General features: G+C 46.3%; 2 protein-coding genes across 2 annotated transcripts; one reads left to right on the top strand and one right to left on the bottom strand.

The window, feature by feature from the left end:
• Positions 1 to 25,603: 25,603 nt before the first annotated feature.
• Positions 25,604 to 39,498, bottom strand: LOC144160910 (uncharacterized). The gene is made up of 5 exons (XM_077692003.1): positions 38,095 to 39,498; positions 37,528 to 37,665; positions 34,425 to 34,544; positions 34,056 to 34,316; positions 25,604 to 26,400 (listed from the first exon to the last, which is right to left on the bottom strand). The coding sequence occupies exons 1-5, from the start codon at positions 39,359 to 39,361 to the stop codon at positions 25,604 to 25,606; spliced, it is 2,583 nt and encodes an 860-aa protein (XP_077548129.1). The 5' UTR covers positions 39,362 to 39,498.
• A 2,073-nt stretch (positions 39,499 to 41,571) lies between these two features.
• LOC144160797 (uncharacterized) lies at positions 41,572 to 66,461 on the top strand. Its single transcript, XM_077691956.1, has 16 exons — positions 41,572 to 41,752; positions 43,151 to 43,275; positions 43,997 to 44,098; positions 52,083 to 52,152; positions 52,242 to 52,301; positions 53,142 to 53,204; positions 53,280 to 53,345; positions 53,419 to 53,484; positions 53,563 to 53,628; positions 53,704 to 53,769; positions 53,845 to 53,910; positions 54,726 to 54,791; positions 56,544 to 56,650; positions 59,105 to 59,318; positions 61,935 to 62,051; positions 66,427 to 66,461. The coding sequence occupies exons 1-16, from the start codon at positions 41,572 to 41,574 to the stop codon at positions 66,459 to 66,461; spliced, it is 1,470 nt and encodes a 489-aa protein (XP_077548082.1).
• Positions 66,462 to 71,736: the final 5,275 nt, after the last annotated feature.

The raw sequence follows: 71,736 nt of genomic DNA, 5'->3' as shown, positions 1-71,736 counted from the left end.
CGTAATTACCGTCCAATTTCTATCACTAGCGTTTGCTGCAAGGTAACGGAACATGTTTTATACTCACACATCGCTACATTTCTAACATCTGTAGATTTCTTTCACGCAAACCAGCACGGCTTTCGTAAAGGTCATTCGTGTGATACGCAACTCACTCTTTTTCTGCACGATATCCACTCAAGTCTAGAGCGCAATATACCTACTGACGCAATTTTTATCGATTTTGAGAAAGCCTTTGATAAAGTTCCCCATGCTCGCCTGCTACTAAAATTGTCATCCCTAAACCTTCACCCGTGTGTTGTTAACTGGATCCACGGTTTTCTAACATGCCGACAGCAGTTCGTCTATGTTAATTATCTTTCATCATCATCAACACCAGTACTCTCAAGCGTACCACAAGGTACAGTCCTGGGACCTCTTCTGTTTTTAATATATATCAATGATTTGGCTTCTAATATTTCCTCTGGCATTCGTCTCTTCACAGGCGATTGTGTAATTTATCGTCCGATAACTAACAGCTCTGACAACTCTGCTCTTCAAGACGACCTTAATCGCATCCAAGATTGGTGTAGCACTTGGCTTATGTCTCTAAACGTCTCTAAAACGAAGCTAATATCCTTGCAGCGTCGCCGCAATCACGTCTTATCCAACTATACCCTTAACAATCAATGTATCCAAACTTCTGATTCGTTAAAATACCTTGGTGTGCATATTTCATCTGATTTAACTTGGTCCACTCACATCAACAGCGTTGCCAATTCTGCTAACCGGCTGCTTGGGTATCTTCGCCGTAATCTTGCCCTCACATCTCCTGCTGTTAAACTTCTTGCCTACAAAACTTTTGTCCGACCCAAGCTTGAATATGGTAATGCCATTTTCGACCCTTACCAAATTAACCTCATTAATGTTCTGGAATCCGTCCAAAATCGCGCAACAACCTTTATACTTTCCGAGTACTCCCGTGGTTCAAGTATCTCCGCCCTGAAATCCCAACTTAATCTTCCACACTTCTATCACGCCGCAAAATTGCACGACTTTGTCTTTATCACAAATTTTTCCATTCGGTGATCAGCGCACCAGAAGAGCGCACCGCATTTCACGCACCACCCATCCTAACGCAGTGTATCCCGAGTGTGCCCGCACCACTACTTTTCAGCAATCTTTTTTTCTGCGCACTGCGCGAGACTGGAATGACCTGCCTGCCGAAACCGCCCTTATCATCGATTCCCAGTGTTTTAGGCGAACCATTGATACACGCCCATGATGTTTTGCGATGTCACCCTATGCCGTGTGTACATGTAATGCCCCAAGCCGGGGCCCTTGAGGAACCAATAAATAAAAATAAAGAAAGCGAAAAGCGCCCGCGGGGACAAACAGCTTACCGTGCCCTAGTAGCGGTGGAGGCCCGTTTTCAAGACGGCATCGAAGGGGCCGCACGCAGGATGCGTTTTAAATGCATAGCATTTTAGTAACTCACAATGTCACGTGGCGTTGGCGTGCCTTGTCGTAGTCCGCATGCGCGCCTTGTCGTAGTCCGCATGCGCGTCTTGTCGTAGTCCGCAGGCGCGCCCTGTCGTAGTCCGCAGGCGCGCCTTGTCGTAGTCCGCAGCCAGGAAGAAATAACAGTTTCCGGCGCCCGGTTTCGCGCCCATGACGCCGCGGGCGGAACGCAAGGTGCCCGGCGCACTACCGACCGAGCCACGAAACCGACACAGATTTCGATGCACCGAAAGCGCCTTATATCCTTCACTCATTTCTCGTTTGTTTCGAAAGCGCCAGAAGTTGTCCCGCGCCTCCAAAAGATGGCGACACGGGTCCCGCGATCGAGAGATACGACTTGCCGGCGCACCCCCTCGGAAATGCTGTGCATTTGATCGTGCCCCTCGCGAGGGGGATGTCTTTTTTAAGTGGACACAGCTTTCGTCATCCCGAAAGGAGACATACGTTGTTGCTGCTTTGTTTGGCGTCCCCGCCTGAGCTCCTCACACCGCCTATGCCTGCTGATTCCTCAGCTCGAAGGGAGCCGCTAGGGTCGGGCTGGTCCGGCGGCGTCTGCGTCCACACGGAGTGGCGCCTAGAGACTTCGCGCGGACATTTAGCTTCCGCACGCTTGTTGCTCAGACAGCCTGCATAGGCAACAGCACAGAGGCGTGGGCTGAAGCCGAACGACCCCGCGAGTGGCTTACACAAACTTTGAACATTTAAATAACCATATATACACTCACCATTCAGCCAGAAATATCTAACCGATATCAATGACGCTTGTGCAATTCAACTCATTCACTAGCTTTATTGAACGGGTCGTCATCGCAATTAACTTCCTTGTCAAGCGCTATACATTGCAATTTCGGGCAGAAACTGTGTATGAGCCCGTAGGGCAGTGCTTAAGTTGTCAATAATTATATATAATGGTCTTCAGGCTTAAACAATTTACAATGTTCTTCGGACATTATTTCGTCATTGGCATGCCCGACCCTTTCTTATACCGAAACGTGCGCGCGCCGAAATGTCCACGTACTTAAATGTCCTTGTACCGAAAAGACTACCGAAACGACCTGTGCCGAGCTCGGGTCCTTTTTAAGTGGCTTCTTGGGCCCATCAAGCTGTGTACCCACGACTTTTGGTCCAAGACGTCTTCTCATAAACCTCGGGAAAACAAGGAAGAGGAGTAGGAATAACTAAATTAAATTGAAATGGACTCGAAGGTTGTCAACCATAACGTGAGGGGCCTCCCACTCCTCCCCACCTGTCACGACTTAGTGAGCTTCGGTGTGAAGGTGAGGTTAAAGCTCCTACCTTCAACTTTCAATGCAGGCAGCGAGCACACTCAAGATATATTTTTTTTCATAAGAGCGAGCGGAGCCCCTGACAGCTGGGGGCCCGGGGCTGCAGCCCCCGTAGCCCCCCCGACAATCCGGCCCTGCGAGCAGGAGCAAACTAGACACACAAGCCCCAGAAAATCCCAAAAGTGGGGGTGATAGGAAAGCAGCCATAGCCAATCTATTAGATACTGTACTGACTTTGGAAGTGTGACTACGAATAACTGGACTCCAAATTCATATACAAGTGATGAGGGACACATAATCTCGATGCTCAAATTACTTTCTGATCTTGAAAATGCATTAATGCTATTAAGTTCTCCAAAAAGCGCTTGCTAATCGCCGGTGTTTTAATTTGCCTAGCATTAATTGGTCAAAATTATCATCCCCCCCTCGTACTGATCATACTGTCTTTGAAATGATGCTAGCATGTAATCTCGCCCAAGCAGTCAATTCCCCTATCCGTGAAATTCGAAACACATCCTCCATTTTAGATCTAGTCTTTCATTCCAGATCCCTTAACGATGCATGCGCTACGGTCGAGGACGGTTTATCAGACCACAAACTTGTGCTTTTTACGTGTCATCTAAACAGTCAGTGCTCCCCGAATAAAGAAAAAGAAAAAATAGTCACAGACTTTTCGCGGGCAAACGACGAATCGGTACTCGATTACCTTGATCTGGCTTTTGATGGTTTTTGTGGAAAGGACGTCAATCATATGTGGGAGAATTTTAAGTCCAGTTGCCATTTCTGCCTTGAAAGGTTTGTTCCCAACAAAAAGAAAAAAGTTCAGAAGGCTAATCCTTGAATTAATCGTGATATTATTCGTCTGGTACGGAAAATTAAGCGAATAAAAAAACGGGAAACTAATGAAAACCTTCATAACCTAAAGCTCTTGCTATGTCAGAAAATTCGCGCAAGCAAAAAGTTTTACTTATCAAATACTTTTTCCCAGTTTTTAAAAACAAATCCATCTAAATTCTGGCGCCACCTCAGCTCTAAAAAACAAGAAACTGTTGACTGCATTAAAATAGGCGAAAGGGTCGTTCGCGACAATCTGGACATCGCGAATGAATTCAATGTATACTTCCATTCTGTTTTTTCAAGGTCCCCTCCTTATGACATACCCAGTTTTAACATGGAAGATATCAGCTCAGAATTTATAACATTTGAAGGTGTTTTTTCGATGCTCCTCAACTTAGATCCAAAATGCTCGTGCGGGCCAGATAACATACCCAATGCTTTTCTGTGCCGCTACGCCGAATCATTAGCTCGCTTTCTGGTTGCTATTTTTCGTTTATCTTTTTCAACTGGCACTGTCCCTTCAGACTGGCGTGTCGCGCGTGTTGTACCGGTGTTCAAAAAAGGGGATAACACATTGCTTCCAAATTACCGGCCCATATCCCTGATAAGCTCTGCTTGTAAGCTCATGGAGCACATAATTGTTAACTACATAGTTGATTTCCTAGATAAGAGCAACATCCTTTCCCCTTTCCAACACGGGTTCCGGAGGGGCTTGTCCTGCACCACTCAATTAATTTCCACTATTCATTCTTTCTCTTCTGTGATTGATGCATCGGGCCAAATTGACGTAATATTCCTTGACTTAAGTAAAGCTTTCGATAAAATCTCTCACTCTGGACTAATATTTAAACTAAACAAACTCGGTTTTCCTTGCTCGCTTGGGAAATGGATTATATCATTAACTTACTTATAAAACAGCGCTATAAACAGGACTACAGAAAGGGCACACGGACAGGGCGCTGTGCCCTTTCTGTAGTCCTGTTTATAGCGCTGTTTTATAAGTTAGTTATGTACCAACTGCCCCGCCTTCAATCTGTGTTGCAGATTATATCATACCTTGAACTTCGCGAACAATTTGTTGATTTAAATGGCTTTCACTCTGATACCCTCCCCGTTATTTCCGGCGTCCCCCAAGGCAGCGTGCTAGGGCCGCTGCTCTTTCTTATTTATATTAATGATATAACAACTTGTATAAAGCAGGATGGGAATATTCGTCTATTTGCAGATGACTGCTTGCTTTTCAAAAATATTAAAAATGTTAACGATCAGGTCTCACTAAACGAAAGTCTCGAAGGCGTGCTCACATGGTGCAACCTGTGGGGCATGGCACTAAACCCAGATAAAACAGTGTTCATGCGTATAACTAACAAAAAGAACCCTCTTGAATACCACTACACAATACACAACACCCCTGTGAGCTTAATAAATAGCTTTAAATACCTCGGTGTGACGATTACTGGAAACCTCTCCTGGTCGGCTCAAGTTGACAATATTTGCGCTTCGGCTAGAAGAAAACTGGGACTCTTAAAACATAAACTTAAACAATCCCCGCCCAACGTTAAATTGTTGGCCTATAATACGTTAATCCGATCGCGCCTCGAGTATGCTTCAGTGGTCTGGGACCCGCATACAAAAAAAGATATTGGCAAGCTGGAACAAATTCAACGGCAAGCTGTTCGATTTATTTATAGCCGCTATCAGAGACACGATTCCCCTACCACTCTAATGCATAACAACGGAATTCTAACGCTAGAATCCCGAAGAAGAATCAACCGATTAAAATTCCTTGCCCATCTTCGGAACCCCAAACTTCGCATTGACCCATCAATATATCTGACCTGTCTTTCTTCCCGGCCCACCAGGCAATACCACCCCTTTAAATTTACCCCATTGTTCGCCCGCACAAACACTCATAAATACTCATTTTTCCCGCGAACAATATCCGAATGGAACAGTCTTCCTGCCTCTGTGTTCACTTCGTCTAATCTGCATCCATCGATCAGCTTTTTCACATGTAGAAATTTTTTTGCCGTTTGCCATTTTTATTGGTAGAGATTGTATATTTACATTTTGCCTGATATGCTATGTTTTTATCTTTCCACTCCTGCTTGGGCCTAATTCTGGCCTGAAGTATTGTCTAAATAAATAAATAAATAAAAATACATACGTGATGAGACCTATATGCTTGAGGTTTTCGTCATGTTTGGCGCTCTCTAGTGGTGCCTCTACACACTAAACTTTTTAACACTCTTTAAGGTGCTAAAAGAGTGCACTCAACATTTTGCACCCTTTTTGCACCTTTTAGGGACCAAAACATTGCTCCGGCACCCAATCATGAGGGTGCCACAAATTAAGGGATGTAAATCTCAATATTTTTACACCCTTCGAGGTGCTAGAAGGGTGTACTGAACATTTTGCACCCTTTTTGCACCTTTCAAACGCCCAAATTTTCGCTCGGGCACCCTAACTCGAGGGTGCCAAAATTCAGGGGTGTAATCAACAGTTTCAAAGGGTGCTACGACCGTTAAAGGGGTGCTAAAAAGTATCTCTTCTCGATTGGGGTGTTACCACGGCACCCTATCGCTAGGGTGCCTAAAAGAACGGTGTGTGAATGCAAGCATGCAAAATTGCACAAAAATTGGGCCCATCTCCCCACGAGGGGGGACTCGAGTAAATGCGTCGCCTAGGGGGTGGGTGTATTGCGTTAACGTTAGTGTTTGGGGGGTGGCGGTGGGGTGGTAGTGCATGTGTTAACTGTTATTACTTATTACTTTTAATTATTAATATTTCTTTCATATACTAATTATTACTTTCGTGATTTTGGCATTCGAGTCCCCCCTCCTGGAGAGATGGGTTTTTCTTTTTTTTGTGACGCAAGAAGTGAAGGCAAGGTTGTTGTAAGTCGTTATTTATTTATTTGTTGCAGTTGTCGTTGTATTGGACGCTGAGAACGACGGCTTCGTGGTCGCTACAGTGTACTGTTAAGGGGTCTTTAAGCAGTGGTCGTGCGTTGCAGCAACTGGTGAAGACAAGATCGATGCAACTGCTGCCGTGTATCAGCGGCTTCTTGACGTAGTTTGAATGACCCAAGGATATAAGGCGCGTTCGTACCCTTTGATTCTGTGTTGCTTTTGTGGCGCAGTGGGAAGAGCACCATGTACCTCGCGTTCCGCACACAGGGTCGTGGGATCGAAACCAGGCGCCGATAACTATTATTTTTTTATATAGTGTAGGGGGAGGGGTGTGGACATGTTGTTGAGAGCGAGGAGGGTAGCGTGATGCGGGGGAGGAGGAGTGGGGGAGAGGGCGCACCTGCGCGCTGAGCTGTTGCGGACGGACCGCGGCCGCTACATCTGAGTTAAAGAAATGCTCTGCATTTAAAACAGGCTGAACGTTTAAACCGCACATTGCACTATTTCACCTCCCGTTGAGAGGTTTAAATATGAACTCTCCACATGGACCAGGGGAAATGGTCTAAAATTGCTGTTCGTAAATTGAACAAAACGTGCTGAATGTTTAAATTCCACTCTGCACTAATCAACTTCTTCGAGTGTATCACAAGGTTCGTTTCGATGTCTGGGTGCACGGGAAGGGAAGGCTACAAAACGCCTCTTGTAGTCCTATAAATAAATCTTTTACGCGAGGCTTCGGTGTCCTCAACGAAATCGAATTTACCTAAGAATTTGTTCCCGTATTATTATGCCCCGGGCAAAAAGTCCAACAAGACTTTCTTGTTGGGCTCACAGCACGCCTGTCGGGCCAATACGAAGTTCTGTCGGCGCTCTATCATTCCAATAGCCTAGTCTTCCAACAGGGAGTTTAACCTAATGGCGTTTGTCAGGCCAATAAAAAGCTCTGTCGGCACTCTATCGTCCCAACAGCGTTGTCTTCCAACAGGGACTTTAACCGTTGTAGCTTTTACCGGCTCGCCAACACGGTCAGTGAACGCCAACACACGCCTTGTTCGTAATCAGCGGCGCGAGCGTGCCATCAGACAGAACCGACAGACGCCCTGAAGGTGGTTTTTAGGACCTAAACAGCAGCGTCTATGTCTGGCATAGACGCTAGACGTCAACGTTTGTGTTCTGAATTTTCCCTTCAATAAGTAACATTCAGACGGACGATAACATAACGATGTGAAGATATGCTTTGGCTCATACCACGGCAAGCACAATCGTTTGTGGCTGCAGCCTCGGTTGCTCTTCGTCCACAACAAACTGAATCGGCTGTACAGCTTTCTTCGAGGGCGTGTATGCAGGGGTTCTATCTTCCTTTTTTGCGCAGGCCGACGGGGGCGGTCGTGTAAAATCATTTTCGCTCGTCGCTGCCGTTCTGCCTACCTGTTTGCTGTACCTATTACGTCGCCGCCACCGCATGCTTCAGTCGTTTTCTAATAATCCCCACTTGTTACAAACTCAGAGGTTTTCGCACTGTTAGCAGTCGTTTTACACGACGGGTTTGATGCGCCTGACATGCCAGGAATGACATCGCTTGTAGTATTAGCGGGACGTTGCTTGTCTGCAAGACCTTGCCGGACAAACAAGCGTTAACAACGCAATAATTCTAACGGCACATTCCATTTATTTCGTGGCTACCGTGGCTTGCGCTGAAAAGGTCAGGTTGACTGCGATAGCTTTTCTTGAGTCAAATAAGGGAGCTTTGGCTCAATCGCTTGCAGCGCTAGCAATGCGGCCTCGTCTGCAAGACCGGTGCGTTATAAACAAGCGTTAGGACAGCCAGAATTTCAAAAATGCAGCATAAACTAGACACAAGCGACAATATTCGTTGACAACTTACGTAAGTATAGAGTTCTTTTAGGCGTCACAAAGACCGCCCGCCGAGATAGCTGAGTGTTAACGCGTCCGTTTACTGTTTTGTAGGTCAATGGTTCGATTCCTCGTTGAACCTGTTTTTTTTAGGTGAGGGTTTCATTAGCTCTTTTTTGTTACGACAAGGGTAAGCGCCTGTTCCTTGCTTTCTATCACGCCGACATTTACCGCCCTCTTCCTAAACCCAAAGTAGCTCGTTTTCTCGCACGTTCTCTCTTGAGAAGCCCGCCGTGAAAACAAAACCAAAACAAACGTCAAAACCTCTTTACAATATCAGTATATATGTCAATTACTTTATGTGTATTCACTTTTTGTGCTTAAAAACCTTAAATTTAAGTTATAAACATATTTCAGACTTTGAAAGCAGAAAGATAATTACCAACATTACAGTACTAACACAATTTTCGTCAAAAATAGAGGTGCTGCATTTGAAGTCTGGCAACTATCTCTCACTTTTTGTGTGTTTTTTCATGGCGTTTTGTGCCGAGTGGTTGCTGGCGTGATTTGATTAGTTTTATCTATTTCAAGCTTAAATCATAGTTATAAAAGCTTTATGGGTGATGTCTACCCTTCCAACCTACGCGTGTGTTGAACATGGGGACCCCGGAAAAACGATCATCGCTGGATAAAATACTGCGCATCAAAAGTGCAGCATAAACTAGACACAAGCGACAATATTCGTTGACAACTTACGTAAGTATAGAGTTCTTTTAGGCGTCACAAAGACCACCCGCCGAGATAGCTGAGTGTTAACGCGTCCGTTTACTGTTTTGTAGGTCAATGGTTCGATTCCTTGCATCCTTGCGACATTTCATCAGAACACAGCGTGTTCGTGTTTCCCCGAGATGAAGACGACAGTGAAGGAGAATTGTACGTTGGAAACATCGTTTTTGCTCGGGTAAGTACGCATTTTTTATTATTCTGTATTTGGTTGGAACGAGTTCTGGTGTTTATCGGTCAGTAATACGCTAGACCCCCCCATCTCGTTTCAGAGCCTTCGTGAGTTAGTATACTTGTTTGGCGCCCAGTCCACCGTTTCCGCAGAAGTCAGCATCAATTTACGCTGAAGCTAGACCTTGGCTACGATGCTCGCGTTGTGGTACACGGCTGCTAATAATTTCACATCACGCTAGGCTCTTTAACACCGGGCCGTTTGTTTATATGTCTCTCAAAGAGTGCCTTTACGGTTGCAGATCGCAGTCGCAATTTCGCGTGAGTGGCACAACCCTGTGATTAGTCCTCCCTCGTGAATACCCACGGTATACCAAGAAATAACATGAACAGGAGGTTCCTTGGAAGTGCATGTGAAAATGCGTACACTTGATTCCTTGGCTGGCGTCTCGTAGGTGTTGAGAAATCTCCCCCCCCTACACGAATTCCGTGCAGCCAATTCGCAGCTATTGCGCTCGCGACACCGGCGACCGTACGCCTCGCGGTCTTCGGGCCGCGATATGCGTGCCGTTCTCGTGAAGCTCGGCAGCAGCGTTGCGAAATTCCCGTACTCGCTCGCCAACGCGCCCTGACAGCGTACGCGTCGACCGGGTGCTGACGGAGGTGTGCTGGAAGAAAAGCAGGCAAGAGATGAGGACGCAGGAGGTGTAGTTAAACAGATCAGAATTTACAAAGTGCAAGGTGGAGAAAATAGTATGCAAGGGCCGGAAACGGTGAGAGAGTTGGGGCGCGCGTTAAATAGATGAGAATTTACAAAGTGCAAGGGGGAGAAAATAGTATGCAAGGGCAGGAAACGGTGAGAGAGTTCGGGCCGCGCGCCAGCGAGCGAGTACGGTAATTTACGTTGGCCAGCTTCACGAGTCCGGCACGAATATGACGACGCCCGTCTGAGAGTTCATAGCGGTATAGAATTCACATACGTGCAAATTGAAGGTGAAATGCGCGCATGTGGCCTCGCAGGGAGTTAGCATAGTCTCGGGGTAGTGGGGGAGATTTCACAACGCCTACGAGGCGCCTGCCGATTCCGTCAGAGTAGCTCTTGGGAATTCTAGGGCTTGATATCAGAGGCATTGTATTGTTTAAATTAGTGCAGAAAATTGAGCCAATTCGCAAGTTCTTATTTTCGCAAAACCGCCGGCCATACAGAGACTAACAAGAAAACTGTATGCACTCACTCAACTCGATTTATATTGGAGAATTGAACGAGCAGATACAAGTAAGACATTGAAATGGAGGAGCCTCAACTATCACACACCAGTTCCGATTGAAAGCAAGGGATACAGATGAGCTGCTAGCATGCGTTCCATGCAAATTAGCTCAGCAGTGAGCTTTGCATATATCATGCATACTCCACTCACAGTACCTGCGGGTCTAATAAATACATTCTTACTGTGACCTAAATTTCACTTGTGGTGTTCCGGGAATGTTCTTATTAGTGCCTTGGAGGTTACTGTCTTTAAACGATTAAAAATCTACTTGATGTAAGCATTCGTGCTTTGTGTGTGCTCTTCTTGCATTTCAACAGGTGTCAGCACACTCACAGATTATGCACCTGCAGGTGCTGCTGCTGGCTGTCCTGGGTCAGCTGCCTTCCAGTCCAGTTTCAATGGCTTTGCCAGGGCCTCCCTTGGCCAACCGACACTGCACCTGCTGTACCCAAGTACTGACTGGCCTTTCGTTGGTGCTCCTTACGCTCTGCCGCCAGGAATGGTCATTCATCCATCATCTGGCCGCTTGGACCACCCGTTCAGAAGTCAGCGCATTTGCTCGACACATTGGTCCAGGCACTGCTGCCATATCGGTGCACCCACCGATTAGGTACTTTCAGGTTTGTTATTGCATATTGTGGAACCTGCCATGATGTATACCTGTTAGCAGTGCTGTGGCCTCTGATTATTTGAAACATTTTCATGAAGCAGTGCTGTGCGTTTGGAATGTGTCATTGCTTACCAGAGATATTCAAGAGAATCTGGGGCCGATGAATAAAGGGCAAGAAGAGAAATTGAACTGACTTTGAAGCAAGTATTCGTATGTAATCAAGCCAAGCAAACATTTAGGATCTTTCGATATGGTTTTGAACTTGCAATACAAACTGGTCTACTTCAGATCATACTGGTATTAATCATACTATACCGAAAAGTACATCCCGCAGTCTGTAGAATTCTGACAGCGCTTTTTTCGCAGTCGCTCATGACAGGCACTATTCTCAATGGTTGGACGATAGTCGAGGTAGCACCAATCTTTAAATCAGGAGACGGTACTTCACCATTATATTTCCCTAACAAGCACCGTATGCAAGGTCGGGAAACATTTCATCCACTCTCAGGTCGCTAATTATTTATAAAATACAATATCACATTCGAGTATCACCACGGTTTTCACAAGGGTTACTTGAGCAACACAACTTTCAGGGTTTGTTCACGATCTACATTGATCCAATGACGCAGGCTTACAAACTGCGGTAGTTTTTCTCGATTTTTCTAAAACATTCAATCGCATTGCACACCACAGACTACTTCTAAAACTTCACCCTAATGTCCTCACTAGAGCGAAAGATTTTCATTCTTCTCAAATGCAGTTTACTTCTAATAACTATATACTTCTTTTGCTCGTGCCACTTTGTTGGCCCCCCAGGCAGGTTGCTTGGTCCTGTCTATCATCCATGTTGCATATCCTCCCATGTAGGTCTATTTGCAGATGTTGTATATTATAACACAATTTCTTTCAACTACTACCGTCAATGCTTTCAATCTGATCTTAACACAATCAACTCCTGGTGCTGCAAATGGCTAATGTCGCTTATCTCTGAAACAAAGTGCATGACTTTAACGGTGGCAAGTCTCGAATTGTAAATACTCACTTCATTAACAACAGCCTGATTACCTCTTGAGACAAAGGTGTTTTGGTAGGCCGGTAGGGGAGGGGGGATTGCATGGTGGATTTCAAAAGGTAGATCGATTGGGAAAATAAGACGTGTGATTAATATTTTCATTTGCACTCCAAAACTGGCTTTATTTCATATGTTTAACCCACTGCAGTGGCTAGGGTGGTGTGCTGTGGAGGCGAATGTCGGTTAGATACCGCTTTGTGTGGCCGCTTTTCAGATGGAGGCAACACGTAAAGACGCCCGTGTTTTGAGATTTCGGTGCGCACAAAAATACCCAGTTGGTCAAAATTAATGCGAAGCCTTCCCCTACAGTGCTCCCCATATCCCAAGTGTAGCTTTGGCGTGTTAAACCATCGTTTTTTTTTCATGTTTTTGGTATATTACCAGCTGCTGTAGCAGGTGCAACATAAAGGTGAAATTATACATAATGTTTCCAAGAGCTAAATGTAAAGGCCATATTGAAGTGCGTTTATGGGTCTATCTCATAGCAGTAGTGAAAGGTTATATACTCTGGTGGAGGTTAAGAACGGCAATGGCTCATGTGGTGTAGTCCAGTGTTTGACGGAATGCCGTGTAGGCAGGTGAAAGCATTATTGCAGTGATGAAACGTAGGTCACTGACCAAGTCAAGAAAGCCATTTAACGGTTTGGTGATTGTTCACGGTGAGCATGTGTCGTGGAAAACGAAGCTATATATTGGGCATTACGCGGCGCAATGAGTTTGCATAGATATGGTGCAGATTGCCATCCATTATGTTGATAATGTTGGGCGTCGTCTGAACGATGAGGGACTCGGGCAGTAATCGAGAAGATAGATTGCACTCAGTTGTCAGTAATTTTGTCTTGTTCCAGTCGACCACGTGTCCCGTCCTCTCACGGTGCTCTGCCAGTGGACTTGTTTTTGCATGGCTCTTGTTCACTTCGTTCCAGTGCTGCGTTAATCTTCTGTGCAGATTGCCCATTTCGCCAATGTACACTGATTTGCATTCACCGCATGGAATCTAATAAACAATGCCCGGAAGCTTGGAGCGTGAGAGGGGGTCTTTCACGCTGACAATGTCAGAACATAGCTTGCTAGTGGGCACATGCACGATGTGCACAATGTGTTTCTTGAAAATGCGTGCAAAAGCTTTATTGATGAGTAGGACGTGGGTAATTGCTGCGCGTTTTGATGCAGTCCTTGTGGCTGCCTAAAGCATTATATTCAGAAAGAAGCGAAGAGGGCCACTAGCAGGAATCTGCATTGACATTAGCAGGCAGAAGCGTCCACAAGGCCTGTGTCAAAACGTGCTGCAATTCTCGTCCTACACATCAATCAAGCTTTTGCACGCATTTTCAAGAACCACATTGTGCACATCGTGCACGTGCCCACTAGCAAGCTATGTTCTGACATCAGCGTGAAAGACCCCCTCTCACGCTTCAAGCTTCCAGGTGTTGTTTATGTTTTGAACGAAAAAAGTGCCATTTACAGGAGACACCTCCTTCCTTGCCGATTTCCGATGCCTGATTGTTCAGTTTGTGGGGATAAGTTTAGCAGATTGCTCACATGTCTAACCTGTATTTGTGCTTGAGCAGTCAAACACTGATGTTAGCAGTGAAGTAGGTGAAAATTGTAGTTTGATTGTAGTTGTGTGCAGATTACCTACATTGTGTTAATTCGTAGAAAAGCAAAATTGAGGTAACCCTGCTAACTGTTCCACATTGCAGCATTTTATTATGCGAACGTTAAGAAGTTCAGCTGCTTGTTAAAGGTGAAATAAACAGTGGTACAAAAAGAACAGCATCTACTAAACAGAAATACCTTCACAATCGCAGGATGCCAACGGTCCGCCTACCAACTTGTGTCCTGCATCGTTTCTGCTGGCTGGAGCGGCTCATGGAGCATTGTCCAGCTTCGCAAAGTTTGTGGTCAAGCGCTCCTCGAAGTGAAAGATAACGCAGAGGGATCTTTTGTTTTAATGCCACAATTCAACGTGCTCAGCAGGAAATTTACTCGTAAGGTTTTTTAAATAATCATCACCCAAGAGGGCATGTTACCTACGTCTTCGGTGGAATGTGTTTGCACTCGGGTTATTTGTGACAGAAACAAGTGAACCGTGTCGTGAGAGTCATTGAGGCCTTGTTGATTGTGCATGCTTCTGAAATGACATTTTAATTCGGCTGAATACTTTTCATATATTACGATTTGTGAACAAATTATGGTAAAAGTCATGATTAGTTGTCCTACAGTGCAGGAAGGAAATGCCAACATACGTTTTAAGCACCTCTGATATTTCAGTTCGTTGGCTGGTGAGCAATAAAACAAAACTGAAAATGTTTTAAAGTAAAATCAAATATTCCTTGTCACCAGTGCATGACCATAGTAAAAGCTATCTAGTCACCAAATTTAGAATTAGACACGAAATGCCAAGAAAAATAGGGAAATAAACTAGACAGCTCGCTACAATAAACCAATTCGTAAAATTCCTCAATGTCTATAAAGTGATGATTCAGGCTGGTTAGATAAGATGTCAGTGGGTTTACACACCCAACTTGCAGGGAAGCACATGAGCTCTCAATATTATCATGTTTTTAGTGAAGACCATCTTCCATCATTAAGCTGCTTTGCACATTGATGCCAGTCTGATAAATGTAGTCCTGAATTTTTGTTATGATCAATATTTGTATGGGAACCATATATTTTTATATGATGTCGCTGTGTATTTCTGAAACTTCACCTAGTCACCAATTCCAATTTGTTGTGGTCAGGTTTTTTCAACTAATTCGTAGCTTTTTTAACAATTATGGTATATTTTGTGTGCCGAAAGGAATGCCTCATTGCATTTTTAGCCTATGTAGTGTTGAAAGCGGACATTTTGCTTCAAAGTGGAATGTTGGGCTAGCAACAAGGTACTTCGCGTGCTGCTCACTTTAATTCATGCCATTATTTTTAATATTATCATTTAAAATTAAAAGCCAACCAATTTGCTGTCGTTTTAATTTTGTCACCTACTTTATACTTTCTTTTTTTTTAACTTTCTGCAAGGATTGACTATCCATATTTTTATGATACCAAGACATTGGACTGGGCTAGCTGGTACATGTTTGAATGGATGAAAAACCCTAGGAAAACCCAGGACACAGAAGAGAACGACGGGACAAGCTTGTGCCGTCATTCTGTTTTAACTGTTTCCTGTGTTTACCACTGGTTTTTTTATGCATTCAAACATTTTTTATGAGTGTGTAGAACAGTGATTAGTTTAGGTGCTCAAACAATTTTTGGCTGCGAAGGCTCCCTGTAGCATTTATATAAGTGCTCTCTGCTCTTTTTTTGAGCCAATACCCCATCACCAGTCTTCATGAGGTGGTCTTTTGTAGAAATGAAGTTGAAATAAATATTTGTTTCCATTGCTTTGCATGTTTTGAAAGAATTTCTTGTTCATTCATGTTTCTTTCAACCCTGTTTCAGAATCCTGCATAAGGCATTTCCTCTTTTATTTTTTTTTCAGAACCAGGAAGGGTGCTCATCCTCGGTTCTTGCTGAAGCTGCAGTATCCATACTTTACACGTGAGCTCTGAACACACAGTAATTATGGTATGAAACATTCTACCAGTATAAGCTTGCTTTGTAGACGTCATTGTAGACGTGAAAGTTCTTTACAGTGTAATCCAATGTCTACAACTTGTAAAAATTAGTTTTGTGGCTAAAATGTTTGAGATTATTTTAAAATGGACGTCAACTACTATTTAGAATCGCTGTCTGAATTGGCAGCCATTTTCCTGGTGGATACAGAAAGTGAAAAAGCGCATGTGTAGAGATTTCAGTGCACCTTGAATGTCCCAAATTTACCAAAGCTAATCCAAAACCCTCGTTGTGGTGCACTTCATTTCCCATGTACAGTTTTGCGTAACAACAGCTAAAAATTTATGATTAATTTAAACTTATTTTAATGTTTTTAAATGCAAATATTCTCAGTTTAAGCTGCCATATTTAGAGTAAAATATTTTGTAACAATTATATAGCTATCAAAGGTTTACAGATAAGCTTTTTGCTTTTGGTTATGCACCTTCTTATCAAAAGTAAAATGTTGTTAAGAAAGGCAGAAGAAACCCAAATATAGAAATTAGCAAACCCTAAAGCTGCGGATAGACTGAATGTTTTGTAGAGAATCTTTTGCTGATTTCAGTTTTAGTCAACTCTAAAAAAGTCCATCGACGTAGAATGCTTGCCGTGAGGCACCTTGTAATACTAGCCAAAACTAATGGGCCCTGGCTGTTGGCTTTTCATTTGCAACAGTGACAAATGACCCCACATCCACCGGCAGGGACATAATGCAAGGCACCATGTACAAGCTAGCCTTATGATAAAATAATGTTTTATGAACAATGACATTACATTTCAACCATGGGCTTCACCAGGGAACTTCAATGCATTGTTCTGTGATGTTTGCAGTTTTTGTTATTGCTATGTGGGGTCATTTAGTCTAAATGTATGCTTATAAAACTCCATATACCACCAAACCTTGCAAGTGCTGTACCATTTGAATATTTTTTCGTAAAGCAAAAAGAATAATGCAAACGAAAGAAATGGCTGGGGTACCCAACTTTTATAAGTAGATTATGAGCCGCAGTACGGAGGGAACTATATTATGAGCCGCATTACAGAGGAAACTATACATTTTGCATTTGGTCTTCCTCAATATTGAACCTTCCCGCTCAGGTCAAGAATAAGGCACTAAACATTGCAGGTAGCTACCTCGATTGGAAGTTTGATGCAATACTGAGAAGCCAAGGGTTTTAAGGTTCAAGGAAGTTTTGTGTGGTTGAAGTGATGCACACCTAATTGCTTTCACTGCATAGCATGGTGAGGCTGTGCAGTGAAGCTCGAAGGATGTGTACTGCAGTTCGGCAAAGTGAACATATAATTGGTTTTTTTACGAAGTTTTGGATAATCAACTACCTCTAAAGATATAGCTCTGTACAGAGATGTGGCTCCTGACTCTTTAAATTGATGTTTTAACAATCGGTGACACAACTTCAAGGAAATTATCAGCTGACGTTGAGCTTCAATGGAATGTCTCACAGAACCGAGCTTGGAAAGCACGAATGTTTCATACCATAATCGTGTGTGATATTGTGCAATATGTGGTCTCACACCTGCTGCGCCATTTGTGAACGGAGGATGACGCACCCTTTTTGTACCCCTTTAGGTGCGTGCTTTTGCAGAAGATGCTCCTACAGATTGCGGGGCTAAGTAGCACCCTACGATACTTTTAGGCCAAAAAGGGTGTTATAAGGCACCTGTCTTCTGGGGTGCTTCACAAAGGGTGCTCCTGCGGCGACAGAATCCAAACACCCTAAAGGGTGTAAAATATTCAGCTTTTAGGGTGCTCCTGCGGCGACAAGCTGAAGCACCCTTTTGGGCGTAAAACTTTTTAGTGTGTACCCAACATACATGTACTCTAAACGTCATATCCTTTATGGCTGCATAAAAACACTTGTGACGTCTATATCACCGATTACAATCCAAATAAATAAACGTTGCGAACCATTTTACTTTCACTTTAACTTGACTTTTAACATCTTGTTGAATGTAGAATGATTGAATGTACTGTGTGGCGCTGTGGTTTAACCACTAGTTTGTCCCATCTAAACCATCTGATAACCGTGTTATTAAAGGGACTCAGCAGCACTTTCAATAAAAGCTTGTACTCTATTCTTCGCGTCTGGAAGCACTGCAAAAGTTACAGTTATCGCCAGAACGGAGCGGCACTGCGCAATTTGCTTGTCGCACCAGACACGCCTTCCGTTCCTGCTTCGTTTCTCTCGCTTTATTTTTAAAGTTGCTATAAAAAAAAGCGTTCACTGCTTCAACTGAAGGAAAACCGGCCAACAGCCGCCACATGGCCTCAGTGACGTAAGCCAGGCTGCGAAGAACGTCAAGACCGTGAAAGAGAGACAAATCTTTTGCGTGAGTTTTGAAGTTATCTGATGTACACTGAGCAGTAATTTTTGGCTGAGGTACTTTGCGACCTCCTAATCAAAGTACGGGGTGTGTTGGGCGACTACGTTCTTCAAGCATCTAAGATTTAAAAAAAAAGTTGAAAAAACTGTTTCAGAGTACGTGTTGCAAGCACGTGACCCCAGTATCGTCGGGAAGCCAGGTCAAAGCGCGTCCTGGGCTGTATAACGCTCGCCGCGCTCGAACATGTACTGTTTGCGCGAAGTCTCCTTCGTGCCCGGCTTGGCTACGCGCCGTGCTGGAGGTGTGAGATGGTAAGTATGACTGCACACACTCGCTAGATAGAACAATACAAGCCACTAGCAAAGTTGACAAACTGAAATTCTGGCTTAAGTGTGACGAAAGCGCAAACAACGACGGCAAAAGGCAGAGCGCTAAGCCTTTATTGACAACGCAATAAGTGAGCGGTCAACAAGCTCTCAGCAATTTGGACTGGCTCAAGTGTCACGGCTCAACATAGGAAAGAGAAGCTGCGAGTACATCCAAGACTTTCTATCGGACCGCAAGATCGTGTTTTACGCGGGGGAGTTCAACATTCTTGGGCAAAAAGGACTAAAATAAGGACTAAAATACAGCCGTTAGTCTTCGCGGGCGACCGTTCATCTTCAAGGGGAGTATCTGCAGCAGAGTACGGGCCGTGTGCATAAATGCGGAATAACTGTACGTCCCCGCCGATCTGTAAGGAGTAACAGGAAGACGAAACGCATGCAGTTAGTCTCTTTGCTGCGTCGTTAATCCCCTAATGGCGTCGTCGTTGCCCTTTTGCGCATATGTCTGCGAACAGTTTTACATTTCCAAAACACAAGCCATTGCAGTCAGTGGCTTCTTTAGATGGTGCCACGGGAGAAAATATTGATGTTAATTATAAGAAAATCGCCAAGGGTTAGTAGAGCGGCGCGTAATGGCACGGAGCGGCGAAGCGCGATTGCCAGACGCTTCTCGGTGAGGTTATGTTTATACGCTGTGTTTCATATAATTCATGCGAGGTAATAGCGTCCAATGAAAGATTTCAAGCGCGTCAAAAGTCATAAAAATTATTGACAATAGCAAACGTTGATTCCTAAGCGTAATGGATATGTATATGTTTAACAGAGGAGAAAAAACGCAGTAGCTGCTGATGACAACTGCAAAATAAAAATGCTGGCTACAAGTAAGCGTCTCGAAGTAATCTTTTGGACTCGGTACATAATTGCCTTGTGCACCAAAGCCATGATAATGCTGAAACTGCTGTAAAACCCGGTTGCATTTCCCAGTCGCAATCGTCTAGCGACGCGAACTTGAAGAAATCAGGCTAAGGAGCACCGAATTTGGTTTCGCCGATGCAGGAAAATATGGTCCGTTTCCCTATTCTGACAGTCACACAGGCGACCGCCTTCACACACGATACCTAGAGTACTTAACATATGTATCGAACACTAAGAAAACACTTTGCTTGCGCTAATTTATGCGGAAACACATGAGTTGTCCGATCGGCCAGCTACCTATGTCAACTAGGCGACGACGAGTTGATTGTTATTTACGAGAAAAAACTATGGTTGTGAGGCTCTACTTCCAATCGAACTGAGGAAGGGTCCCTAAACCTAGCAAAGCGCTAAGCGCAAGGCGCAAAACGCGGTCACGTTCGCTTGCTCGGATAGAAATTCGGGCACCAGTTGCAATGGATCTGTTGCGTTATGCACAGAACTACACGCTGTACACTTGAATATTGTCTACCGCAGCTACTACCTGACGGCGTGGAATTGGCGTATAATAGCCATATACGCACCAACGAGAGTCGAAGAGCAAAAAGTGTTTTTTCAGGAGGTTTGTACTTGGTTGCGAATTGAACGATTTATTGTTTTTCTGGGGGATTTTAACTGCGTGCTCTCCGCGCATGACAAATCCAGTAAAACGCCTTTCCGCGACGGCAGTACTTCTGTTGTCCAAGAGGCAATTGCAGAATCTTGTGTTGAGGATATCGGTGAAGTAAATTTGTGCGCACGACATGTGCAATTCACGCATTTTCAGGGAGAGAGCCACGCCCGCTTGAACCGCGTTTATGTCTCTGTTGATCTATTGCGTGAGTGTCATGATTACTGTGTCACACCAGTGTCATTTAGTGACCATTGTTTAGTATCTTTCTGTCTTGGTAGGAGGAAGCAAAATGTGAATTTTAATTGCAACCTCTGGAAAATGAACAATAAATTATTGCAAGACGAAGATTTTATGCTTGCTATGAGTAAAAAGATCAAGCAATTAGCAGGTATGACTAACTGCGCCCACAGTTGGGAACGTTTCAAGCAAGAAATAAAAATTACTGCATTAGAAAGGTCGAGTGCTATGAAGCACTCAGAACGTATGAAAGAGGAACGCCTCCGTAGTATACTTACATCGCTTATTAAAGAAGAATGCCAAACACCTGGGGTACACACAGAGGAGATTAGGAAGCTGAAAGCGCAGCTCGAGGTAATCGATCAGGATAAGTACCACGGCGCCCTAATAAGGGCGAGAGCAGAAAGACTGCTGATAGGTGAGGCACCTACCAAGATAGCCCTCGGCACTGAAAAGAGGTATGCCAATAGAAAAGAAATAACTGAAATCGAAAGTGACGGTGTGGTGTTAATCGATAGTGCTGAAATTGCACACGTGTTTTAAAAGCATTATGACACATTGTTTTCTTTTCATTCAAGCGATTTAGAAAATTTTAAACGCGAATTCATGGATTTGTTGCCTAGGCTAGATGATGAAATCAGGACTAATCTCGAAGCGCCTATTACCGTTGGTGACGTTAGTCAGGGAATTGAAGAGTTAAGCCCTGGAAAGACGTCAGGTCCAGGCGGCTTAGGAGCAGCCTTTTATAAAGCTTTCAAGTGTGAGCTGAGCCCAGTGTTGTGTCGCCTTTTCACTGAGGCGTACGAGAACGAAGTCGTTCCACCGTCCTTCACTCTCTCTCACACTGTACTCATTCCAAAAACTGATGATAGACTGAAACTCAGGAATGTCCCGGCGTATCGCCCCTATTGAAAATTCCTTCAACCAACCATCAAGATTCATTGCTGGAAAGGTTGATTGCGTTTGATGGTCACCTCGGAAAGCTTGATGTACGTAAGAAACTGTAATGGAAGCTGCTGGAAGGGGACGCTGGAAGGTGCTGGCAGGCATGGTGGCATGCCTTCCATCGTCTTCCACCACCTTCCTCCATGCTGGCAGGCTTGCGGCGCAATGGCGGCAGATTTTGGCGTGATGGCAAGCTTGACTGCTGAATTGATGATGGAAAGGCATTTTCCGAATGAATTACGGCAGCGTGCAAGCCAACATTCATTCGAGAGCAAAGCGGTTGTAATAACAGAAACATAGCGGTGGCACCGAACGTTTCGAGAAAATTACAAAAACTACCTTTTTGATGTTTGATGCACGAATGAACTTTGATTGCGTGTGATGGAAGAGACACAGGCAAGTGATGGTAGGCGCGCTGTGTCCGCATCGGAAGATGCTTGCGCGATGGTAAATCTCGCTTGCTGGAAGGATAACATATCGGCATGGTGATGGCAGATGGAAGTGACGGAAAGCTCGACGGTGATGGTAAAGTGTGATGAAGGGCAGGAAGGCAGACTTTATTATGTGTAGGACGAACTTCACCTATACATTCTGCTTCGATTAGCGTTTCTGATTCTCGAGCTGAACATCAGAAGGGTGACTCGATCTGTCAAATTTTTTCTCTGTTTTCTTTATCCAGAAGAGCTAGCTAATAGAGAGCTCGGTTTAGCATATCGTTACCGTGTTTCGTTACTGTTTACCGTGTTTACGGGAGTCGACTGCGCAGCGCGAGACTTACCGCGAACGGTAACTTACTGGCACAGGCTCCACCGTCGCCAGCGGCTTCCGGTAACGCGGTAACACGGTAAACGGTAGCGCAAACACGGTAACGATATGCTAATTATCGCAAGCCCTCAAAACACGACCTCAAAACAATCATTCTTTCCGCTCTGCTTTTATTTGTTTCGTTGCGGATGGGGCGCTGTGCGCGCGGTACTTACGCGTCAAGCGCCTCGCCTATCCAGCCGATTGGTATGCCCCGAAGACAAATTCAACCAAGCGATCGATTGTTATCCGAAAGCTGTTTCACTGCGATGGCTCATGCGATGGCTCTTTCATCAGTTAAGTAAAGGCGACCCGGTAGTATTAGGCAGACGGAACCCACCTGTAAGTCCGATGCGATAGAAATTCGCTGGTCGCGCATCGCGCTAGAATATCTCAAAAACGACAGAAAGTAGATCGATTATCTGACAATGCAATGTTGACGAGTACTGTGCTTTGTATGCTGCATGTTCTACTATCAACTCCGCCGCTGAGTTAGCGCAGTGGTTATAAGCGCGTTTTTGGTGCAGTAGTCCATGGTTCGAGCCTCCACTAAGCTATCCCCCACCACACACTTTTTGTTTTTGCTTCTGCGAACATTTTTTACAAGGTAATTTGCCTGTTGACCTTGATTTCACTCCTCAGGCGATGTTCCTAAAGGACAAAATGTACGGGTACTTCTTGTAGTGTGTTCGGTGAGAGTACTGCGTGCTAAAAACACGAAGCTTTTTTTTTCACCATGGTGTCTTTATTTTGAGCAAATTACATATGGTTTATTTCCTTAGTAGAAAAGCAGTTGCCGAAGCCTTGGCATACTCTGTACAAGCACCTTCTTCGAGGAACATGTTTCTAATCTGAATATATTGGAAGGTTTCACGTGCCCTCATCTCTTCTTTTCTGGAGAGCAAACTGCATAGCCTGCCTTAAAGCATTTTTTTTTTCAAGCAAATTTGAGCAAAGACATTAAGCAAAAAAATTTTCAGCGCTTCAGCACTGAAATTTTTTTTCTACTGTGCTTATGTTTGATTCGGGCTTTTAAGGGGCCCGCTGCCAGGATCTTTCGTATGCAGCAAAGCTTTACGAATCCACCACTCCGCCAATATCGTTATATATAAGTCCACGCTTGTATGAAGCTGCAGGAAACGATCCCCACTCTTTAAAGCACATTTATTAACCCAGTATTGTTGGATGAGTGAAGTGCACATAGCCCAGAACGTCACTCATGCAGTAGCCTTAATTCCACTTCAACCAAAGTACTGCCACATACTTTAAATCAATTCAGGTCAGAGTATATTTGCAAAAAAAAACACTAGTTATAATGGACCCATTAATCTACATTGATATCCACCCTTATTTTATTCTCTGCATCCCGTAGCTGCGGCATATATTTCTATGGCAATTCCAGCTTTCAGTAATCTACAATGCATATAGTTAAAAATAGTAATTGCAACTTAAGTAAGCATGAGCCAGGAAAATGCATTAAAAATACATTTATTGAGTGGAGTTCCACACAGGGGCAAAAAAAAAAGTTTAATGATGCTTTCTTGAAAAACTGATTGCCAACATTTGATTCCTTGAAAAGCATGGAACAAAAAGCATGGTTCTTTAAAAAATGTATCATGCAAGCATCAAAGCCTGTGCTTAGACATGACTAACATTGACAAAAATGAATCTGTACATTGGGACAGTTCGCAAGATTTTGTTACGTGTTTTCATTCAGAACACTTCACCAAGGATAAGGTTAAAGCAACTGTCATATCTTAAGACATTTCAGGATGAATCATACTGACAAAGCTACATGAGCTGAGCAACAAATCAATAGCACGAAAACCACACGTGGTAGAAAATTTAAGTACGAAAAAGGCCGCAAAAAATGCACTGTGAAACATAAGCAGCGGAGTAACGACTGGAAGAGAGGAAAAAGATGAGCTCTGTGGGGCCACTGCCTTTAGTCCAGTCCTTACTGCCCTGTTAATTATGTTGTACAGTTCATGCAACCAACAAGCCCAGATTTAATGCACTGGCTACAACAGTGAACCGCTTGGCAAGCAAAAATATAGTGGCAAAAGGGCCATAGGTACATCGTAGAGGCAGTAACATGGAAGTTAAAATAAGCATGATTTCTTCTGTGTTTATCCTTGAACTAAGAATAATGACAGAAAAACAAACTGCACAATACATGAAAACAGGAAGGGACAGGTTAGTTCCAAATACAAGTGTAGCATTGAAGTTACTTCTCAGCAACTTATCAGATGTGCTCAACATACAAGCCAGATTAACACAGGGGGCTTCTTCCTTCTTCATGGGCCCACCCAAAGACCATAAAGTATGACTGTTTAGTGCTCTCGTGAGGAAAATGCTGAGTAGGTTTTGTGTTTATGAGACTGGAGCAGGCTTTTAGCAGCAACTTGCCTGCTTCACGTGATGGGCATCACGAAACCTTTGGTCTGCTTGGTGCGTGGGAAAGTTTACGGCGGCACGTTCGAGCGCCATGTTCGTGCCATGGGGCAATACAACATTGCAGGTGAGATTCAGTTTGCAGCCATCAGGAATGGTTGCTGTTGCGCATGAGATCTAGCTCTCGCCTCGCTTCGGGCGGCAGCGGCAGTATTTCAAGAATCCGAGGCTGGAAACTTGACGTCTTGCTTTTACACGCGGTGAGTGCAACATTGGTGACCCAGGTGTTCATTGACAGACAGCAGAGTAGTCTCGTATGGCACCTTCGGCTGGCTCAGGTGGCTGTAGAGAACACGTATACAATGAATGCAGTGCCGCCTACCCGTGCGAGGTGCTCTTCCGAGCTGGCATGTTCTGCAAATGCGGATGGCGCATCCACCTCTGCCCCTGCTCAGCTTTCGCATTCCCCTCTTAATGGCGAAGCTCAAGCGGCCTCACAGTTTTTGTGTTCATGGTTGTGCAAAAAAAAGAGTTTGTGGCAGAAGACGAATTAAAGAGGCGCCAAAGCACCTTTCTCATTGGCGTCTACAGCCAGCACAGCCGTGTGCACCCTGCTGCAGCCTGCCTGACAGGCTTTGTGGTTATTCTTTTCTTCCTTCGACCTTCAAGGAAGAACGCTCCATGAAGGGCAGAAAAATTTGGCAGCTTATAGCATGAGAAGGACACCCTAAAACCTTGGCATCAAAAACAGCCAAATCCTAGCAATGTAACATTTACAGAAGGAACGCTGTGCCCTATGCTGTTCTTTCGTAAACATAACTGGAGGTATTGTTACAGTTCTACCTACCCTTGACGGAACGGTGATGTTCCTCTGTTCCTTCCAAAAAAAAACTTTCCAGGAACGTTTTTCCGTACAACACTGAAAATTTCCTACTAACACTAAATACAGGTAAATATTTAAACACTAAATGCATTTGAATGCTAACATGACCTCCAGAACACATACACAGCAAACATGAGCCCATAGCAACACAATGTAAGTGAAAATACGCTATACTGTCCTACAACAAGCTGCCACTTTAGTCCCTTTCAATTTTGTTAGGAATATTACAAATAAACATCTTTTCTTCTATAGGGAAATCTATAAACAGACAGGAGTCCTGAACCTCCTCTGGTAGCACAATATCCAGCACTGCAGAGTGTGAAAGAAAACACTCTTTGATGTGCTGAGGCATGGCAGGCACACCAGCAGGTACATCGGCAATAATAACCGGACGACACAAAATAACACAGGTATCAGTGCCCCTCAGAGCGAGTACCTTTTCCACCCGCTTGTAGTCACCACTGGTCGTTCTAAGAAAAGTGGTGTCCGACCTAGCTGGCCTTGTGTAGGCAGTGCTGTGAAATACCTGGCCATCTAGAATAAAACGCTCGTACTGCAGTGCACTTGAAGCAGCAATCCCACAACGAAGCTGAATTGTCCTCTGCTCATCACAGCTGAGGGCCGTTACTTTGCCTCTTCCCAGAAGGCACAGCTTTTCCCCAACACGTGCAGCATTCTGTACAGGTGTGTAACCAATCAGTTCCTTGCACACCTGCTGCTCTTGCAGTGTCAGCCGACCACTGTCACAGAGTTGGCACAGCTGCTGAAATATGACAATTCTTTTGGTCACTTCTTGAAGAATGCCCTTGGCTGCTGATACTTGCCGCACAATGTTGCCATTGCCACCTTCAAAAACAAAGGCAGAGTGGGCCCACAGCGGCCCCAGCGACCGCACAGAGTTGGCCAGATGCAGCAGCCCATGGACATTGAACGTCATGAAGCTCGGACCGTAAAGAGACTTGCAACTGCGCACAAAGCTTTCCAAGAGGAATTCTGAAAGAGAATGAAATAGCATCTTTTTAAGTGCAGCAGACAACTCAACATGTGTCAGCACCATAACCGCTGACTAGGGGATTTTCAAATATCTGTTACACTCACAGGGCCCAAATGGCATTTATTTTTTTACCTCCATAACCTCTGACTAGGGGATTTCCAAATTAATGCCGCAAACACAGGGCTCACATGGCAATTATTTTTTACCTGTCTAATGTACACAAGCTATGGCCGCTGCTTTCTTCTACTTACTACACCGGGCAACCCATCACTAGCCTTCCAGCATTGACAATTAAATCTTTTCTCCACAGTATCTAATTCTACCAGTAATGCCGATACAGTAGAACCCCACTGTTACATTCGCAATTGCTGCATTTTCCCGGCTGCAACGTCATCATCAATCAGTCCCGGCATGGTTCCCATAGGATCTCATGCATTAGAAACCCCTCTATTATATATCGTAATCGCCAAAACTTTCCCGCATACTACACAAAAACTAGCACTCTGACCCGGCCCAACCGACGAGTGCCAACGGCCACGTTGACTTTTCTTGCTGAATGGCCTCACTTGACTAGGAGATTAGTCGCATGAAGTGGTACGTGGTGTTGCTGCGACAGGGAAAAAACGCAGGGGGTGCCTGGGAAGGCTGTGCTATTATCATTTTTGATTGATTGATTGATTGATTGTGGGTTTAACGCGCCGACGCAACGCAGGCGATGAGGCGCGCCGTAGTGGAGGGCTCCGGATAAATTTTGACCACCTGGGGATCTTTATCGTGCGCCGAAATCTCGTACACACGGGCGTTTTTGCTTTTCGCCTCCATCAGAAAAGCGGCCGCCGCGGCCGGGAATCGAACCCGCGACCTTGTGCTCAGCAGCGCAACGCCTTAGCCACTGAGCCACCGCGGCGGGTGCTATTATCATTTTTGTCAGTGGTTGCTTCATGTTATGCCTGTCATTGCCCTGCTTGCACTTGCTGTCGCCTTGTCACTTTTTTTTTGCCTTGTCGCCTTGCCTCCTTGTGAATGAAAGTTTGACATCCACCTGAATGCAGCCATACGGCTACAAAGGAAAGCTATACAGCTTTCTCAGAAACTTCGCAGTTGAAGAAAAATTTGTCCTGGTCCAGGATTCGAACCCGGGACCACTGCTTAACCGGAGCAGTCGCTCTACCAACTGAGCTAACCAGGAGACTAGTCGTTTGTAGCGCGAGAACAAATTGATCGACAACTCCAAGTGAAGGACAGGTGTTAATCGACCAGATTTAGGGGAAATCCCCAAGGTGGAGGAAGTAAACTTTCATTCGCTGAAACTTACTCCACCTTGGGGATTTCCCCTAAATCTGGTCGATTAACACCTTCCCTTCACTTCGAGTTGTCGATCAATTTGTTCTCGCGCTACAAACGACTAGCCTCCTGGTTAGCTCAGTTGGTAGAGCGACTGCTCCGGTTAAGCAGTGATCTCGGGTTCGAATCCTGGACCAGGACGAATTTTTCTTCAACTGCGAAGTTTCTGAGAAAGCTGTATAGCTTTCCTTTGTAGCCGTATGGCTGCATTTAAGTGGATGTCAAACTTTCATTTGCTGAGAATTACTCCACCTTGGGGATTTCCCCTAAATCTGGTCGATTAATATCTTGCCTCCTTGTGTTGCATACTTCTGATACCCATGTCGTCATGGTCATGCGTGGGCTGTTGCCAGCGGCGTATGTCCTGTGCGTGGCCCTATGCAAAACTAGCCTGCTGCAGAAGCGCAAGTTGTTTTCCCACATAAACCTCCCGAGTATGGGCAGTCCTGCCTTTTGTAGTCCTGTACACATGGCTCCAGTCGCCCTGAGTACTAATAAAAGTATTATTATTGAAAGGTGATTTATTGCCGAAGATCTTTCTGAAGGCGAGAGGTCAGGAATCGCGGACCAGGGAAGCAGACACGAGCCGAGCGAAGCAGTCCGAGTGAACCCCGTCGTTCTAGGCGATGGCGATGAGGATTTCCGACAGTCTGTTTGCTGATGATGACGCTGCTCGTACTGGTCAACATGACCTATTGTGGGTAATGACGCCTCCGATGCTTTTGCGGAGCATAGCTGCTAATCTTCACTACAATCACCCCCCGGAAAAGAGGGTAGCCATCCTGGCGACTCAAGGTGATGGCGAGACGAGCGGGTCATAATAATGCTTGAGACGAGCAACATGCACTGTGTCTCGTCCACGGCGTCGGAGATCCTGAGAAGGTGTTAGCGGCTCGACGACGTAGTTCACCGGGGAAGTGCGTTCAACAACACGGTACGGCCCCTGGTAGTTCGACAGGAATTTCGAGCACAGGCCAGGAGTCCTGGTGGGTACCCAGAGCCACACGAGAGAACCGGGACCGAAGACGGGTGCGGGCTCGCCAGTCGTGATGGACTTTTGTCGCTCCTGCTCTTCAGTGGTGAAAGAACGGGCAAGCTGGCGGCATTCCTCGGCGTGTTTGGCAGCCTCAGAAATCGGCGTGCACTCGGATACATCAGGGCGGTAGGGAAGGATCGTGTCCAGCATGCACGATGGCTCCCGCCCATATAGGAGGAAAAACGGAGAAAAACCCGTCGTCGCTTGTATGGCGGTGTTGTAGGCGTACGTCACGTAAGGGAGTACAAGGTCCCAGTTTCCATGGTCAGACGCAACGTACTTGGACAACATGTCCCCGAGGGTACGGTTGAAGCGCTCCGTGAGGCCATTCGTTTGCGGATGGTAGGCAGTGCTCGTTCGATGGATGACGCTGCATGCCTTAAGAAGCTCCGCGACGACGTCAGACAGAAAGACGCGGCCTCTGTCGCTGAGCAGCTCCTTAGGCGCACCGTGACGGAGTATAAAACGCCGCAGCAGAAACGAGGCGACGTCCCGTGCGGTAGCAGCTGGTAGAGCGGCGGTCTCAGCATAGCGCGTCAAGTGGTCGATGGCAACTATAGCCCAGCGGTTGCCGGCGGTTGTGCAGGGTAACGGTCCGTACAGATCAATGCCCACACGGTCAAATGGTTTCACTGGGCAAGGCAGCGGCTGTAACGGACCACAGAGGTGAGGTACCGGCGAGTTTCGGCGTTGGCAATCTTGGCAGGATCGAACGTATTTTCGCACGAAGTTGTACATCCCGCGCCAAAAGTAACGAAGACGCAAACGTTCATAGGTTTTGAGTAGGCCGACATGACCACATGTGGGATCAGAGTGGAACAAGGCACAAACATCGGACCGCAAATGCCGTGGAATCACTAGCAACCATTTGCGGCCATCCAAGTAGTAGTTGCGTCGATAAAGCAGCTGATCGCGTACTGCAAAGTGAGATGCTTGCCTACGGAGAGCGCGTGTCGTTACAGCTTGGGAAGGATTGGTGAGCGAGGTGACAAGGGCAACAATCCATGGGTCCTTCCGTTGCTCAGCTGCCATGTCAGTCACAGCAAGGGAAGCCAGGTCACCCGGAGAGTCCGATAGATTAGCAGGTACGGGTGAACGGGAGAGAGCGTCGGCGTCCGAATGCTTCTTACCAGACCTGTATTTTACTCGTATGTCATATTCTTGGAGGCGAAGCGCCCATCGCCCCAGACGACCGGCCGGATCTTTCAAAGAAGACAGCCAACAGAGGGCGTGGTGGTCAGTGACCACATCAAATGGGCGGCCGTACAGATATGCTCGAAATTTAGCAAGCGCCCAGATGATGGCCAAGCACTCCTTCTCGGTAACTGTATAGTTGGATTCTGGCTTCGTTAGGGTGCGGCTGGCATAGGCGACGACATATTCGTCGAAACCTTGTTTACGTTGGCAAAGCACAGCCCCAAGGCCAACTCCGCTGGCGTCAGTATGAAGTTCGGTGGGCGCTGTAGGGTCGAAGTGTCGAAGTATGGGTGGCGATGTAAGGAGACGGCGCAAAGTATGGAACGCGTGGTCGCAGGCCGGAGACCAGACAGGCAAGTCACGGGCACCACCGAGGAGCTTCGTCAATGGCTCAATGATGGAAGCAAAGTTGCGAATGAAGCGCCGGAAGTACGAGCAAAGCCCGATGAAGCTCCGAAGGGATTTTATGTTGTTTGGCTTCGGGAATTCGGCGACAGCGCGAAGCTTGGCTGGGTCGGGGAGCACGCCGTCCTTGGATACAACGTGACCCAAGATGGCAAGTTTCGTGGCGGCAAAACGACACTTTTTCAGGTTAAGTTGGAGCCCAGCTCGTGAAAGGCACGTTAAAACTTGCTCCAAACGGTGAAGGTGCGTCTGAAAATCGGCGGAAAAGATGACAATGTCGTCGAGATAGCAAAGACAGATCTTCCACTTGAGGCCGCGCAAAACATTGTCCATCATGCGTTCAAATGTTGCAGGGGCGTTGCACAGCCCGAACGGCATGACATTAAATTCGTACAACCCATCAGGTGTGACAAATGCCGTTTTCGAGCGATCACCGTCTGCCATAGGAACCTGCCAATACCCGGACCTTAAATCAAGTGACGAGAAAAATTCTGCCCCCTGCAAGCAGTCCAGAGCATCATCTATGCGAGGGAGAGGATAGACGTCCCTGCGCGTGATTTTGTTGAGGCGGCGATAGTCTACACAAAATCGAATAGAGCCATCTTTTTTTCGAACGAGAACGACAGGAGATGCCCAGGGACTGCTTAAGGGTCGAACAACGCCACGCTGGAACATGTCATCGACGTGTTGCTCGATGGTGCGACGCTCGGTTGGGGAGACGCGATACGGCCGTTGCCGAAGGGGAGCATGGCTTCCAGTGTCGATGGTGTGCTCCACAGTGGACGTACGACCAAGGGGGTTGTGCGACAAATCGAAAGACGAACGGAATCGCTGAAGTAGAGCCATAAGTTGAGCTTGTTGGGTGCTGTCTAGAGCATCATCCACGGAGGCACGAAACACGTCAGTCGCTGAGTTTGGATCTGACGAACACGGATCCAGTCCGTCGATGCCAATGTGTGACACGCCATCCGCAACGTTGAAAATAAGGCCAGGGTCGATATGTTCTAGACTTCCAAGAGTTTCGCCTTCTAGGAGTGCGCACGGTACGGTCGATGTGTTCGTGATGAACATGGCGCTTCCCCCGGAGTGGAAATCCAGAACGGCAAACGGCAGTGGAAAAAGGTTGCGGCGGTGAAACGTGTCAGATGGTGTAAACAGCGCCGTGGCGTCGGTCACAGACACACCGCATATAGGCACACATACAGAAGAACAGGGCGGAATGTGAGTGTCTTCTGCCACGACAAGTTTAGCAGCGTGGATGGGATGGTCGTCGTCAAACAATGCGTCAGAAGAGGCTGAAAGTTCCACTTGTGCGCGTGCGCAGTCAATCACTGCGTTATTGCGGGAAAGAAAGTCCCATCCTAATATTACTTCGTGGGAGCAAGCCGGAAGCACTATAAACTCAACGTGGTGCACGACGTCCTGAATAACAACCCGAGCCGTGCATGCAGCCACTGGCTCGATATGTTGTGCACTTGCGGTTCGGAGTGATAGTCCGTCCAGAGGCGTCTTTACTTTGCGAAGGGAACGGCAGAGATCAGCGTGAATAACGGAAATGGCGGCTCCTGTGTCGACCAGAGCTAATGTGCGAATGCCTTCAACAACAACATCGATGACATTGGTAGGGAACGGAAGGGGATGAGGCCTTGGACTTTTCGACGTGGACGCAGTTCGTGCCTCAGGAACTGCGGCGACTAGTTTTTTCCGTATCTCCGGGACCAGGACGGCGCCGCATCGGGGAGAGCGAGCGACGGCGTGGTGACGGCGAACGGTGGTCGGTAAAGGTGGCGCGGTTCGAAGAGGAGGTCGGGAACGACGAGCGTGGCGTCACATGGACTTGAGGCGACTGAGTGAAGTCTGCAGGCGCAGAGTTCAAGGTTGACGGCGGACAACGACGACAATAGCGTGCAACGTGCCCAGGCATCCTGCACGCAAAGCAGATAGGGCGATTGTCCGGTGTACGCCATACACTCCGGGGTTGCGGCACGAACTGAGGTTGAGGAAGCACCGAGGGCGGAACCCGAGGTCGAACTGGGAATGTCGGCTGGAACGTCACGGCAGGCTGCTGCAATGGTCTGGTGACGACTTCGGCATAAGTGACTGGCGCAGCTACTGGCACGTACTGCGGAGGCGGCGGCGGAAGTGCTTCAGCAATTTGACCCCGGATGACATCTCTGAGGGCAGGCTCTAGCGCGGACACCGACGTCGTCGTGGAGGGTAGGAGGGACAGCTGTCGCGCCACTTCCTCACGCACGAAGTCTTTAAGTTGCGTAAGGAGCGCGGAATCGGCGGAAATCGCTGCCAAACTCAACCCAGAGCCATCCCGTGCAAGAGATTTTCGAGTGAGGGCCCGTTGCTTCCTCAGCTCATCAAAGCTTAAGCACAGCTTGACGACATCGGCAACCGTGCTCAAGTCCTTGGACAAAAGCATTTGGAAAACGTCGTCATCTATGCCTTTTAAAATATGTTTGATTTTATCAGCTTCCGCCATAGATGGTTCGACGCGCTTACATAGGTCCACGACGTCTTCAATATAACTAATAAAGTTCTCGCCAGCCTGCTGTGCTCGAACACGCAGACGCTGCTCCGCTTCAAGCTTGCGCACCGCTGAACGGCCAAAGGCCGCAAGGAACTTTACCTTGAACTCAGACCAAGTCCGGCAGTCGCGCTTGTTGTTCCCATACCATAACTCGGCGGCGCCCTTCAGAGAGAAGCCGACGTCATTCAGTTTCATGGCGTCGTCCCATCGGTTATGAGTGCTTACGCGTTCATACACGGACAGCCAATCCTCGGCGGCGTCGTTATTATCGGTTCCGTTGAAGAATGGAGGTTCTCGCTGCATAGCACCGTAGCACATCACCGTCGGCGATGAGGGCGTAGCACTCTGGTTCGGTTGGTTGTTCATGGCCGAGGGTAACTTCCGGCTCCGGAGTTCCAGGATTAAGGCGTGACCCCGGCTCCTCCACCACTTGAAAGGTGATTTATTGCCGAAGATCTTTCTGAAGGCGAGAGGTAAGGAATCGCGGACCAGGGAAGTAGACACGAGCCGAGCGAAGCAGTCCGAGTGAACCCCGTCGTTCTAGGCGATGGCGATGAGGATTTCCGACAGTCTGTTTGCTGATGATGACGCTGCTCGTACTGGTCAACATGACCTATTGTGGGTAATGACGCCTTCGATGCTTTTGCGGAGCATAGCTGCTAATCTTCACTACATTATTATTATCTATGGAAGTGGTTTTCAACCACGAATGTTCTAGCCTAACACCTACATACTGCAGTGTGCATTGGCTTTTCCACATGGCTGGCGCATTGTGCAAAAAGCCAACGTTGAAACTAGTGCTATGCAGTTTTAAAGCCTGCGCTTTACTATAACAACACGGCAAACACTGACTATCTGCCCAATACTAAAAACTCAAAATAGCAGCGATAAGTGGCCAATCAAAGGCTTCAATGACCATTAATAATGGCATCCAATGGCTTTTATGGCTGAAATATCAAATGAGTTAACTTATCAATGCCACTCAACACTGGCCAGTCACTTGCAAACATAAGATGCAGGTAAAAATTACGACCATGTTACTGGGTTACTATGGTCCATCTATCCCAACAAGCATTTGGGAAAACATTTCGCATAACGGATTGCTTGCAACACAATTGAAACATTGATGTTACCTGCTCTGTCGATTTCATTTGAACTGAGCTCTTCTCCCAAAAGGATATGCAGAGCTTCTGACAACTTCGACAGGTGCCTCCAGTATTCAAGGTGAAGAATTCCCTCAAGACATGGCAGGGCGTAAAACAGGATCCAATGCCTCCATTCTGAAGCTTTCCAGTAGCTCCGCTCGGAAAGGGGCCGTGGCAACCTTGTCACACAATGGGGAGGCTTGATGACTAGGAGCCGTGCATCTATTTTAGCCACTGTTGATGTGAGAGCTGTAAAAAATAACCTCCAATAAATGTATAACCCAAGGAATGTAAAACTAGCATCATTTCAGCAGCAAATCACACCATACAAAGAAAAGAGAACATATGTGCTATTACCTTCGTCAAAGCAGAGATTGGAGTATGGAGTGGACAGGAGTGCCTCTGTGACTTGTTTTGACACACCTTGCAGTACGCAGTGCATGTACTCCACGCTCTGAGCATTGACCAGATCTAGCCCTAAAAAAACAGCGTGGTTAATAATGTCATTAACAAATACCCCATTAAACGTGTCGCCCAATGCAAGAAATAACTACTGCACGCATGACGAGTCAAATGGCCGATAAAATACTGCATGCGTTAACGTTCTCTGTGACCTACACCTGCACCATAACCTTATCCCTGTTGCTAAAATACCCAGCAGGAGCAGGGCAAAATAGTGCTGCCTTGATGACTGAAGTCGGACTACCAGGCTGTCATGAAATGTTGAAGCCCACAGTCAATAAACAGAGCTCAGTTAACTATTTCGAAATGTGCATTCATAAGGCGGGGAGGGGGAGGGGGAAGGGGGGGGGGAAGTGCAAAGCAGAAATAGAATTTCTCGACAATAGGATTTATTGTTTTTTGTGAAACCACCTCTAATTACAAGCTCAAAACAACTTCAAGAGGTAAGTGCACCATTGACTTTATCTATGCTTTCATACAGACACCTCCCGTATTCTTTTGTCATTAAGGAAGGTTCAAAACAATAGATGTTTGCTGCCACCTGTTATTTCCACAAACAGTGTTGTGCAGGATTTTTTAAAATCCCGCAAAAAGCGCTTACTTTTGTTTATGCCCTGAAATAAACTTGCCTTTCTCACCTTATACTGATGTTCCATTCTGCCATTTCATTCTTTCATTTATTTTTTTCCCACTTTACCACAGAACAACAGAAAGCATGAGGAAGGTATGTACATAATGGTTCAAACTGATGTATAAAGAATTATTAGCTGTGTCGCCACACACTGCGTATAGACCTCACCAGTCATACAAACTCCTTAAACTGTCATTAAAACATTGTCTACTGAGCCGGTCTCTACACTTTGAATGGTCCAGCTTCTAAATTTACTTAATTTCTTGACTTGCCTTAAAACCCTGCTTTTTGTGCACTCTTCTATCTGCTACACTGGTGTCCTTGCAGGTGTTTGGCAAGCAAGAGAAATATAGACAAACATTAGCCACAATCTAGAGCTGACATCTAAATGAAACAGCACAGTGAATCAGCTGGAAAGCCTCACAGTTACAATGTTCCGTTACCTGGAAAAACTTGACAGGTTTTGGCAAGAGGATTATCATTAGCTGCGTGTAGCATTACACAACCTTTGAAGAAGAAAGGCCAGGACGCCGACCACGTTATTTCGAGTTTAAAGGAAATTAACGTTTCGGCTTCCACACTGAAGCCTTGGTCACAATAAAACTTTGAAGGGAAATGATCGCCTTAAGTACGCTTCACAACGCTGCGCAGGCAACTTACGTAGATTGGCGGCAGATTTCTGGCGTTCCTATTCAGCGTGTGTTCCGTCGTCTGTATGTGAAGTGATTCCAGTAGCAGGCGTCAGGTGGCATTCCTTTCTTTTGCGAGGACACATGTAGCAGACCAGTAGATTGTGTGCGATGTGGTATCGCAGTGCTCGGCAAGGGTGCTTGTCGACACGTGGTTCTTGTTCACATCATTTTGATGCTGCTGCAGGCGCTGCGCAAAGTTTCCTGACTCGCCAATATACACGTAACGGCAGTGTGCACAAGGAATGACGTAGACAACTCCTGGATACCTCTCTGTCGGCACTTTGTCCTTTACGTTTACAAGTTCATGCCTTAGTTTGCGAGACGGCACGGGCGCAGTTTGCACATTGTATGAGCGGAGTATGCGTGACAGAGCCTATCTGATGCCGGGCACGTACGGAATTGCTGCGTGCTTTTGAAGTCCGACGTCGGCAGCATGCGCAGGGCGAGGGCGTTGTCACTGAACGGAGTTGATGAAGCCCTTAGGGTAACCGCACGATGAAAGCTCGTAGTGAGCTCGCGTATTGTCTGCCACCCGGTCCTCTGGCTTGCTGGAGGTCCTGTCAGCTCTGCAGAGAAGGGAGGCCACCACAAACTGCTTCTCTCCTGACGGATGCACCGAATTAAAGTGTAGGCACAGGCCAGTGTGAGTCTTCTTTCTGAACAACGTAAAGGACAGCCCCACACCATCACGCTTCACCAGGACGTCCAGGAATGCCAGACGCCTGTCGGCCTCTTCCTCATTCGGGAATTGGATGAATTCACAGTCGTGAATTCACGACTACGCGAGCTCACTACGAGCTTTCATCGTGCGGTTACCCTAAGGGCTTCATCAACTCTGTTCAGCGACAACGCCCTCGCCCTGCGCATGCTGCCGACGTCGGACTTCAAAAGCACGCAGCAATTCCGTACGTGCCCGGCATCAGATAGGCTCTGTCACGCATACTCCGCTCATACAATGTGCAAACTGCGCCCGTGCCGTCTCGCAAACTAAGGCATGAACTTGTAAACGTAAAGGACAAACTGCCGACAGAGAGGTATCCAGGAGTTGTCTACGTCATTCCTTGTGCACACTGCCGTTACGTGTATATTGGCGAGTCAGGCAACTTTGCGCAGCGCCTGCAGCAGCATCAAAATGATGTGAACAAGAACCACGTGTCGACAAGCACCCTTGCCGAGCACTGCGATACCACATCGCACACAATCTACTGGTCTGCTACATGTGTCCTCGCAAAAGAAAGGAATGCCACCTGACACCTGCTACTGGAATCACTTCACATACAGACGACGGAACACACGCTGAATAGGAACGCCAGAAATCTGCCGCCAATCTACGCAAGTTGCCTGCGCAGCGTTGTGAAGCGTACTTAAGGCGATTATTTCCCTTCAAAGTTTTATTGTGACCAAGGCTTCAGTGTGGAAGCCGAAACGTTAATTTCCTTTAAACTCGAAATAACGTGGTCAGCATCCTGGCCTTTCTTCTTCAAAATGCATCCCGACCAAACGGGCTTCCGTCATACCCTTGGCTTAAATTACACAACCTTTTGCTCAATAATTTCACCCTCAGGGTTGAGAATGTTTCCATTTGTATCGTGCTCAGGTTGTTGTTTTTGTATCATGCCATGAAAATCACTAAGCGCACCTATAGCCGATAAAAGGAGATTAAAGGCTAGCTTACCTTTCAAGTTCACAAGAACAGATGGCCCTTTGATGCCATTGATGGTGTCCTTAAACCGAAGAGCCAGCTTCATATCTTGAACCATCATCTCAGATGTCCTTGCTTCTGGTGGCTCATATATGATGTACCGCATGCTCCCTTAAATGAAAAATAAAAACTCGTCACACAATGTCCTCACTACAAGCATGGCACAGAATTTACTATTTTTTTACAAACAGTATTCTTCTGAAAACATTTTATGTAAAACTTCATTTCGCTTTCTTCGTTTTTCCTCACGTTTCACGTGTGTTTTCCTGCCGCGTTAAAGCGCACTCAATTGTTCGTCAGCCCCTGTACTCTGTGTTTCTTGCTTAGTCCTGCCATCTGCGCTGTTTTTTTGAAGTTAAAATGTATCAACAGGCCCTTCAGTGCACCCTTCTGCTTTCGTGAAGTTGGCAGCGTTGCTGTTTGCATTTATCCATGCGATAAATAAGTTTTGCAACGTGTTTGGGAAAGTAAATATTAAGGCAACTGGTTTACTGTTTTCCACAGGCCATGCCAAAGAACTGCAAGATAAACATGGCTTACCTTCAGTGTGATCCCCAGGAATGAGGCACCATGGGCATCCAAAGTAGCCATTGAAGTTGACCATGTTGAGCGTGGCTGCTCTTGCAGGAGCATCAACTGAGCACCCCAGGACAGCTACCTTGGACACATGCGTGTGAGCCTCATGGTTCCACTTGATTGCCTTCATGCCATTGAGCTCCTGCACAAATGTGTGCAAGAACAACTGCATGTTGGGATGCTTCTTCCCAAACCACAGTCCTGTAAGAATGGGATGCTTGAAGCGCACGTGGGGTGGAAGTTCATTAACAATGAACTGAAGGGGCCAGATAGAAGTCTTTGAAGACTTCCACACAGGGCTTCCATCCGTGTTGATGAGCAGTGTCAAGTCATCCTTACTCAGGTTTCTTGCCTTTCGCAGCCTTTTGTAGCACTCTGCACTGGTCACATCAGTAATTTGTTCTTCGGGCTGCTGAAGCTTGTTGAGGTTTTCATGAAGGTCGGCTTTTGTTTTTTCAAGAAGAAAGCTGAGCTGCTTCTCCATGTTAAGAATAACAAAAAACAGGCCACGGTCTTTCAATGTCTGAATTCGATCAGTGTGTTGGCACATGGGGCAGTGAGCTGACAGCCCTTGTGCCTCCATTTCAGATTCACACTTCTCACAAACGTACTGCTGTTGCACTATATCCTGTGTTTCCTTGGACCAGAGCTGCCTAAACAAATACTTGCTCTTGGGCAATACATCCGTTCCGAAAAGCAAGTTGACCAGCTTCGCTAGATCACCAAGGGCTGACCATGTCAGCCCATGGGCAACAGCAAATGACATAATGGCTGCTATAGCACCCGACCTTGTAACTTGGGAATTGGGCAATGTTTGGTCATCAAACTGCGCAAAGCGGGAATGAAGCATGCCATCCTCATCTGATACGTCCAAAAACCCGCTGTCACTCTCATCGTCACTGTCATAGCTGTACTCCGAGCCGCAATACTCGCTGTCATGGTCGCCTTCGTCAATCAGCTGATCGTTTTCGGCCTGACTAGTTGAAGGTGCCGCGTCGACATCAGCCGCGCCGCCTTCATTGCTTGCATTTGAAGGTCCGACATCGCTTTCCGAGTGCTCCTGGGAGACGACCTGTGCGTCACTTGCAGGCTCAACGTTAGATGCGGTCGCACTAAGCGCTGAAGCTTCGAAGTCTTTTTCCCGCTTCCAGCTTGTTGACGCCGGCACATAAAAATAACTGTCACGGTCCAAGTACCGTTTCCGCCGCACTCTCGCAGGGCTGTCGGACATGGCCGGTCGTGTCCGCAGGTGTCAGATGGTCAAGCACATACGCATAGTCGCAACCACAGAAAAACAAAAGTATTTGAATGCGCCTATGCAACAAGGCTGCGCTGTGATCTAACAAATGCTTGCGGCAGCGCGGGCCCGTCAACAGAAAAAAGAAACAAAAAAAAAACGCACTAACACTGCAGAAACCAACCAATTTGTTCAGATGGCGCTGCAAAACTGGCAAAAAAAATATTTTTTTGTATCTAAAAAGTATATTTAGATACCTCGCAAAATATACTGCTTGCTGAAACTGTTTTTTTTTGCTTCTGTATCAAAGTTAACTTTATACATGAGTGAAGGATGGCTGGCAGTTAATTGTACGATTTAAATTGGGTCAGCAAGAAATTAAGGTCAGATCAACTGTTCAGGTCAATTTTCTGAAGCAAGGCTCTGGCCCAGCAAACGCTGCTCATTCTGTTTGGTCCCGCCCGTGAACGCCTTAACGTTAGGTCCTACCATGTGCACTCGTATGTTCGTGCTGTGGCCTACATGACAAGCGAGCGTACAGCTGAAAACTGATTAAAAAATCGAAGGATGCCTAGTTAGAAATAAATGGTTGTTATCAAATCAAAAGCGGAAGCTGGCCACCATCAGAACGCGCACCTTTAATCCTTTTTCCTTTGCGAACATGAAGGTGTGGGAACGCGTCACCTAGGCCTGATGATATAACTTTTTTTCGAAGATAAGGCCACGTCACGGCGCCGTAATTTGTTATTGTGCAATTAAAGTCCCTTCATCAGAGAGGGACTTTATGCGAAATATAACCATGATCAGTATTTCGATATGAACGCAGATAATATACGTCGGAAAGGTTGTCTGTCAAAAAATGAAGAAAACAGGAAAACAACAATGCACATTGACAAAGTTTTCATGGCTGCATGTGATCTCAACACCAAAATCAAACCAAGAATGATGAACAGACTGAACAGGAGGTCTCATGAACAGTAACTGAACGGGAGGTCGCATGAACAGTAATAGTTAAACCTCATGCATGCAAATGCCTCGAATATAACTTAATGCATTTTCTATTTCTGAAGTCGCTAGCAAAGCAACTGCTAGCGGCCAAACCGACCACATCTGGGTGATGGATGAGGTGCCATCACCTTATCACTCGGGTACGCCAATCACCAAGAAAAGAAAACCTGGAACTGAACTTTTGTGTTCAATGTATATTACATATGTCTTTGTTCCGGCTAGAGAGCAGCTATTTTCCTTGCGTCATACTGATGAAACTGCTGCAACCAAGTACTTGGTTCGTGAAGAAACCACGCCTACCTTGATATTACCAGAGTCCTATTAAGGGACTCTGATATTACCTAGCAAAGGAGATAAAGGTATCAACACCTTCCACTCGATGCACACACACGCACGTGCCTGGCCTTGCCACTATCCCCCTTGTGACACAACAATCTGCTTTTTTGTATATTTCGGCATTTCTGCGCAAGTCTGGTGTCAATAAACGCTTCAAAGCTGCACCATGAGCCGAATATATTGGCAGAATGAGTTGCCAGGGCTCGAGTGTCTTTTGTATGGGTGGTGTGGAGATCGGGTTTTGACATTTGCCTGCTCTGAGCAGCTCCGTATTGTATTTTCCATTGACTTTCTATGGCGGAAGCAGTTTTGGGATACCCAGGAACTGCTCAAAGCTCCTTTAGGCAGAGAAATTTTCAAAAGACATGTTCTAATGATGAATCACAAGCTGTATCGAACATTCAGAAATATCAATTATTCCACACTAGTTCTTGTACTAAAACGCGTTTTATAAATGCGAACACACACGTCTCAATGGGCCATTGTACTTTTCAGCAACAAATATTAATTACTTTGTTTGCTGTAAACAGTTTGATTGTTGAAGTATGACCAAAACAAATGTTAATTTTCTTCTCTTTTTTTGTAGCAGTGGCGTACCAAGACATACTTACTCTGCGTATTGCGGCGCTGACATTGCTAACACCCCTCCATAACAGATGTAGCGCTGTGTGTTTTAGTGAAAAAATGAAAAAGAAAACAAGGAAATCTGGCAATTCTTAGAAAAGCAGTGTACAACCATATATAACCATCGGGTGCCCCCTTAACCATCCCTCACCAGCCCCTGCAGCGCATGCGTTCCCTGACCAGCCCCTGCAGCGCATCCGTTGAAATCTCATGGTGTTTGTAGTCATCGAACAGCCATGCTGGCGTATATCAAATATGAAGATAAGCTACGTGCAATAGTACCTGTTCGTTTGATTAAGAATTTTCACCCGCATGATGACACAGACTTCGATAGCACGAAGAGGGTTCAAGCTTTTTGGACGAACGAAGACGGTTCCGTGGAAGGGTATTATCCCGGCCGCGTCGTCGCCCTCGCCGGTAAGTACGCTTGCCTGCTCATACATTTAACGCAAATGCCACAGATTTACTTCTACCTTCTCATGCGTTCATTTCGTGCAAACAAAAGCAGAGATGTCGTGGCATACAAGATTTTTAGATTGTTGTGCGTTGATGTCAAGCCTATTCGGCGCTTTGAATCCTGACAACAACTTGTGTTTTGTTAAGCACGAAGTCGCGGGTTTGCATTCTCGTCACTGGAGGTTGTTCGCGTTTCAATTCGCGAAGCGTTTGCCGGGCGTGAGAAGGGAGAATGGCCGTTGTCTGAAGTGTGAATTGCTTTTTTTGTAATACATACGTCGCCCGGCGTGATCAGTGAGGATTGGCTGGGTTCACGTTGTGTGTTCGATCAGTGTAGAAACACGTTCACTCAATGGTCAAAGCAGTTGCCCGTGCCCACTGCGTTCGTTTTGATGTTCAAGCACGTCGTCTCAGGCTGAAGTCGTGTGCATTGTGCACTTTTGAAAGAAATGGACATGTTGTGACATAGTGTTCAAGCACTTGCATATGCTGTCTAAAAGTACGCCTCGGTGCCATGTGTGGGCGAAGGTCAACAGCTTCGTGCAGTTTCTTCACTCCACATCCGGAAGTCTGCCCCTCGTACAATGCATATAGGATTCGAAACGCCGGGAATGTGCAAAACTAGCTAAGGTTAGTGTTGGATTTTTCAAAAGGTTGTAGCTGGTATTTCACTAGAATCTTATTTCATTTTCACTCATCCTGTTACCCATGTTTTAACAATGCGCTTCCTTGGCTTTCCTCATTGCTGGAACCTAATAAAATAAATTGTGGCCTGTCATGTCCCTTTTAAGCATGGTATTCACTGTGCAATCGCATTACACCAAAAATGTGGCTTATGTATGCAGCCACGAAAAAGGAAGGCACAACAATGTATAGCGATATAAAAACAACTGTTGCTGTGTCCACAATACTGTACACAGATTGCACAATTATCTGGCTGCATATTGCTGCAGGTATGGCACCAAAACCAAAACAAACTAGCAAAACAAGTGTTTGGAGTCGCTGTGGGATCTATTGGTTTCTGGCTTTCATTTTGTTCTTCGATGATTAAACACGGCACTACAAAAACTTCCAGTTGAGAGTTTATAAATTTCTGAAGGCGTATTGTTAAAATACTTCTCATGCAATCTCAACCACTTCCGGTGTAAGTTGCATGGTATAGCCAGTGGCAGCGACAGCTGTCTTCATTTTTCGCTATTTGCTACCTTATTTTAGAAAGGTTGCTCATAAGAGTGTTCTCAGTGAGGTCTAAAGCAACTTGCATTTTGTCTTTAGTGTCACCTTTAGGAAAATATAAGTGGGTGAGTTTCAGGTTTTTTGTGTGATTTTAGTTCTTACTCGGTGCCCTCATGTTTCCAGAAAACCTGGATTCACTTCGGCTGAAGGCCAAAGGCATGCGGGAGCCGTTCCCGAGGGTTCTTGGAGTGGGCATAACAGAAACGACCACACCAGCTGCATCCAAGAAAAGGGCAGCTGGCCGCTCTGTAAGGCAATTTAACAATGTGTAATTGCAAATTCCTCTTAGCAAACTTGTTCCTTTAACACGAAGAAAGGCTCGGGAGAGGATTGTAGACACTACATTGGTTGTGAGAAGTGTGGCAGTGAGAGAAGCTCTTCATTAGAAAACAGAGTAAATGTGTTATAGAGATCTGGAAGCTGCCACGCACCGCCTTACGAACAGGCCATGACTTGGGACCATGAGGACCTGCTTAAATTAAGTGTCAATCACGACCCGCCGAGCATGATAACTTTGATCCACTCGTTCTCCACGCATGGCCGCTCACGGGCGACCTACACAAAGTTGTGGGGCTTTTAGTGGTTAATGGGGGTCGATAGCAATAACATTGTAGCAGTGGTCGTGAAAGGCTGGCGTACCAAAACCCATGTTGAAGTAAGGCTGAGCCACTGGTTGTTTGGAGCAGTGACAGATGTGAGTAAAGGTGAAGGAAGTGGAAAGTGTGAGCAAAATACAAAAGAGACTGGGAAACCTTCTAAGATGGCATTTCACATCACATGAAACTTCACGTGAAGGCTGGTTAGAGCCTCTTTTATCCTTTTCCTTCCCCTGCTAAAAAGCGTGACTAAAAACAGTTATAGACATGCTGGTGTCCAATTATCAGGACGTGGGTGATGGCTAAGAAAACTTGTGGCACCAAACAGGAAACAATGTTAGTATCAGTGCAAAGTTATTGCTTGTTTTTCCAGACCAAGGACACCGAGAAGCAAGCGAAGAAGAGGAAAAAGGAGGCCACTGAAGCTCTCCATGAAAATATCATGGCAGAGTTGAACCGAAGCCCGGATGCGAGGGTATGTGTTCTTTCATAACATATTTTACTACACAACAAAAAAAAGGAGTTGCACATGCCTGAGCCATGGTTAATTACATACACTTGTTTTGGATCAGTTGATTAAATATTGCATGGCAGTTCAGGTTGTAGTGGCTTGCTCGAGTACCAGCAAATCAGGCAAAAATTCTAGGTAACATTGGGAATGGGCAACGAAAAATTTACATAATTGCAGCTACAAACTTTAACCTCATCAAGCAACAAGTAGTGAGATCCAATGTTCTTATTCGTGAAGAAGCCCTGGTGATTACATTGGCAAAAGTACAGTTGATTGCCCTGCTTATTATTACTAATACACAGTGTCTCAATAGGTATAATCTTAAACCAAATAGTAAAACTGAATTACAGGACACCGTTTGTGTTTTAGTTGCGTCTGCTTTTATAATTTACAGTCTACAGCAGAGCCAAAACGACCTCGCCTTGGTGCGCGACTTCGGCGGACCAGGGAAGCTATGAAAAAGCTTCAAAAGAAGCTGGACATAGCTGAGGCACAGGTTCAACGGCTAACCAACGTGCTGTTGGATAGAATAGGTAACTATGCCTTAAATCTTGGTAATGTGCCCACATTGAAGCATTATGCCATTCTGTAGTACACTGTACTTATAAAGACAATGCATAGGATTGCCACTTTGCTAATCTGTAGCACGACTAAATTTAAACTGTCACGATTTATTGGGTGTTATTTTTTCTGCATTGAAAATTTTGTTACGCATTTCCATGCATCTTGTTCGGCTGTTCGAGTGTCATTGCTTATAAAAGATGCCCAAGCAACGCCGTGTGTACAACCAACCTCTCATGCATTCTTTCTTTACATCACTGAAATTCACACAACCTTTATGCGGGATTTTGTTTTTTCTTGCAGCTGCTGTTGAGATATCTTCGCTATTCGCAGACGAAGTTTAAGTTTTTGGCCAAGCAGGACTTTCTGCTATACTAGTTGAAGTCTCTTGGTAGGTAGTGCAGTGAAAACTCATGGACAGTGAGCACAAAGTAGAGAGGACAAGAGCTGCATTTTTGTTTTAAGGGAGAGTGCTTGTTTCTTGCCTTTCAGAAGAAAGGATGCTATAGTGGTGTATGACATTTCGGCGCACATAAAGATCCCCAGGTGGTCAAAATTAATCAAGAGCCCTCCACTACAGCGCGCATCATCGCCTGAGTACAGTTGGCGCATTATACCCCACAATCAACGGGATGCTATAGTGGCTGAAAGTGCTGGCGGAACATGATAAAAACGGGTTACTGCGTTACCTGCTATTTTGTTCACTGAGAGCAAAAGATTCAGGTTAAGACAACTCGGCAAGTGGTGGTAGCTTGCGGTCTCCAGTGATTGTAGTTGTATGTGAACGAGAAAAGTTTTTTTTTTATTTTCCGCTGCCAAGTCCAAGAGGAGTGCCATGCCAAATTCCAATTCTTTCTTGCACACCAGCTGCTCCGGTCGTTTAGTGAGCCACCCAAAAGACTGCACCCAAAAGACCGCCAGTATTGCATTCAGGCTTTCGGCTTTGTGGTTAGTGAACTGGTGGTCGCAAAAACCTGCATGATATTTATTCCGTACACAAGGGCTTACATTTTAAATAGCCCCACTTATTTAAGCTTGACTGGTTATTTTTGTTAGTTTCCCTTGCGTTTGCCTTTGGCAGGTCACTGTTAGCATAGGTGATGATGATGATGGTTGGATGTTTATGGCGCAAGGCCAACTAGGGCAAAGAGCGCCAAAACAATAGTCATATGAGGGTGAGACCTTAACCACTATGTAAAGTCAGCAAAAACAAAAGTAAAATCAGAAAACGGCAATGGGCATGGCTGGTGTATAGGGCCAGATTTCATTATGCATGATAGGAAATGAGGTTTAAAAACTTGACTTCTGACAAATACTCAAACACACGTTTCACTGAAACAATGGCATCGTCACCTAGAAAAAACAATGGATGTAGGGGAATATGTTGTCTGTAGAGTTCTCTGAAGTGTTTGTGTCGTGTTGTGTGAAGTGCCTTGCATGTTATTAGTATGTGCACTACGGATAGGGCCTCTCCGCACCTGCTGCACTGGGGTCTAGGAGATCCCGTCAGCAGATACGAGTGAGTTGCATGCGTGTGACCTATCCGTAGCCTACCCAAGGCGACTTCCGAGTGTCTGTTGTGTGAGTCAGATATGTACCGTCCCAAGTGTGGCTTTATTACATGTAGTTTGTTGTCTGTTTGTTCGTCCCAGTGTGTTTGCCATGTTCTTCGCAGGTGTTGTCTTATGTGTGGCTTGAGGTCTGTGTAGGGTACTGTTGCTATGTCCGGTGTATTTGTATGTGCAGCAGCAGCGGCCATCTGATCAGCGGTCTCATTTCCCGCAATCCCAGAGTGGCCTGCAACCCAACACATGATCACCTCGAGATTTAATGCATACGCGGACATAATGGTTTTATACACTACATTAAGAACATGGTTTTTAGAAGACTTGTTGGATGACAATGCATGTACAACACTCAGTGAATCTGTGAAAATGATAGACTTGGGTATTTCATGTTGCACTATGTGATTTAAAACAAGCAAAATGCCATGGGCTTCTGCCGTAAAAATGCTGGTCTTCGAGTTCAAGGTCTTAGAGACTCTAAAATCGGGTCCGTGCGCCGCACAGGACACAGTAAGGGCAGTTTTTGATGCGTCACTGTAAAACTCTGCACATTCATACTTGAACTGCAGGGACAAGAAGTGCTGCAAAATAGCAGTTTGTGGTACCCTGGTTTTATCAATTTTCACGAAGGACAAGTCACAACACACAGGTTGAAGCTCCCAGGGTGGTAAGACGTCAGTAAAAGAAGATGTGTGAATGTCTAAAAAGGAGATGTCGAAATTTGAAGCTTCCTGTCTCACTCTAAGTGAGAACGGCAAAGGAACAGACGGGCGATTTACAAACAGTGGCGATGTGGATGTATCATTAAAAACACGTTTAAAAGGATGGTCCTTCAAAGATGAAATTTTAAAAGCGTAGAGAAAGTCCACATAAGTTCGTTGGTACTCAAGGCACCACTTATTACATTCAACATATAGACTCTGGGCCTGGCTAGTGCGGAACGCACCCGACGCAAGGCGCAGACCCAAGTGCAGTACTGGATCAAGACTTTTTAGCGTTGTTTTCGATGCCGACCCATACACGACACTGCCGTAGTCTAATCGTGACCCGACTAACGCAGTGAAGACCCGGAGAAGCAGTTCTTTGTCTGCACCATAAGATTGGTGGGAGAGGACCTTGAGAATGTTTAGTGTTTTGAGGCATTTATGTTTAAGTGTTTTGACGTGAGGTATGAACGTGAGCTTGTTATCAAATATGACACCTAAAAACTTGTGCTCCCGTTTAACAGGAATAGGTGCACGGTTAAGCGTAATCTCAGGGTCGGCGTTAATCCCGCGCTTGCGGGAAAATACAACACAAGTACTCTTGGCCGGGTTCAGTTTAAACCCGTTAAGGTCCGCCCAGCCAGCTAGTTTCTTAACACCGAGTTGTACTTGACGTTCGCATATTGACAGGTTACAGGATTTAAAAGATATTTGCACATCGTCTACATAGATGGAACAGGAAATGGTCGGCGGCAATGACTTTCGGAGGGAGTTCATCTTAACTATAAACAAGGTACAGCTTAGAACTCCACCTTGCGGCACACCATTTTCCTGCAAATATACAGTGGAGAGTGCACCACCAACCCTCACTCGAAAGGTTCGTTCGGCCAAATAACTACAAAGAGTGTTCATCATGTTGCCAGAGACACCAAATGAATTAAGGTCCCTGAGGATGCCGTAGCGCCAGGCTGTATCATAAGCTTTTTCAATATCGAAAAATACAGTAAGGCAGAACTGGTTATGGACAAATGCATCTTTTATGTAGGATTCCAGTGCAAGAAGTTGATCATTGGTAGATCGCCCCACCCTGAAGCCTGCCTGGCAGCCCTCGAGAAGACCGTTGTACTCCAGAAAGTACACTAGCCTACGGTTTATCATCTTCTCGAGGAGCTTACACAGGCAGCTTGTCAGGGCGATGGGACGATAACTTGCGGGAGAGGAAGGGTCCTTCCCCTCCTTCAGAAAGGCCACAACTATAGCCTCCTTCCAAGACCTTGGAAGCTGCCCCGAAAGCCATATTCTGTTGTAGAGGTGTAGGAGTGTCTCAAGAGTGTCTGTGTGTAGGTGTTGTATCATGGTGTATGTAATGCTGTCTGCCCCTGGAGCTGAGGGCTTACAGGTGGAAAGAGCAACCTTCAGCTCATGAAGTGTGAATTCAGAGTTGTAAGCAGAATTCGACTTGTTCTTGTCTCGAAAGGGCTTCTTTTCTGCATTAGTTTTGTGTTGCATGAAAGTATTAGTGTAGTGTGCTGAGCTGGACACGTGTTGGAAGTGTTGTGCGAGTGTGTTAGCCTGGTCTTCCAGTGTGTCCCCTGTTGTACTAACCAGGGGCAGGCTGTGTGTCTGTTGTCCTTTTAGTTTTCGTATTCGTGTCCAGACTTTGTGAGTGTCGGTGTATGAGTTTATGGAAGTGAGGAAGGCGCGCCAACTCTCCCTTTTCGCCTCACGACGCACTCGCTTCCCAAAAGCCTTTGCCCGTTTAAAAGAAATGAGGTTATCTGACGTGGGGTACCGGCGAAGGACCCCCCACGCCTTGTTCTGGGCCTCTCGCGCCCGCCTGCAGTCCTCGTTCCACCAGGGCCTCCTTGGGCTGCGGGACCCACTGGAGGCCTGGGGAATGGACTTTTCGGCGGCGTCGAGGATGTGCGCCGTGACGAGTTGGGCGGCTTCCTCAACGTGTAGGTGCTTTATGGATGTGTGGTGTAGTTGAGATGTTTGTGTAAATGTGCTCCAGTTTGTTTTTGATTCATTAAACTTTTTATGGGAAGATGGACTGCATGGGCCTTTACCTATGTATGTTAGTGAGGTGGGGAAGTGGTCACTGCCATATGGGTCAGTGCCCACACCCCACTCGAGAAGTGGAAAGAGAACTGCAGAGCCAATAGCCAAGTCAAGATGCGAGTATGTATTGTGTCCTAAGTTATGGTATGTAGGCTGTTTTTTGTTGAAAAGGCATGCTCCGGAGGATGTAAGAAACTTCTCTATCAGGCGACCTCGGGCATCCGTTCTGGAGGAGCCCCAAAGAGAGTTGTGCGCATTAAGGTCGCCTGTTAGTATGTATGGTTCCGGCAGCTGGTCAACCAGTGCCTCGAAATCAGAACTCAGAAGTGCAAAATCAGGAGGAATGTAAATGGAGCACACCGTTATCAACCTATTAAATATTATCGTAGGGATTGCTACAGCCTCAAGGACAGTGTTGAAAGTGACAGGGTGGCAGGCTAAGGATTTTCGGGCGACAATTGCCACACCTCCTGAAGAGTGTGTGCAGCCAACCCTGTCCTTTCTGAATACCATGTACCTATTTAAGAAATTTGTCTGTTTGGAATTGAGGTGAGTCTCTTGGAGACACATGAGACTTGGCTGATTGGCATGCAGGATATCATACACATCATCAAGATTTTTAAGGAGGCCTCTGCAGTTCCATTGAATGATGTTTTCTGTTCCCATTATTTACGTTTAAGAATGAATGGAGTGTGTGTATGTGTTGATGTGTCGTCTTTCGGGGCTGTTACTCTGGGATTAGGCTTTTTAGGCCTGTCTGTAGGCTTGGAAGTCGGTGGCCGCTCCTTGCGCTGCGTTGCAGGCAGGAACGGCCCGACATCCATCTCGTCGTCGGATGTCCGAGGGGTTCCCGACGGACCGGGCCCCCCGGACTTGGCCCCCCCTCGGGAGCCCTTCGTTTGAGCCGCCACCACCGAGGGCGTCCGGGGCACCACAGGTGGCACGGGCGGTGCGGTGACGGTGGGAGCCGGTGCAGGGCCCGTGGTGTCCATCACCTCGGTACCCTCCAACGGACTGGAGGACGGGGAGACAGAGGCGGGAGCGGCACCGGTCCCGACAGAAGTGGTTTGCACCACAACCGCTGCTGCCTCAGCAAGCGGCGTGGTGCCGGGTTGGGCTGCATGAGGCAACCCAGCGGGGGGCGGGGGTGGGACCAGGTCAGACTCGCTGAACTGGGTCCCTGTGGAAACCAGACGCCGCTCCGCCCCCCGGCGAGCCGCGTCTGCGTACCTCCCCAGAGGGAAAGAGGCGAACCTCTTTCGCGCCTCTGGGAAGGTGATGTTCTCCGTGACCTTGATGTTAATTATCTTCTTTTCCATTTGAAATTTTTCACACTTGCGGGAGTAGGCTGCATGCGCCCCCCCGCAGTTCACACAAGAGAGGGTGTCGGATGTACAGTTGTCACTCGGATGGTCATGCGACGCGCATTTTGCACACGTCGTTCGGCCACGGCAGGAGTTTGTACCGTGGCCGAACCGCTGGCACTTAAAACAGCGCCGCGGGTTCGGGATGTAGGGACGGATGGAGCAACGGATAAAACCTGCATTGATGTGTTGTGGCAGAACTGCGCGGTCGAAAGTCAAGATAATGTGCTTGGTGGGAATCTCCTTGTCGTCTCTGCGGATAGTGATGCGTCTCACGGCAGTGACGCCCTGATCCTTCAAGCCGGCAAGGAGATCCGCATCCGTTTCGTTCAAGAGATCTGTCTCGGATATCACACCCTGGGAGCTGTTGAGGCTCCGATGGGGTGTGACCCTGATGTCTAGATCAGCCAGTCTAGTCTGAGCTAGAAGCTTCGTGGACTGCTGCTTGTCATTTATTTCGATGAGGAGTTCACCAGACTTTTGTTTTTTGCATTTATATGATTTTCCTACTATGGCTTCAAGATACTTGGCGATCAAGAAGACTGACTGAGATGCTAGAGGGTGGGTTGGATTGAGGGATTCCATCACAAGAAATCGAGAGAAATTATCCGGTTCAGGAAATGTTAAAGATGGCAATTGGGGAAAAGATACTTCGGTGCGGCCCCTTTTCAGGGACCGATCACGTTTGGGGGGGGGTTTTGAAAATGCCATAGAGCATAGTATAAAAGCAGGGAGACTGGGGTACTTTCTTCTTTGACCTTACCCTGGTAGCCAAAGAGGTCCCGGAGCTCCCTGCCTGGTGAACAGACAGGGAGCCCATCCGCCGGAGCTTGACCTGGGCTCCGACGGCCACCGTTCGTGGTTTCTAACCCTTCACCTATAAACACATTGCCACGGTTGGATCCAGCGTATGTTTGGGGGCTCGGGGTCCGCGGTATCGCCAGTACCGTCACCAAGATTGCTCAAGGTGCCCCGTGCGGGGTGTTAGCATAGGTGTGCGCAGGGTTATAGATTAGGGGGGGCGAAGTCTTACCGCAGCGCCCCCCCCTCTCCCCCCCCACCTCACCGCCAACTCCTGACCTCTTCCCATGTGTAAGAATTTATAAGATCCATTGAGAAGAAATGGAAGAAATGCGTATGAATTTATAAACTTAATATGGTCTATTCTGAAACTCGCTTTTGCGCGGCTCTTTTGATCAGTGCTGCGCACGTTATTTACGAGGAAAAGTAGATAAAGGACAAGCTCCGCAATAGATGGAAAATTTAAAATTATGTGATAACGTGTTTCTCACAACAGCCTGCGTCTGGTCGATCCCCACCTTTCCGGGACTGAAAGTAAACAGCTTTTGGAAGGTAACATGAGAGTTCTTCGGCTGCCATTACCGTGAAAACACGCGTGGTCATACCCTTACGGAACAGGTTCGATTGAGTAAAGGTATGGGGCAAATTTGGCGCCCCCCCAAGATGATTTGGGGGGGTCACACCTATGACTGTTAGCCTGCTAATACGGTTACTGGTGCATGTCAGCGGCCATGAAAAGCCAACTGGAGGAGTGTAAAAGTAATGGGGCTTTCGTCATTTACAATTACCAGGGACAGCTATTTTACTATGTGCTGTTTTCAATTTTTCTATTAGTTCTGGTTATGCAATTGCTCATTGCATACTGTAATTTCTGTTCTTGTTGTCACTGCAGAGGCTGCTGGTACAAGCTCTCATGTGCCGGCGTGCCAATGCCGACAACCTGCCGGCGAGGTTGTGGCAGAGTTTGTTCTGCCACCACTGGATACACGTAATGTTTTGGTAATTGTGGCTACTGAGATCTAGTATTAAGCTTTTGTGTCAACTTTCACAGCCTCAGGTCTCCCAAGGGAGATGATTGAGGAGCTGGACGAGGCTCCATATGATGATCGAGGTATGTTTGTCAATTCAAAACTCATCTGAATTATTTCTGGTGAAACACATCTGAAAGGCATGCTTTGCGTGTGCAGTGTACACCCACTAGCAGCTGCAGATTGTTGAAAGTGACCGAGCGGGTATATTTTGGGTAGATCATATTGCGTGGGATTCTGTAACACAAGGCACCGGCACCTATTCTCGCTTTTCTTCGTGGTGAGTTAGGCACCCTCAGTGGGCACTCTATTGACAACAATGTATCCTCCACAGTGCTGCATGCAGCTTGCGGTATGAACTGTAGGCTTTCGTGTTTATGAATCTGCGCTTTCACCTCTGACAAAATGATTGCTTTTCAAAGGTGTCGCTTGTTTCACTAGGAAGCTGCCATCAGGTGTAGTCTGCAAGCGAAGAGACGACACACAAACAGAGCTTTTAAGCTTCATATGCCATGTGTAGGACTTGCAGCCATATTTGGTTCTGTTTATTCTTGGTCCTGTAACATTGTCCCGTGTTGTCATAAAATATAGTCTGAAACCGCTTTGCTAGTTCAAAAGCTTAACAAATGAGAGCTGGATGCCTTAGCTACAGCAATGAAACGGTCGTGCACATTTCCAGGAGTACATCCAAATAGTAGCTTAATTACCCCACCGTGTGAGTAAAACTCACATTGGCTGGTTTTAAAATGTGTCCTCAAGCGGTTTGGTTTCAGCCCCCTTTGGGGCTGGGGCTTTATACTAAAACATTAAACTTTGCAGAGGAATGAAATATAGCGCTGCTTGCTTTTAGTGAATCCTCTTTGAACATAACCATTAGTCTTTTGTGGGGCTGAATTAAGTGCTTCTTTGTTTTCGCTCTACAGGTATCGAATTCTGCGCGCCTTTGAGCACTTCGGTTGCGCATGAAGAGGGCCCATCACTTTTGGGTGAGTGGTGTCTTGTATCTGTTACTTTCGCAGCACATATTTTACTGTTATAATTGCTTGTGGTGTGTTCTGCAGGCAGTGGTGCTGCCGCAGTGCCAGTGAGCAGCGACTTCGAGTGCCCTTGGCCACAAGGGCCAACAGGTGAGTGTGGTGTTTCGCTTATCGAAAGAATTTTTAACACATTTGGTGGGGGCCACCTCATTATGTTATGCAGGTGCTGGTGCTGCAGCAGTGCCATCCGCCAAACTTGCTGAGTGTCCCGAGGCCTGGGGACTGGCAGGTGAGCCTAATGGTTCACTCATGTACAGAATTCCTTAACATATAATTTGTTGGGGGGCCACCTCATTATGTTATGCAGGTGATGGTGCTGTGGCAGTGCCACCCACCAGCCTTGCTGAGTGGCCCGAGGCACAGGTACTAGCAGGTGAGCCTAATGGTTCACTCATGTACAGAATTCCTTAACATATTTGGTGGGGGGCCACCTCATTATGTTATGCAGGTGATGGTGCTGCAGCAGTGCCACCCACCAGCCTTACTGAGCGGCCCGAGGCACAGGTACTAGCAGGTGAGCCTAATGGTTCACTCATGTTCAGAATTCCTTAACGTATTTGGTGGGGGGCCACCTCATTATGTTATGCAGGTGATGGTGCTGCAGCAGTGCCACCCACCAGCCCCGCCGAGTGTCCCGAGGCCCGGGGACTGGCAGGTGAGCGTGGTGTTTCGCTCATGCACAGAATTTAAAAGGGAACTCACACGAAAATTTTATGTTCCACTTGTATTGCTTTTATTGATGCTTAATGGTCTGGCGAACCCGAAACAGCGCTTCAAATACTTCAGCGCGTAATAATTAATTACATTGAACGGCCTGAAAACTGCTTGTTTTAAATTCTTGCACTTTCATCCCGAACTGCGCATATGACAGAATCCCGGCGTGACCTCACCGCTTTGTGCGGATGTCAAAACACTGGGGAGGCCGGTGGGGATGCTGTTTCGGCTGAGCTGCCTGAAGGTGCTAGGCCTACCATTGCAGCACAAGTTCGATGACTGCTTTCAATAAAAGTCCTGATGGCGACTTCTACTGCGATTCCGGGCTATATTATCGCTTCCTTTCCCATGTGTGGAACTTTTTTTCCAACAGTGCCTTTCTGGGCAGCAATTATGCCTCTAGCTCTGGCTATGTGCACCCGTTTGTGAATGTGCCGGCGCCCACTCGGCCCTCGCGGGGCCGTGTGCGTGAAGTGAAGTCATGATTTTTTGACGAGCGTTGTCGCGTCATTTTTTTGGCTTTCACGGGGTGATGTCACGCTGATGTCCATTTGCTGAATGCCGCTCCGCGCGCGTCTCCGTCGGCGCGACAAATGAGATCCACAGTGTGTTCTTCGCGTCGCAGGCCGCTCATATTTCAGCCAGGGTATTCTGTTGAGTAAAGGAAGTGAACTGTGCAATAATAGTAATGCCGAAAATTGGTGTCAGTACTCCTTTAACGTACTTGGTGGGGGGCCACTTCATTATGTTATGCAGGCCGGGGTGCTGCGGCAGTTCCGCCCACCAGCCTTGCCGAGCGGCCCGAGGCCCGGGGACTAGCAGGTGAGTGTGGTGTTTCACTCGGGTACATTTTTAGTTGGGGCACCTCATTTAAGTTCTTCAAGCTAGGGTCATCAGCTGTATATAGTTCATGTAGCCAAACATCATCTATTTAGTGACAGTTATATGAATCATGGCTAGTTGTGCTTTTATTGCTATTACGCTGAGTTTAAGGCCAAGGTCTATTTTTCACTTCAGAAAGCTGGGGTTGGGAACATATCATGAGTAGCTGTGGCATGAGGCCAACTGTCGTTACAGGGGTGTTTTTCTCTATGGTCACTAATTTATTGAAGATGTTCTGTTGTGGCATTCTCTTAATCTTCAGTACCAGTGAACTATGATCGTTCATATCAGTTTTTCTAAAGTGTTGCAGGTGGATGAGTTCAGACGTTTTAGTCAGTTCAGCCTTTTTTTTTATTTTTGAATTTGAAACTTTTTTCAAGCCATCAATAGTCTTTTATACAAACTTATGTTATCCTGTGGCCTTGTCTCATTAATGTGGGCACTTGACAGTCTGGACAAAACTTTCAGTGTCAGGCTTCATAACATTAGTTGAAACATACAGTCCAAACTAGGAATGGTCTTTTGTATGAATGGCTAAGTGCCTTCATTGCCATTGCATTACTGTGGACACTTGTAAAAAAAATGTCTACAAAGGCTGCAGTGCATTCTCAGATTTCTATATTGTTTATGGCTCTCCTCCGTTAATTTCTTTTTTTGGGCTTCAACAGCTAAACAGGAACGAAATCTGTATTGCAAAAAGGCTGCAGTGTGGTGCCAGTGAAGCTCCAAAAAGGCAACAATTATGTGATACTAGCTCGCCCAAGAGAAAGGTGAATCTGTAGTTGGGCAATGCTTAATATCACTCGGTACGAGTTTTTAAGGTGTGTTGAACTCTCTGCCCCCGAACATTACTGCCGAAATTGCGCCTTCGGAACAATGAATTATTTGCTGTTAATCCACAACACAATAGTGAACTTGTAGGCCATTGCTGCACTTGTGTGAGAAATGAGGTACTGTGAACTGATGATTTCAGGTGGTAGCTTCGAAAACTGAAGATCTGAAGATGGTGTCGAATTCACTTAAAATTTAACCAGTATGAATGACTGGTGGCATGCAAGAATTGTCGGCAATACCTCTGCTAAGGAAAAGGAAAATAAAAGATAACCTTCTGGCCTTCCAGAAAAAGCATCAGCTTTCTTAAAAATAATCGATCGATGATTCCAATGTTTGGGAATCAGTGACGAGCGCATTTTGGAGCTTGTCAACGAATTTGCTGAGCAAGCCCATTTATTGGATGAAAACCCTGTGCGGTCAGAAGCAGGCGATGAAAAGGCGGGATCAGATGTTGAACTAGGAGTTGTTTTCCATAGCATAGCGCCCACATTGGATGCAGGAACCATGTTAACGGGCACTTTAAGTAAGTGATGTCATTTGCACTTCTTACATGCTAAGTGAAGCTAAGTTTATCAGAGAAAACCCTCTTGACTTCGTTTTTTTTTCACTGAAGAAACAGTAGTTGTGTTTTTGCTGCACTTATTTATTTTTTAAACATTCATTAGTATGGATGACTTGCATTGTAGACATGTTTTCTGGGAAACCAGCGTTGATAATACTGTGCAGCATTTTTAATGATCTGTAGCTACTATGTTGGTGAGATAGTAGCTTAACTGTTCTGTCTCTAAGGGCATGCTTTAAACCTGGCGAAAGTGAGACGAGATGATACGCATTGATTCATTCTTTCTGTGTTTGCAGTAGCTGCTGTAGCCACAGCTGCGGTACGGGGTGGCGCTGGCGCTGGCCTGGCAAGCAAGAGCTCAATTGCACCTCTTCAAAGCTCGTTTAAAGTGGCCGACGGCAAGGTGACTGACACTTTTTTTTTGTAGGCTGCTGTAAGAACTTGTACTGTACGCACATTTGAATACAAAGAAAAAGGAGCAAAGCGTGTGCAAATATTGTAAACTGGACTCGAATTATGCATTTACTTGCACTGCTCAACTGTGTGGCCAATAGAGGTCTCCAAGGGCACCTAATCACTTCTCATGGTGTAGAAAATGCAAAAACATTTGTGTCCAATTGCCAAATATGCCTTTTCATTATCATCCTTTCTCTATAGGCTGTAACTGCATGTGTCCAGTGAAGCGACTGTGTCCAAAGTCACCCTGTGCCCTCTGCTTCTTCACTCTGATACTGTGTCTGACCCCTTGTATTCAGAAACAAAACTTATGCCACGAGGCAGTGTTTTGTACAAGTTTGAAAAGGAACCAGAATGAGAAGAGGCCGTTACAAGTTTCAAAAACTTTCCTTAACTCTTTCAAGACTGTGCCTATTCAGAATCGTTCAATTTGAATGATACCTTGGGAGATAAAGTGTTTTCAGAGATAACTGACAGTGAACGGCAACAAGCACCAACCACAGAGTTTCGTTTTCAACTTCGTGCATGTTTTTCTGCATTGCATGCTTGTCCCAAATACTGTGCTGGCCGTAAATGAAAAGTCAGTCATGGACAAGATGTTTTTACGTTACGTGGGGGCGAATGCGTGCCTTTGATAATGTCAAACTGCCAGATTTCTTCCGGGGAACCACCCGAAATTGCACATTCAAAATGGAGGTTGGGCTTCACTGCCAGACACAATCACCACGCGTGCTGAATTTTTTTTTAATATCTGACAAACAATTCCGTGCAAGTCTACATTTTTTTCTAGGGCATGTTTTTTAAATGTTTCCCTATAAAAATATATTATTTTTTTTTCTGCTACGGGTGGTTTGTTATACGCAACTCCTTTTTATTATTTTCTTTGACAACCTGGCAAAAATTTTGATTTTGATATTTTTTGCAACTATGATGCATGAAAACATTTTAAAAACTTGTGTTATTGGAAAGGCCGTTAAATAATGTGCATTTTTTGTTCCTCTAATTAGTGCCTAACCAATTTCTTTTGCAGCAGGAAAATGTTTTCTTGGACCCCTAAAAATATCAATTTTCCCGCAGTCATGAAAGAGTAAAGGCATCTTTATCAGAAGCACCCTTTCCTGAGCAAATTGGGCTCCTGCAAACACGGCTGACACACAACTCTCCAATCTGCATATAGCGTGTGGGTGGGACCTGGGTGGGCCAGTGGGGAAGGATACTGCTGTGCTGCCAGTTTTGAAGCCCTTGAATCACAGCTGCGTCAGTGGCTGGTCCCCTGCTTGACATCATGGAAGATATTTGATCGGCACTTTCTCGACTAGCCAGAATGACTATTCGTTACGTAAATTTCTACCTCACTATGATCCCATTTTTCGCATGTTGAACTTAGTTCTTGCGGTTGGTTACATTTTGCCAAGTGGCAACAAACTTGCCCCACATGCCTTTATCACTCATTCCTTGGGAGGGAGCGCCATGGTACTGGCACTGGGCGCATCACATGTCACCCAGTTTGCGCGCAGATGTGATCCTTTTTTGTGTGTAGAAAGCGCTTCGTCCTTTACAGCTGCATCAATTTCTCATGATAATGCACAAAATTTGCCACCTTAGCTAAGCTGTCGTGACGTTGGTTGGGAAAAGACGCTCCTTACCCCTGTATTCAGAAAGCATACTTAAATTATGCCATAAGGAGGCCTTTCGTAAGCGTTCGAAAAGGACCAGAATGAGAAAAGGCTGCTTTGCGCTTCACAAACCTTCCTTAAGGCGCACTTATCAAAGGCGCCCTTTTCGAGGCATGCTAGGCTTCTGCGAACGAGGATAGCTCACGATGCGCCAATCTGTAGACGGCGTGTGGGCGGGACTTGACCTTTGTGCCAATAGGAGAGAATGCTTCTGTGGCACCAACTTCGAAGCGCTTGGATCAGCCAGCTCTGTCCGCAGCTGGCACCCGCAAGGAACTTTAGGCTTAACATCGTGGCAGAATACTGATCGTCGCTTGCGCGACTACCGCGCATGATTATATCTTGTGGGAATTTTCACCACAGCATCATCCCCTTTCTCGCATGCATAACTTGGTTTGCGCGATTAGTTCCATTGGGGCAAGCGGCAGCAAACTGTAGCTGCACCTGTTGGCGTCGTTCTACGAGCGGAGGCAGCGCCATGGTGCAGCGCTGGCCGCATCGCGTGCCGGCCGGTTCGGTGTGCGGTGTGCGCACGGCCACGTCAGGGTGACAGGCGAGTCGCCCTGACGTGGCCTCATATCGCTTCATTCAAGCATCTTTTACATGCTTTATGTTGTTTGCTCTGTCACCCATTTTGTGGAGGCTTTCTCTACCACAATGGCCCTGTGTTCACATCATTCTTTTTTGTGCTGTGTAGTAACCATGAAAATGGATTACCACTGCAGGTGGAAATTGGGCCAGCCACCTACATGAACGTCGACAAGTTCGCGTTCATCATGCGCAGCACGTCAGACGCCCGGTGTGTGCTAGACGTATCGTGGCACTTGTGGCTGGAAGAAGAAGCAGCCCAGAGAAGCCTGACCGGGCAGGCTCCCCGCACCATCTTGGGCGCAAGTGGCAAGTGTGTCGCCACACCAGAGAAGGTCGACATTGTCAAGAGTAAGTCTTTGTCCAGCACAGCATTTGGCAGCAGAAGGGGCATTACGTCTTCACCTGGCAATATGAGAGTTTAAATGTCCCGAAGAATTTTTTTTTTACTTTTATAAAAGTGCACATTTGCATACACTTCTCATCACTACTTTTCAGAATCACTGTTCTCTGTAGCTAAGCGTGCCTACTCCCTTGAGCTGTTTCGTGCTCACGCTTTGCGCTTTATGGGGTTTTACACCACCTGTGGTCAACAAGGCCAGATTTTTTTACTTGACGCATAAAAGGCCTCTGCCTTAAAGCATTTAAGGAGGTTACCAAAGTTTTATGGCTGGTTGGTAATTTTAAAACCAAATTTAGTCTGCGCTGAATACTCAGGTACAGGGGCATCGAAACAAACTGTACATTAAAGGAGTACTGACACGAAATGTTTATGTTACGTTTTTTTCGCTGCTATGCGTGCCTACCAGCCCACTAATCATAGAATGACAGATTAGACGGTCGAGCGCAGCGTAAACATTCATTTACGGCGTCGTTTATTCGTGCCAGTTTCGGTTTCGGCAAAAAAACGCCGAGCGGCCGCCATGACAGCATGTATCACATGGCGTCACCATTCTTGCCGTATCGCTGCCTCTCTGGAAGCGCGCGCGAGCGAGCGCACGCGCGCGCCCAGACCGGCCGAGGTCTTCGCCGTCCCCACAGGCCCGGGCAGCATGATGTCAGTCCCAAAACCATGACGTGTACACACGCCCGAGCAGCGCGCGCCAACCACAGCCAGCGCGTCGGCTTCGTCACGGGAGCCCCGACGTCGGCAGTTTGGGGCACGTAGCAGATGATGTCACGTCGGCCCGCTCTGGGCTTTCTCGTGCGGGCGAAGATTAAAATGGATTTTAAATATGTTTCGCTGAACGGTTGCTGTTGAAACTTGCTGGGAGATATCTCCTGATAAAAAGGAAGCGTTTTACACAGTTATCTCAGCTTTGAAATTTCGTGTCAGTACTCCTTTAATGCAGGAGGGTAGATAAGAAGCACAAATTGCATTGTGATGGTGTAAATATACTCAGCCATTCTCGGTTGTTCGTGTTTTTGTTTCTTGGCCACAGCCCATTTTAAGCAGCGACAAAATACAAAAGGTACGTTTTGTGAAACTCCGGCTCATACTGCCCACACATGCTGACTAAATGCATATTTTTTTCTGCAGCACATATTAGTCTCAGCATCATGACTCCATCATTGCCAGTTTTTAAAGGGACAGACAACCGATTTTTGTCGCGTATATGTTCTCTAGCTCATATGAAAGCCAGCGTTTTATATAGCCCGGTAACCACAAGCAATTTCTAAGCAAACTGACGGAAATAATTTTAATTTGGCAGCAAACTTCCTGAAAACGGAAGGGTGGTGGTTCGTAGTGTCGAAACTTGGCACTACAATATGTGTCCCTGTCACGTGACCCGCAAACCTAGCAGCTACTGTAACTGCCTAAATGTTTATTTACGTATTGGAAACCTTTTAACACAAGTATTTGTACAAGCTTAAATTGTATATGTATTTTTTAGCATTATTTTGAAATTTTTTGAGACACGCCGCCCGCCGCCGCTGGGTTGCTCTCAGTGTGGCTAACTGAGCCTCCATGCCCAGAATCAACGGCAGCGTTCAGTAAACCGACCCAGCGAAGGAGCTTTGACGATTCTGCCTGAGGCAGAGGCATTTGTTCTGCCAAAATATTTGATTTCAGTTTTCAAATACACCAACGAAAGCTTAAAAGAAAACGTCGCGACCGGGGAGAATCGAACTTCCCGCCTCCACAACGTGAAGCCAGATTCTACCTATCATCTATCCCAACAGATGGCGCATTCGTGCAAAATAGACCGTTGCATTAAAAAAACACATAAAGGAACAGGAAAGCCTGCGATTCAAACTTTTTTAGCTGGGAACAAGTTTTTAAATATTGTTTGTTATTTCGCATACAGACAAAAGTATGTTGCCGAGCTACTCTGTCATGGTTGCCAGCACTAGTTTTAGGAGGGACACATACGGCTCGTAGATAAAAAAATTCAATTTAAAAAGTTCTAGGGCGTTATCAGCGAAACCGTCTCGTCAAGGTGCTTTAAGTGATGCCCTTTCAGTTGGGATAGAGAATATATACACGACAAAAATCGGTTGTCTGTCCCTTTAACACAAAATGTTAAACAGTGCAACTGAACCCTACGTTGAGCTGTGGGAACCCTGGAATGCGTTTGTGACACTTCTGTAAGCAGGCATGGCTCTGCTTTGGTAATGTTGATAGCAAAAAATGCCTGTAGTTTAGTTGCTGTAATTTTTCAGTCAGTGATTGTGATGCAAAAAAAGATGCAAGCTGCGGGAGAACCCATTTTGCAGCTGCAGAACGTGCTAGCATCTTAGGTGCACCCAATTCATGTGCAGGAAGGACTGTGCACAAACTTATTTCTTGAATAAATTTTTCTGTTTGGTAGAGTACACTGTACTTGATACTTCTCGAATAAAAGTAAGCTTGAAGCTAGCACTCACAAAATTGTTCATTTTACAGTAATGTGTAAAATAACAAGTTATGGACTGCATTTGTGTGGATTAGGAACTTTATATGTATGTATATATATATTTTTTCAGACTTCCTGGCCAAGTACATAGCGGAGCACCCTCGACCTGGGGGGCCCCCGGCGGAACACCGATTGGGACAAGTCCGCAAGCAGCTGCGCAGCTTTTTTACTGAGTCCAGTCGGCGGGGCAAGCGGGGCACACAAAAAAAAAATAAAGCCGATGAGTAAGCACTGGCTTTTTTGCATTCATTGTAAGAAGCTGACAATAATGCGGTCTGGCTGTGTATTTGTGTAAGTTATTGTACAACACACTCATGACACTCAAGTTATTGGCATGCGCGTGTGTGGCTTGTAACCTTTGTCAAGGCCATAGGGAGAGCACACAATTTGTTTCGCCGCCAACCACCCTGTTCCCTGCCGCCAACCACCCTGTTCCCTGCCGCCAACCGCCAACCGTCCTGCCGCCAACCGTCCTGCCGTCAACCGTCCTGCCGTCAACTACCCTGCCGACATCCATTATCCAGCATGCCATTATGTCTGCCATTAACATAATCCACCATGTTGATGTCTGATGGTTTCCATCAACTCCACATTTTCAATAGGGGCCCCATTTGCCTCACCAACGTGGATTATAAAATACTAATGAAAATCCTTGCAAGACGATTGCAGTTAGTAGTTCAAGATATAGTAGGAACCCATCAAACGTGTGGCATAAAGGGCCGTTCAATTACAATAAATATACATGTAGCCAGATGCATCTTAGACTGTTGTGATAAAATGGATCAAGCGGTGTCAATGGTACAGATAGATTAAGAGAAGGCCTTTGACAAGGTGTCACATGAAATAAGGATGAAAATTCTTGAACACGCGAATGTAGGAAGAAGAATTACCGAAGGAGTGCGTATGGGGTACAAGGAGTGCAGCACAGGTATTATAGTGAACAAATCTGCCAGCGCCCCCATTAGAGTGAGGCGCTCCGTTAGACAGGGCTGCCCCCTTTCATCTTTGCTCTTTTCCATTTACATTGAATCATTTTGTGCCAACGTCGTCCACAGCCGTAAAATTCGGGACTTCGCTTTGCAAGCATGCCAAGTGCACGTACTTGCTTACGCCGACGATATCGCTTTGTTCTGCACGGATACAAGTAGCATAAACGAGAGTATTGATATTTTAAAAAGATTTTGTAAATACAGCGGTAGCAGCGTTAACTGGAATAAGTGCCTTGGTTTTTGGCATGGTAAATGGCAATCGAAGCCCAGCGTATTTGCACTAATAAACTGGGTAAACACGCCCACGAAATACTTAGGCGTGCCGCTTGAAAAGTATCGGGATAGTGACCCGTACTGGCGAAGGCAAGCAATCGAGATACGGGACAAAGCCGAAAAGTTGGAGGGAAAGCAACTATCCGTTTTTGCACGGGCTGCTGTTTGTAATTTGTTTTTCGTTTCCAAATTTTGGTACGTGATGCAGGTATTACACTGCGGGCGTGCCAATGTACAAAGATTGCACCGTGTTTTTGCCGTATTTTTATGGGGTTCCAAATGGGAGCGAACGAGTCGGACAAATCTGTTTCGTCGTGTCCGCTCCGGTGGACTTTCTTTGGTGCACTTATTCTTGCGCCAAGTAGTAAACCGTTTCCTTTTTCTGAGAGATGTACGCGACCCTTTTTCGCGCACAGTGTGTCAGGTTCGTTTGGGTGCAGCACTGCCCGAATTGGTTGTTTCCTGTTGTGTTTATGGTGGTGGAATCCATGGCTACCTACGTGAAGTTGTTGATGCCACAAGGTTTCTTTGTGCCCGCTTCACCTTGGAATATTTATCTCATGTGCCGAGGAATAAATTGTATAAGGATCTCGTGGATACTGTTTTGCCGACCCCACTGTACAGGTCCCTATACCGTGTGGGGCCGGGACAAGATGTTCTTCGGCGTGTAAAAAGAATACCAGCTCCTGGCTATGTTAAATCGTTTTTCTTTAAATTGCATGTCGGTGTACTAACTGTAAAAACCTGAATGATTGAGAAAGATTTATTTGTGCCTTGGGGCCCTGATTGCTTCCCATGCAAAACACCAGAGACCATCGAACACGTGTTCATAGATTGTTGGGACGGGGTCTTCCTATGGGACGTGTTACAGCGTACCTTAAAGGAAGATTTTCCTGTGGATAGTCATGGAATTCAGTTTTTAGCCATAGAAAATGAAGGGGATGTTCCATACGACTTCATAATGTTACTGGCCCTATACGGTATACGGAAGGCTCGCATGGCCCGTCGGTACAATGATGTAGATGTGAGGCCAGGGAGGGAATACTTTTGTGAAAATGTCCGCTACATAGTAGAGGTGTTGAAAGCCGAGCCTAGTCCACCCGAGTGGCTGACTGTGCTGGAGATTGTGACGAGACTACCGCCTTTTTAAACCTTACACACTTGCAAGGTATGTGCTAGTGTTTTTTCACGTGGTGTAATTTTGTCGATGATTTGCATGTATGTATTGACCCAAACCAGGCAATAATAATAAAAAAAAGCGGCGTGGCCCAGCGGATAGCGCGTCGTGTTCCTTGTGTATATTTCCGGGCGTCGGGGGTTCGATCCCTGCCGGTGCCGGAGCTTTTTTCTTTTTTCTGCACTCAGCAGTTCGGGCTCTGGGGAGTATCGGAGCAGACCATCCGGGGTGGGGGACTAACCGTTTGTCCCCTCGCAGTTAGTCCCCAAAAGGACTAATTATTGTGGCAGAGGCAGTAATTCCCCCAAAAGACGAACTGTTAGTCCTATTTGCCTAAGAGTGAAGTTACCGGAGCGAATCGTGGCAAGCGTGGGCACGCCGATGATGTTAAACATCATGATGATACGGGCAGGGCCGTACCCAGAAATTTTTTTCGGGGCGGGGGGGGGGGGGGTTACGATTTTGGGAATGGGGTAGTTTTGATTAAAGCAACAGTAAGTATTGCTTACGTGCTGCCTGGAAAAGATTTCGGGAGGGGTGTGGGAAAACCGCGCTTCGGCTTTTAGTGGCGCCGAAGAAAAGAGACGCAAAACCCGGCATCCATCGCAGCAAGCGTCATTGTGTTCTTTTTTCGAAGAAGCAAAAGCACAGCTCGCGCTGCGTGCTTGACGTACAGCTCTTCTTCATCGTCGTCTTCCTTGCGCGGCTCATTCTAATGACGTGACGGTTCAGCGCGATATTCAAATACAATTTACAACAAGGGGTTCGAACCCCCAAACCCCCCCCCCCCCCTCTGGGTACGGCCCTGACCTCAGCGACATCTCGGTTCCGGCCAGGGGCCAGGAGCTGCTGGCCACATACGGGTCCCGTGAACAGGGAACCGCCCCGTCCAGCACTTAAAGGTGCCGCCGTCTTTTCGGGCTCCAATAAAGTCTACTACTACTACTCGGTTCCCCCGTTTAGGAACTCCCCGAGTCGAAATTACTCCGCAGCCCTCAACGACGTAGTACATCCACAGCGTTCGTACATGCTATCGAAGCGTTGAACGCATGCGCTCTCTTTTACCTTAGGATGTCACGTATATAGCCCTGGGCCCCGAGAAAAGAAACTGTCCAAACATGCGTCGCGGCGCACCATTACCACCACCGACATCATAACCATCAGTACCACCGGTGCACCACGGCGAACAGCAAAGGTACATTCGACACTCACTAACGTTGACAGCAGAGTAAACCTCGTTCTTCATTAAAGGACCCACAAATAGGAAATACAAGTCCGCAACACGCGAAACTATTCCCTCGTACGAATAACGAACGGGCCAATTTTAACCGAAAACATCCAACAATTGCAGAAAGCGAGAATAAGAAAACCAGACAGCATGTGGGCGCCTTACAGCTCCTGTGACGTCACAAGGACTAGTCTGCAATATTAACAGCCCCGCCGAGAAACATAACTGCGCGAATTGCCTTGCACATGTCAGAGGTTTTGTAGGGGAGTGGGAGGGGGGTGTTCCGGTGTCAGAACGCCCTCCGACATTTATGCACGCAGAAAAATGACATTGTTGGACGTCCGGCGGACTCTCTTTCTTTCCTTTCTAGTTTTCCCGGTGGTGCATACCCCTCCCCTTCCCCCTCCCCACGAAGTATAATTCCGGCGATGACCGTGGTGCATGTGGTTCCGTTCGATCACCACACTTGACCGCTGGCACGGGATATAAACACCCAACATTTTGTTATTCTGTATCTCACTATTGTACGTCATTGCTGACGTCGGCCAGACGAAAACAGGGCCGTAGCCAGAAATTTTGTTTCGGGGGTGGGGGGGGGGGGGGGGTATGGATTTTGGAAAGGGGGTAGTTTTGGTGAAAGCAACAGTAAGTATTGCTTGCGTGCTGCCTGAAAAAGATTTCGGCAGGGGTTCGAACCCACAAACCCCCCCTCTGGGTACGGCCCTGGTCGCCGAGGGTCGAGCATCGAGGGCGTGGGACGCGATCTACGCAGATGGAAGACCGGCGGCACGGACGCCGACACAGACCAAAGGTTATTTTGGCCATCGGAGAACGGCTGGACGGAACGGGCCTGCAGTTTTCACCGTCCAAGCCCGAGCTCCTGGCGCCGTTCAAGGTGGGGTGGCAGCCGCTGCTCCCGACGGTGTGTGATCGCCTGGAGCTGATCACGAAGACAGCCAAGATAATTATGAGGTTCGGAAATCAGAGTGCGGGGAATGCCGATCAGCAGCAGTGGTAGCAAACACAACCCGCTGAAGAAGCTGGCGACCAAGACGGCAAGTACCCTGCGGCTGATCCAGAGCGGGTCGACCAAGAAGGCGGGCATGCCTGAAGAAGGGCTAACAAGGCTGGTGCAGTCCTTCGCGATCAGCCACGTGGCGTACTTCACGGGGACGCAGACCGACCAGGACAAGATCGACGCCATGATCCGTAGAATATACAAAAGGGCACAGAAACTGAGCGACTCCACGAACACCGAGAGGCTGTTGCAGTTGGGCGTCCAGAACACGGTGGACAAGATCATCGAGGCGCAACTGGAAGCGCAGCGAGAGTTGCTGGCGGTGACCAAGACGCGCAGAATCATCCTCGAGACCCTGGGCTACGGCTACCGTGTCACAGTGAGACACCTCCAACATAGAGTTTCTTACAGTATAACTAGAGGGGAAACTGGCGCTACGATCGTACGCCTCAATGGGCGTGATGGGTAGTTGTGGATTCGGATTGGCGCTTGATGGCTCATGGAACTTATTATGGATTGCAGGCAGTTTCGTTTTCGTTTTGGATTTGCATGAACGCATTTGCCTAGGCGGGGTGTTGGGAGGAGTGATCAAACATACGTTTCTCCTTGAACTGCATGCCTCGCGTTCACTGACGCCGCCCTGAGTGGAATGTTTTACAACCAGAGTTGCGAATTGGGTGGGTTATCAATGCATTGCCGCACAGCGAGCATGAAAACACAAATGACGGCGCTCTGTGCGGCGAAGGTCCGCTAATTAGGAGTTGCGGCGCTGCTCATTCGGTAGAGCAATGTATTGTCAAAGGTGACGACGGTTGCGAATCGCTTGGAACAGCCACACCTTTCGTGCGAACGCCGGCTCCTACGGCGTAGAACTACAGTGTAGTAGAACAGCAGCACCGGCGGCTGATAGGAACGCAGCTTGATGGATGTCACTAATTCACGCAAGAATAACTTCAAAGGTAATCGGTTTCTTTTTTCGTATGAGCACAAAACTTCTCTTACTATTACAAACCACCAGCGCCGAAACTTTTACCAGTAGTTTTTGAAGAAGTCCGCGTCCTGCTGTAGTTGGCAGAAAATGGCAAACCTGCTCCACAAACCTTCTCAACTCCGCGTCTACTTTTTATTTAAACGCGCCGTTTTATTTCGTACAAAACCGGTTTTTCGTCCCTAACTTTTTTGTTCTCCATGTAATTTGTAAACGGAGAACCGGGCAATAAGAGCTTTTTTGTCAAAAAACACAATTTGCGCAGCCATAAGCCCGTTTTGATCCTACGCAATCCGGTTCCAAACCTACCCATCATTCCCATCAGGCGGGTAAAGCTGGCTCAAAAATGTGTCTAAACACGAATGCCGCCATGATGCCACGCTGTAGTTGCCAGATCAGTAGTTAAAGATATGGCTAACAATTTTTCTTGAAAATGAGGCACAAATTTAGGGCCCTAAGCTAAAATTAGGCAACTTTTATGGCAATAACTGAGTTTCTTTACGAGTTTGTATGGTCTTTATTAGTTTTCTTGAAGTATTCATGCTTGACGAACAAAAATAAATGAAATTATAAGCAAAAAGAAGACGCCGGGCTGAGGCGCCAAATTTAGTTTCGGTATATTGTGAGGAGCGTCAGTCATGTAGGGCTAATTTACAAAGGTTCACTCTAACACGCCTTAGTGTCTGCTGTGTCACTTCGTTGCTCGCGAAGACTGCCGACGATACGGAATAAAGCCGCCGCCGCCTATCTTCAAGGACACCTTCTCTACATGTCCGTAGTGGCTGCTGCCGATTTGAACTCGCCGTCAGCCGGTCATATCATGTTACGCGAAACCTGTCTGGGCAGATCGGCTCCTTTTAATCGTATATGATTCGTAAATTAAAACAAACAAATGTACGAACCATTTTACCATGCCTACCGTATAACTAGGCTCTTGTTTACGGGTGCTGTTATACTTTCACTGAACGGTGTTTTACTTGAATCAGTGATAAAACAACCGCCAACTAATAATAATAATGGTAACTTTATTTGCACGATAAGGTGGTTTTCTAGAGGAGGACAAGGCGAAGCCGAAAGGTAATCCCGAATGTAGGTGCAGAAATCTCCTCTATGGGTGTGTGTGATTGGTGCATGCTCCTTCGATCGCTTAAACACGCAATCTGAAATTTTCGAGAATATATTTGATGCTTTGCATGACACATTTCTTAAATTCGGCGGATCAGCGACGTTGTTTAATTACGCATACTTGCACCTCTGCTCTCATATGGCCCATGTATATACCTGCACAGAGGAGGTGGGGGAGGAGTAAACTTCGTTCATGTGAGATGGGCACCCGTGTGGTGGGGCGTTAAGAAAAATTCTTCTGTCCTTCCCTGGGTGCATTCGCCAATGAACGGAAACGGCCACTTCTGTCCACGCCCAATTATCAGGACCACCCCGCCTGCAGGCAGTTTTACCTGAAATGCCTGCGGGTTCGGCCGGAAATCTGTCTGTCAACAGAAACCGCCTAGGAAGCATGTTGAGGTAACACACATATGCGCTTTCTTGGGTCGCGATGGGACCGTCATGTATTTTGTGCAAGGCGAAGTCGACGAAGGATATACATCTCCCTTGAAAAGTAAATTAATTTGAGTGCACCTATAAATTGTTATTGCCGCTCATTAGTTAAATCATAGTGGTTAATTTTGAAACAGCTGCCAAACATAACTATAGCAGGTGAATCAGACTGCCTAGCATGAGACTATCAATCGCTAATATAGAGTATTCAGACACTTAATGTGCATTGCATATGGCAGTCATTAAGAAAGCCGACAATAAATTGAATTCTCAATTTTATTATTTGCGACAGTTACATCTGCACGTATCGGTTCAGTCAGGGCCATATGGAGACGTTCTTCAGCTGTATACACTAGATAAAAGGAAGGAATGCGATATGCGAATGCGATACGCGATAGAACGAAGGAATTCGATATGTGTAGCACAGCCTTCTCATTTATGCCAACATCAAACCGGTGGCCACAAAGGTGCCACACCAGACCTTGTAGAATTTCCACGCTTCAGCGTGCTCACAGCAACAAGGATGATCACGAAGTTGCGTCACCGAAGCTGGGTTCCAGTAATGCTGTAGCTGATTATGAAAGTTCTGGCTAATGCTCATTCAGATTGTGGTCATCAGCATTCTTGTTTTCATCAAAAATTAAGGGCCATCGCAATGCCATCAGTCCGTGTATCATAAGCAAAAACAAACACAGAAAAAGCAAGAGGGTCATATGTACAAGCAATTCTTATCCAACAAATTTTATTTCCCCACCAGTAATACCACCAGACCTCTAGGGAAGTTTGTGATGGTAAGAGCAAGGCTAAGATGACCTAATGTGCGACTTCAAAGAAAGGAAGAAACTGTAGAAGAAAGCTAGGGAGGTTAACCAAGGAAAGAAGAAGAACTGTCCAGCTGGCTGTGCTACATGTGGAAATGGGAACAGGAAACTTGAAAGAAAAGGAAAGGACTGGCATAAAATAAAGGATAAAAAATTCGGGAGAAAAAAAAACATGGCGTGGAAATGGCCAGTACAAAGACAGCACCATGGGCGAAAAAAAGATAGGCATAAAACAAGCAGGCAAAATGACAAAATGGGCAAACGAAGGATGCTGCATACTGGTAACACCCCTACAGCACCTGTGACTGTTCTTCTCTCTTAATCACTGCAATCTGCTTCTTCAAGGCAAGAACTGATTTGGCTACTTTAGCTCCATCTTGTCTAAAACCACTGAAATGTCTGATTTTCTGTGTACATAATGTAAATAGGGTACATAATTTCTAATTTTTTTAAATTTCTCCTGAAGTGTCTGCTCCTTCGTTGAAGCTTTCGTGACTAACTGCCTCGTAGAATTGCATTTGCTTTGTTCATTTTTTGCTCTTTATGCTGCCTCTGCTTGTATTTGTTTATTTCGTTCTTTTCCTCTTCTCCAGTGCTTAGGTTTTTTTATCATGAAATTGTTTTTTCTTCAAAAAGGTTTTTTGGCTTTTAACTCTGTCTGTTTTTTGGCTTTAAACCTGCCATAACTTTGCTGGAAATAGTTAGTTCCTCACACAATTTTCCTCTTTCTTTATTCTGGGAGAGGGGGCATGAAATTTTAAAAGGTAAAGAGCCCTGCAGCGACTAATGAACACTTGCACTACTTTCTTTGTAGTTGGAAGTACTGAAAGCTATAGTTCCACAAACCCAGAATTGAAATGCGCGTTCTACATGATATCTTCTAGTCTCTGGTTTGCTTTTGTCGAGATTTTGTTTAAGCTGCTATTAAATAGAATTATTGTGACCTAATGTAACCTGACAACATTAATCATGTACCTTGTGTGACGTCCCCAAGCATACAATCAATGACAAATCTTCTAAGCGTACCTAGAAAAACGGAAAAATCTCTTAAGAGAGTTTCTTGATGCACATAACTTATCAATATTAGGCTTGGGTATTTCACGGTTATTGAATCTAAGCTAATGCAAGGGCCACTACCTAAAAGCATTTCAACTGGAGAAAAAAGTTGACACACGTGCTGCAGGGGCCTCGTAGACAGGCACAGGAACAGGCACAGAAAGCATGTTTGTTTAGCATAAAGTGCAGTCAGAAATACGATTTCCATTTACATGCATTTCTTGGAAGCGTTGTCCAGTTTGAACTTCCATTCGCTAGAACAGCAAGTAGTTGTAAAGAGCACCTCAATAGATTGCGAAAACAATCAGCTGACGCATACAGGGGGGGGGGGAGGGGAGGCGTGTGAAACATGTTAAAATAGCGCTGTACAGACGGGACAACAAAGAAGATACTACACAGGACTAGCGCTGCATATCAACTGAACTCTATTAGCACACACAAAATGATATATACAGAAACAGCGCATGCGCGAATACAGGGGAAGCCACCAGGAAAAAAAATCAGGGGAAAAAAGCAATCATGGGGAAGGGATTTATTTTTAAAGAAAGCGGGAAAATAAATGGACTGGGGATATTATTAAGCTCTCATGGGAGCTCACCTGCATTTAACACAGTCGGGAAGCGGGAATAGTTGGGGAAATAGGATAGGAGAAAGAAAAGTAAAGATTAGAAAGGTGAGGAAAGAGTAGAGAAGAGTAGTTCCACTGTGGTCGATTCCGTCGCACACAACACACCACAAACACTGTTGGCTGGCGTAATGCTGCGT

Source organism: Haemaphysalis longicornis, unplaced genomic scaffold (genome assembly GCF_048455015.1).
Source record: "Haemaphysalis longicornis isolate Haplotype H1 unplaced genomic scaffold, Haemaphysalis longicornis Haplotype H1 scaffold_11, whole genome shotgun sequence".
Classification (NCBI taxonomy): domain Eukaryota; kingdom Metazoa; phylum Arthropoda; class Arachnida; order Ixodida; family Ixodidae; genus Haemaphysalis; species Haemaphysalis longicornis.
This window is presented reverse-complemented; position numbering and strand designations above follow the sequence as displayed.

What these genes read in the sequence shown, in the direction of transcription:
- LOC144160910 (XM_077692003.1), bottom strand. Translation starts at nt 39,361, where the DNA reads ATGTCCGACAGCCCTGCGAGAGTGCGGCGGAAACGGTACTTGGACCGT. An exon ending in TCCTGGGGATCACACTGAAG is followed by an intron (nt 37,666 to 38,094) that starts GTAAGCCATGTT and finishes TTTTCATTTAAG; the next exon opens with GGAGCATGCGGTACATCATA. An exon ending in CAATCTCTGCTTTGACGAAG is followed by an intron (nt 34,317 to 34,424) that starts GTAATAGCACAT and finishes TATTTTTTACAG; the next exon opens with CTCTCACATCAACAGTGGCT.
- LOC144160797 (XM_077691956.1), top strand. Translation starts at nt 41,572, where the DNA reads ATGCTGGCGTATATCAAATATGAAGATAAGCTACGTGCAATAGTACCT. An exon ending in CCGCGTCGTCGCCCTCGCCG is followed by an intron (nt 41,753 to 43,150) that starts GTAAGTACGCTT and finishes TCATGTTTCCAG; the next exon opens with AAAACCTGGATTCACTTCGG. An exon ending in GAAGGTCGACATTGTCAAGA is followed by an intron (nt 59,319 to 61,934) that starts GTAAGTCTTTGT and finishes ATATTTTTTCAG; the next exon opens with ACTTCCTGGCCAAGTACATA.